The 68,026-nt window shown below is 36.0% G+C and overlaps 1 protein-coding gene and 1 pseudogene across 1 annotated transcript; both read right to left on the bottom strand.

Moving 5' to 3' along the window:
- Positions 1–5: 5 nt before the first annotated feature.
- LOC126721086 (subtilisin-like protease SBT4.15) lies at positions 6–8,881 on the bottom strand (annotated as a pseudogene).
- Positions 8,882–38,497: 29,616 nt separating this feature from the next.
- On the bottom strand, positions 38,498–67,768 carry LOC126720949 (subtilisin-like protease SBT4.15). Its single transcript, XM_050423923.1, has 12 exons — positions 67,693–67,768; positions 50,311–50,471; positions 44,292–44,380; positions 43,443–43,540; positions 43,161–43,304; positions 42,943–43,048; positions 41,717–42,224; positions 41,437–41,521; positions 40,646–40,874; positions 39,921–40,032; positions 39,608–39,821; positions 38,498–39,030 (listed from the first exon to the last, which is right to left on the bottom strand). The coding sequence occupies exons 1-12, from the start codon at positions 67,766–67,768 to the stop codon at positions 38,498–38,500; spliced, it is 2,355 nt and encodes a 784-aa protein (XP_050279880.1).
- Between the last annotated feature and the right edge of the window lie 258 nt (positions 67,769–68,026).

Below are 68,026 nucleotides of genomic sequence, written 5' to 3'. Positions count from 1 at the left end.
TTGACCTATATGCCCAAAAAAATGTGGATAGGGCTCTTAACTCTGTGTTTAGCGTCATTCCATTCCAGTGATGCTGATAAACTGGAAATATTGTTCAATGGTGGCCCCTTTATCACAACCATGAAAGATTTTTTCTCGTACAAGTGACTAAAAGCTAGTTCTTTCGGAACAACAATGACCTTGAGAGTTGCTGGCGCCTTGACAATTGCCTTGTATATAGCTTTTTCCAAGCCAACATTTGTAACTATCCTATGAAAGATGGCTGATATAGTAGAGTTAGCGCTATTAAGTTGCAAATACATGGATGGGTAATTTAGGGCATCATGTCCTCCAATGTCAGGGATACTTGAGCAATTTGTGTTCTCTTCAGTGAACACTTTTAGTGCTGTCCTGGAGTAACCCTCATTACATAGGAAGTGGATGTAGTCGGACTTTGACACGTTATAGATCAAACCGGGATGCAGTGCTCTAACTGGGTAAATTTGGCCGGCCCCGTAGGCTAACTTAGCTTGGATATCCTTGATTTTCGATTCAGATGCTGATCATCAATTAAGAAGCAAAATTATAAAACACTCAGAAAGCCTAGCTAATTTTCATATAAAACTTATTTTAGGGAAGTATGGGATGATATCTTGATCTATGTGTTTAAACAGAAGGAATACATATGTTAAGATTATTACAAATTTTACTACTTGGGCTTAACACACTAAGGTGACTATAAATTTGATTGGTGCAACTTCAATAACTAATAAATAAATATTTAAATTATTTTTTTGTGAATAGTGTCGCACTAGTTTGTAAGGGTAGTGCAATAAAATTTGTAGCATCTCTAAAGTCACTCGTAAAATGAATATCATTAATTTCTTGTTAGAAAATAATCATCTTCATTAATCACGGAGAAAGTCCATATCACAATTATGATTTGAATTAAGTTGTCACAACAGATATATATTAACATGTGTAATATTTACTCTAAACCAATTGGGATGTTAAGTATTAACAACATTGCTGGTAAACAATGAGCAATGTGATTGCATTGGAGAATTTCAATTAAACACTAATAACCTCTAATTGACACCATTCAAGTAGGGGTTCTTGTAAAGTGGCATAATCTTTGACACATCATGAGTTTAAATGGGAGAATTTAAGGAGACTAACCAGTTGTTATTAAGGCTGATTTGATTGCAGCGGGAGACTAATTAGGGTGGAATGATTTGACATAGGTAGCGGTAGTTGCCACATGAGGGCAAGCCATTGATGTTCCAGAAATTATATTATACACATCAAATCGGTTGTCTTTAAGATCCCTAGTCACTAATGAAAGTTTAGAGTAAGCAGCTAGAATATCTATTCCAAGTGCCACAATATCTGGCTGCAAATCATTTATAATTTAAAACCCTCATTCTAGTATATATGCTAAAAAAAACACACACAAATTTATGCCTATAATGGTAATCATTGCAAGGGTTACCTTAATTATGGTGGAAGAGATTGTGTTTGGACCTCGGGATGAAAAGGAAGCCACAAAGGGTGTAGTGGCATTGTGGACTGCTGTAAACTTGTATATAACAGCTTGAGGGGCTCTGAAAGTTTTACCAATGAAAAAAAAAATCCATAAAGAAAATAAAAATATCAATTAAAAAATAAAAATAGGTAGAATGAAAAAAAAAAAAAAAGAATTTGGTTCCCTATACTTACCTGGTTGAGTTAACATATATTTCAATTTTGTCACTGACATTAGTATCAATGAAGGCAGCAGGGATGGTAAATGTAAAGCCTGTATCTGACTGCTGTTGGAGAGATACAATAGCCCCCAACCCATCGATTTGCTTAATGTAATCTTGAATTAGTCCTTCTTTGCATAGCACAATCTTTCCCTTGACCTTATTCGCGTCCAGACTCCCTTTATCACACAACTTGCCCAATTCTTTAATTGATTAGTGCTACTAATATTAGCAGTTTGACTCTGAATATATATATATATATATATATATATATTAGTTTAGGTGATCTTCAATTAAATTTGAAATAATAATCATACTCTAACATAATCTAAGTGTATATGTGTGAAACTTATTCCTAGAGATTTGAACTCTAATCCTTGCCCTTCTTCCCTTTATCCCACAAGAACTTATATTTGTAAAGGGACTATTGCGTCAAGGGTAAGCATCAATTAAAATTCCTTATAATTACTAGGGAGAGTGATCTTGTTCTAAACTTCTATTGGCTGCTTTTACTGCGGTGGTTAGAGGGTACATCCGTTTATTTGGTGAAAACGTGTTGATGGAAAATCCCTGTTATACAATGCACCAGTAAATGTATATGTTAAAATCATATATATATTTAGAAAACCCACACACAAATCAATGAAGAAATATTAGACTCATTATTAAATATTATAGAACTCAAAGACTCATCAAATATTAGAAAGAAGTAACTTACAACAATCTTCTCAACCAAAAAAAAAAAAAAAAAAAAAAGGAGCTTACAGCAATTTTTATGCCATTTCCAACTTTAACCAGAGTCCTAAACTGCCAATCCATGCCAGAAGCACCAACAGTCAATATCCAAGGAGTTGTGTTCTGCACAGAATACAAAATTGGACCGCTATTCCCAGCTGAACATGTTGTCAAAATCCCCTTCTTCATTGCATGAAAGGCACTGATCGCAATGGGATTGTCAAAATAGCTAGTCGAATCCGATGGATATTGATATCAAGTCAACTCCATCATTAATGGCATCATCCAGTCCAGCCATAAGGTCTATATCACTGCAACCATCGGCCCAACACACCTTGTACATTGCAATGCGTGCTGATGGAACCCAACCTCGAGTTATGCCTTTGGCTAAACTGTATAAGCTTGCCCTTGCTATCAACGCACTTGCTATGGTGGACGAAGTGTGACTGCCGTGGCCCTCCTTATTTATTGGGGATTTATGGGTGGGGAGTGGTGGAAGTGTGGTTGTAGAACCTTGCACCTATTATCCTGCTGCATAAAATGTAAATGGCTTGGAAATTAAATGAGACATCCATGCATGTACAGAAGTAATATTTAAAAAGACAAATGGTTGATATGTTATTTTGTGACTGGAATAAAATTACTTTAATTTAGATTCATTCAACATAATTAATCAAATATTGTGTTATTAGACACATTGTTTTGTGGTAGGTCACAATCTAGGGGAGAGATTGAGATTGTTTACTTGTTACAGCCAGTGAAGTTGCCTTTGACTTGGCATGTACCCTTCCATTTTGATGGAGGAGGTCCAAATACTTTGTCGTCAAAACTTGGAGCATCAATATAAATTCCTAAAAAATAAGGGGAGGAGACTAGAAAGATTAGAAAAGTGATTAAAATCCTCCACGATGACAGGTTACATGGAAAAGTCAAAACTCTATGAGAAGTAATCTTAATTTAGTACCTGTATCTAATACACCAACAATAATATTACTTTCAATTTGATGATTTCTCTTCACTGATTGAGGCATTCCTAAGAAATCCCATTATACATTTTTAGACCCCTTAAAACACAACCAGATTAACCTAGGTAATTAGCCAAGTGATTACTTAGTTAAATCATCAAGTCTAGGTTAACACACATATATCATATTATTGTAAAGTGCGGAAAATAAAGAACACAACAATATTATAACCCAAGAAAACCAAACCCGTAGAAAACTTGGGGAGGATTTGACCTAGCTATCCTCAAGGTAAAAACCAAATCCACTATGAAAGAATTGAAGTTTGTACAATAGAACTTAGACCACTAACATTCTATTGCTATCCACCAGTAGAAAACTTACTACCACAACCCCATGATAGTTCCGAGACCATGGACTACTTCTTTCTTTGGCCTTTGCAAAACACAAACACCCACGCTTGTGACTTTGAGATCCCACTCAAAGGTTTAGCAACACAAACTCTCCTGTTTGTGACTCCAAGACCACCCTTGAAGGTTTAGATCATCAGCACCTTTGATGACTAGAGAAGGCAGCAACTTCTACAACACCGGATCTTGAGATTCTTCAAGTAATAATACCAGTAGAAGATATGAGAGAGCTTTTTAGGAACAAAATCCTAAATACAAAAGAGGCACACTCTTCTCTCTCTAAAAAGTCTTATAAAAACGTGCTTAGGGTTTCCTTTATATACTGGGAGAAGTATATCAGAAACCTTAATCCTTAATGGGCTTGAACTGCTGTTTGGGCTTAATTAAAATTCTGCAGATAGGACTTTCGATCGGTCGAGCCTGTCTTTCAATCAGTCGAGCCTGTCTTTCGATCGATTGAACCAGGTAGATTATGAAATCTTTTACCTGCAGCTTGTATGTTCTTGAATCTTGACTTGAATCACCTTGAGCATTGTCTAATAATACCTATTGACTCTAAGATCTATATCTAGACATATTTGTGTACACGATTTGCCAATTGTTCTAAACATTTAGAACCTAACACCCATGATCTTGTGGTGTGAATTTTTTGCATTTTGCTAGGAAACACCGACACCACATTTTCATTCTCTGTAATGGATGCATATATGTATATAAATTACATAAGACAATCAACCCAAGAAAAAGAAAAAGAAATGATGTGTAACATGAAGTTTTTAATGTGCACCTTGTAGTCTTTGAAGTTCTTGTGGCAATAGGTTTGCTGCAAATGCATTAAAACTCTTTGTGTAGCTATAGATTCTGGACTGTTGGGCAATATGATCAATGAAAAATGACAATACTCAATCGTTTAATTGTCTACCCAAATGTTACAAATTTATTTATTTTTTAATGAGAAACAAAGTACAAATACACACACACACACAAGGGAGAGGGAAAGATGTTCTAACACAAAGGCACACCACAACTCTACTCAAAAGCCATGATAACTTTTAAGAGAGGGTGGGGCAAGTTATACAACACACAACACTCTCTCTTAAGGAATGTGGGACAATTATTTATTTATTTTTTTGAGAAACAAATACACACATAAGAGAGGAAAAAGTGTTACAGTTTGTTGCATGCTAGATGTGATGTCATATCATATATGAATACACCCTAAAAACTAATTTTATATCATAGAAAAGCACGATGCTATACATATTGATAAGCTCCTAAGTCCTAAGTCCTATAGGCATTATGGAACCCTCCCCACCACCAAATCTTTGACCCTTGTATAAATTATACCTACCAAATTTGTTATATATGAAGTTGAACCGTTGGAATGTATAATTTACTTTCCATGAAAGTGAAGAACAAATCAACATTAATTGCTAGAGAAAATTTTGGGATTAGTGAACAAATTAAGAGATTGATTGCTAGAGAAAATCATGGGATTAAGACAATTAATATTTAATATGTAATTCAAATTAAGATTATTTTTTACTTTTGTATGTAATTCTATTATAAATATGGATTCTATTGTAATTTACTATCATGAAAGGTGTATGAGAAAATATAGTCTTTTGAGCTCGTCTCGTAGATGTTGGCCATTTGGCTGAATCATGTAAACTCTAATGTTATCTCTCTTCTTCCTTCTCTTTTCTTTATATCTCATTTACCAATTTCTACATGAACTATTACAGGTATAAATTACCACCCAAAAAAAAAAAAAAAAAAAACCATTCCATGTAAGAAACAAATGGAAAACTATTATTGTTTGAATTAAACATGAGTAGATGTAAGCATGAAATTTTTAGATATTTTGTCATCCAACTTACTCTTTAACAACTGAAGAAAGCAAGTTGTGATGAAGATCAGTAGCAGAGGCTTTTGATTGCGGTGCCTCTCCCATGTACACGATGTATGCCTATGTGGTAATGAAAAACAAATTTCTGATTATAAGAAGGAAATTATAATATTAAATAATATACATTATTATTGTTCATACAAATTATAAAAATATATTTACCTTTCTAAATGTGTCACTAGAACCATGAGTGAATGACCAATGAAGCTGCATAGCCAGAAGGAAGAGGGTGATCATACAAATTCGAACCATTTTTGATTCCTCCTTTGTATACAGTACCGCTCTGCCTTTCTCTCTTGCTTTCAGTCTTGCTCCTATATTTATAGTAAGAGATTTTGTCTTTTGTGTTTTTGATAGGCCAAAAACGAATTGACCCCTTGTGATAAATTAATTGATTAATTAGCCAAGTTTATTAATTAATCAAATTAACATGCAAAGCACGTGGTAGTACAAACAAATCACCAATAAATTAATTATGCAGCAGAAAATAAATAACACTGTGATTTGTTTATGAATGGGGAAAACCTAACGACAAAAACTCCACCAGGTGATTTTCAGGTCACCAATCCCGAAATTCCACTATTATCAAAATAAGCGGTTACAAGTAAAGGAATCCCAGTACCTTATACCAACCTACAGTTGAACCCTTACCGCAATACTCAATTGGACTTGTTCTGTAGTGACAATTTCCCTTTTTGATGCACGGCTCCCAACTACGTGACTAACCAATGCGCGGATCCCAGATCGGACTTCAATCACCAACTAAAGAAGGTTGTTGGCTGCAAAGTTCTTCAGTTCATCCCAACGACAAAGATCAAGAAGATGCTTGGTCACAAAACCCTACGGTACACATACACAACAACTTTTTCACAAGAATGATGAACTAGGGAAAAACTTTGTCTCCGGTTACAAATTGCTTGAACAAACTTTGCTCAACACTTGTGCAACTTGTGTACACTTTGACGGCCCTTAAAATAATCATTTTATATGTCTAGGGTTAGAAGAAAAGAAGGCCCAAACACATAATCACGGATTAGAGTCAAAATAGAATTGAAATTCTGTTTTTCATAAAGCTCGACAGATAGCTGTCTGTCGAGGTGCTGTCGAGCAGCTGTCGAGCCTTGGGGCTGGAACAGCTTCTTAAGCTCGATGGATAGCTAGCTGTCGAGCTAGCTGTTGAGCTTTAATGAACAACACTTCTTCAACTTGAATCTTGGATAGACTTGCATGTCTTTAACACTTGATCTTGAAACACAGTTTCTTGAAGTATTAAACACATCCTAGATAGACCCAAATACAAGTAAAGTGTGTTTTGTCATAGGATAAGCCAATTACACAAAATAGTGACATATGTTCCTAACAAGTGAATCACATATGTCCTAATAATCTCCCCCTTTGGCAATCCGTGATAAAATCACAACAAACAAATGAATATATGAGAAAAGTCATAAATCACTCAACTCATATTCACTTGTTGAATACAATAAAATCTATCCTAACACAAACTCTTGAAAAACTTTGCAAGAAGAGAATTTATGGCAAGTAGACTTTGATAACTTGTATTTCTGAAACACTTTTAAACAAAACTCATCAAGGCATCTTTGTGTGAAACAAAAATAATAGATTGCATACACGTAATAAGAAGCATGTGCATAAAGAGAGAAAAGAAACAACACATGTAAGAGTAGGTGAAAGAAACATACATCAACATATAAAAAGAAGATAAGTACAATGTATGTCAAAATGGTCACAAGACCCATGTGCAAGAATAAATGTATCTGAAATAGAGAAAAGAAAAGATACATGTAATCCTCACTACATCCCTTAGATATCAACACTCCCCCAAACAAAATGTCCTATACTCACTCTCCCCTTAAGAATGACTACTCTCATATCCAAAACTACTCCCCCTTTTTGTCACGAGTGACAAAGGATAAGAGTGTCAAGTAGACATCTCATCGATAGAGCTAGCATCTCCATCATCATCATCTGAAGCATCATTGTCATCACTATCATCATCATCATCATCATCCTCAGACTTAGAAGCCATTAGAGGAGGTGGTGGAGGAGAAGCCTCAGGAGCAAAACCACCCATGGTCACCTGTTGCTGTGCAATACGACCGACACGAACATTCACCTGATACAACTCTGTAGAAAGTGTATCAAGGCGAGCATCCATACACTGTAGCTACGCCATGATGTCTCCTAGAGTCACATCGCCCGAAGAAGAAGAGGGAGAGGATGTGGATGGAGTAGAATGAGACGGAGCAGAATGGGAGAGAGGAGTTGCTGAATCTGATTGCCAAGACTGAAATTACGCCTTGCTACATTTAACGATAGCATAGTCTATGGCACACATGACAAGAAAATGGTCGGAAAAGGGAAAAGGAATAGAAAAATGGCATAGAATCCACATGATAGCCGAAGGGAAAATGAGCTTATCACGGGTAGCCGTATCCCTATACACATCTAAGATAGAAAGAATGAAATGTGAAGGAAAATCTATAGTGAGATGCTTTAATATAGACAGCAAAAATCGAGCACGAGGCTCTGTGATAGAGTTATAGTGAGATAGTGGGTGCAAAACAAAAGTCATCACCATGTTCATGAATCTAGGACCTTTAGCAAAAGGCCGACATGGTGTGAACTGACAATCACCCCAATCTGTGGGATGCTCACAGAAAGCGGAAATCATCTCGTCTTTGGACACAGTCTAGAGATGCTCACAACCAGGTAGTCAGGATGCTCTACCCTCGGAACATGAAGCACATTCGCAACAAGCTACAGTGTGACTACAATGTGTGTACCTTGAACGCGAGTAGAAAAGAGAGGTACTGAAAAATTGAAACCGTGCATGTTGGAGTAAAAATCTTGGATCAGCATGGTCGGACAAGTGACCCGAACGTCACATAGTGACTCCCATCCCTGACTGTGAATGACAGTGGGAAGGTCAGTGTCAGTAAAGTCTGCCAAAATGACTCGGCATTCTGAATTAACACCACATCGAGAAAAGTTCTTCAAGAAGTCCTTTCGGGCATTCTCATCACGGAACCGAATATGAGAAGGAGTAGGATCAGAAGAAGACAATGCCCTATAACGCAAGCGGTTCTGGGATGAAGTTGACTTATGCTTAGGTGCCATAGATACGACTAACCTAAACAGAAAGAGAGGGAGAGAAAGAGAGACAATCAGAAAAGTCCCAAAGCAATTCAAATATAACAAGTATATTGAAAAGAGAGTACGTATGCATGGGGAATGCATGAACATGTGAAATGCAAAAGAAATTGCATCATGGGCTCAGCCCAATCCAATCCTACCAGCACACAATCAATTGCACACATCTAAAATGCATGATAATACTATTATTATGCTAATGTGATGCAATGCATGAGATTTTAAACTCATTTAATCATAAACCCATCCCAAAATTTTAACAACTCATCAATTTTGAAAAACCCCAAAAAATTTCAAAAACCCCAAAACCTAGGTCTAAATGCATGAAATGCATGAAGAATGAGAGAAAAAGAACACATACCAAGTGATTTGAAGCAAGGAAAGGCCAAAAATCACGTGGGCTGAAGGTTTAGAGGGAGAAGAAATTTTTGGGAGGAGAATAGGAGCGGATAGATCGAGAGAGATCGAGAAAATGAGAATCGGATCGCGACAACCCAATATATAGCACTTCAGTAATTCTTGACAGATTGAGGTGTCGAGCAAGGTGTTGAGCTAGGTGTCGAGGATTTTGCGTCGGCAGATACAAGTGTCGAGAAAGTGTCGAGGTACAAAAACATTAGACACAGGAGATGAGGCTCGATTAATCCATCAGGTGTCAAGAAGCTATCAAGGATCTAGGAACTTTCTAGTTTGATCCACCAGCTATCGAGGATCTGTCGAGATTGCGATAAGAAAGGACCTTAAGAGCTCGACAGATAGCCAGGTATCGAGGAGGTAATGAGGAGGTGTTAAGATTGCTTTAAAATTGTTTTTCAAGAAGGGAAAAACACAGATATGAATGCAATCAAGCATGAAACTCAACCAAAGATCGAAGCAACATTTTAAGCTCTCAAAATCATCTCTCAACAAAAATTTTAAGCACAATGATCCCAAACACACACACACACACACACACACACACACACACACACACACACACACACACATACACACACACACACACACACACACACACACACACAAAACAAGTTTAACCAATTTTATATTTCAAAAATAAGTTAAGACAGTTTAGTAAGCATACATTAACACATGTAAAACCTTGTGATGGCCAAAACACATTGTACCTGCACATGTATCAAAAGTAGCAAAGAATGTTGCGTGTTGTGTGTGAAAAACATTGAAAGATTGCATAAGTGTATACATGTTATGACGATTTGAGATATGAGAAAATCACTTTAACTCACACACAATTATAACTGTTTGATGGGGACTATTACCTTCGAGGTATATCCTATAAGTCCCACATCTCCTAGAATACACACTTGCAACCATATTTAAAGTATTTTGATCTTTTTACTTTTCATTTTCTTTGCATATTTTATTTATGCAAATTATGCATGTGCATATAAGAGAGAGAAAAGAAATACCTAATGATGGTAAGCATTTGACATTCCAATTTTGCTATGCTGAAGAACACAAATGTCATTGACACTACACTTTTGCTATGTCGAAACATACATGTGTCATATTATGATTGGCGGGCAATAGTGGTGAGTGGTTATTTATGCATTTTTCTTAGGATTTTCTAGTCCTTCCTGTCAAAAAGAGTGATATGAGTGTTAAGTACAAGAGATAACTTAATCTTACTCCTCACAAACAAGAGCCACAAAGCTCACTTGCTTAGTTGTGCACAGAGATACTCATCTAAGTTACAAGAGATACAAAGTTAAGAGAACTTTGTTTCAATGGCCATCCAAGGTACACAATTACCAATGTACACAAAACACACACTGTTTTTGTATTTTTTTGATTTTTCAATTTTTTATTTATTTTTATATTAAAACAAAATAATCAAAACTGAAAACAAACAAAAACATGTTAAACAATGCAAAGTATAAAAACTAGACTGACTCAAAACTTGAAAGCAAAACACACAAGTAATGTACACACAAAAACAAGAAGAGAGAGAGAGAGAGAGAGAGAAAGAGAGAGAGAGAGAGAGAGAGAAGTGATAGAATCACTTGGAGCCCTTTTCCTTCCACATTCTGAAAGAACCTTTTCTTTGATTAAACCCTTGAACCGGCGGTGAGGGGGAAGAATTAAAATCGTTCAAGTTCGAAAGGAATATAAAGGCTTTGAGAAGATCTCCAGAGGGAGCAAGAGAGGATTGAAGCTGATTCTGGCTTCTTGATGCTATCATGCCATTGCTCTATTGAGTGGTAAGCCACTTATAGTAATTTGGTCGAGTATGACCGGCAACTCCACAATAATGACAGAGATGCTGCTTCTTTAGTTTAGGCTTTTGAGAGTTAGCCTTCTTAGCCCTAGGGTTCTTAACTTCCTTCTTATCTTGCTTAGGGGGTGCTCCTAAGATAGATTTTCTCTTGTCTAAGTTCTCACTAGCTAAAACAGTTTTAACATTATTGTTCTCAATTTCAACATTATTGCTAGGAGGAACAAAAACAGTAGTACTAGTAGAAGCAGTATTAGAGGAAGAGAAACCATACCCTAAACCTGTTCGATCAGAAGCAGATTTCTGAAGACTGAGCATCTCATCAAGCTTTGCACTTGAAGTCCTTTGACTTGAAACAGCTCCGCTTCAATCTTCTTGGTCTTCTTAGCCAAGAAATTGTTCTCGTATCTTAGTGCTCCAATAGTCTGATTAGCCTCATCAAACTTTGTGGACAGCTCTTCACGATTAAACCACATCACTGAGCTTCTTGGTGGTCAGCCTGTAAAGTTTCTCATGTTTCTCAGAAAGCTTGTATAATTTCTCATAGGCTGTATGGATATCATCTTGATCATCCATCTTCTCAAACTTGGATTCCACTAATTCCTCTTCTTCAACCACATCTTCAACAATCCCATCAGTAGGATTAACAGTGGCAGTGACGGCATTCAAGATTTCGTCATCCTCATTGTCGGAATCATCCTCAGGCTTGGTGTCGCTCAAGGTAGTAACAAGTGCCTTGCTCTTCCCAATGCTTATGAGATATGTAGGACACTCTTGTTTCATGTGACTAAAGCCTTGATACCCAAAGAACTTAGGTTCTACAGGAACAGTGTACTGACCGCCATCCCTTGCATCTTTTTTCCCTTTGTCTTGGATCTTGAACTGAGAAGAAATGGATTGCCTACGGTCCTTGTCGAAGCCCTTTCCATTGGCATTCTTCATAAACTTCTTGAACTGCCTGGTGATGTAGGACTTCATCTTAGAATCTTCATCATTTGAAGACTCATCTGTCTCATTGCTCTTGGCCTTTAGTGCCATGCTCTTGCCTTTACCCGTCTTACCAATCCTAGTCAACCCTAGCTCGTAGGTCTGCAGATTTTCAACCAACTCTGTCAAAGGAATCTTGTCAACGCCCTTTGATTCCTCAATTGCCATAATCTTAGCATGGAATCTCTCAGGTAAAGATCTGAGCATCTTTCTCACAATCTTGGGTTCAGGAATGGTTTCCCCAAGATTAAAAGCTGAGTTCACTATGTCCTTGAGCTCGGCAAAGACTCATCGAACGACTCATCCTCCTCCATCTTAATCTCTTCAAAGCTTGTAGTGAGCCTCTGAAGCTTTGAATCCTTAACAACCTTTGTTCCTTCATAGGTTGTTTGGAGGATGGTCCATGCTTCCTTAGCAGTTTCAGTGGAGGATATCTTCTTGAACTCCTCATTGGTGAGTGCACTGAATAAGGCATTCAATGCTCTGCTGTTGAAGTTTGCTGCCTTGATCTTGGCATCATTCTAGTCGGCCGGCGCTTCCTTCGGCTTGGTCAAGCCTATCTCAATAGCTTGCCACACTTTCTCATCTAAAGATTGCAAGAAAGCTCTCATGGGTACTTTCTAGTATGCATAGTTAGTGCCATCAAATAAAAGAGGTATGATTAACGACTGTCCTCTATCCATGACAAACAGGGGTCAATGGATCAACACAGCAAAGATTAAACCCTAATTAGAGTGTGCCCACTCTGATACCACTTGATAGGCCAAAAAAGAATTGACCCCTTATGATAAATTAATTGATTAATTAGCCAAGTTTATTAATTAATCAAATTAACATGAAAAGGTAGCACAAACAAACCACCAATAAACTAATTATGCAGCAAAAAATAAATAACACTGTGATTTGTTTATAAATGAGGAAAACCTAATGACAAAAACTTCACCGGGTGATTTTCAGGTCACCAATCCCGAAATTTCACTATTATCAAAATAAGCGGTTACAAGTAAAGGATCCCAGTACCTTATAGCAACCTACAGTTGAACCCTTACCCCAATACCCAATTGGACTTGTTCTATAGTGACAATTTCCCCTTTTGATGCATGGCTCCCAAGTACGTGACTAATCAATGCGCGGATCCCAGTACGCGACTTCAATCACCAACTAAAGAAGGTTGTTGGCTGCAAAGTTCTTCAGTTCATCCCAACGATGAAGATCAAGAAGATGCTTGGTCATAAAACCCTACGGTGCACATACACAGCAACTTCTTCACAAGAATGATGAACTAGGGCAAAACTTTGTCTCCGATGACAAATTGCTTGAACAAACTTTGCTCAACACTTGTGCAACTTGTGTACACTTTGACGGCCCTTAAAATAATCCTTTTATATGTCTAGGGTTAGAAGAAAAGAAGGCCCAAACATATAATCACGGATTAGAGTCAAAACAGAACTGAAATTCTATTTTTCATAAAGCTCGACAGATAGCTGTCTGTCGAGGTGCTAGCTGTCGAGCTTTTGAGCTTTAATGAACAACACTTCTTCAACTTGAATCTTGGACAGACTTGTATGTCTTCAACACTTGATCTTGAAACACAGTTTCTTGAAGTATTCAACACATCTTAGATCTACCCAAATACAAGTAAAGTGCGTTTTGTCAAAGGATAAGCCAATTACATAAAATAGGGACATATGTTCCTAACAAGTGAATCACATATGTCCTAACAGTTTTCCTATTTTGGTGGAGATTTTTGAGCTAAAATGGAATCTTTGACTTTTTCCAAAATTACGATTCTTGCATAGACTAATTAATTAAAGGTATTGCATAGACTAATTAATTAAAGGTAAGGATGGGGAGATTGCTAAACAAATGATTCTCCATCTCACAAGGTTTAATTGTGCAATATTAGAAAAAGAGAAGCAATGTTTTCTTTTTTCTATCTTTTGCTTGATAGGAAAATTAGAATTGGAAGCAGAGGTGTTCAGGTGTAACTTCAATATAATTAGTTTCCCACCGTTTCTTTTTTAGCTTGTCATCCTTTTTAGGAGGAGACGCTGAAAAAATTACTGCGTTGAAATTTTTTGTTTTTAGAGATTTTTTATTTTTAATTTTGAATTACTTAAACAATGTACAATTCCTCAAAATTAAACAATGTACAAATTAAGAGTTTGTTAATTATATAACTAAAGCAAGTGTTAAAACTAACTTCTAAAACTAACGTTGGAGGCTGAAGTAGAATTTTAACAACTTTTTTTACACCTTAACAATTTCATCATGCCACAACATTGTTGTAGCGTAAAAAAATTTCATAATTAAATTTTTTTTTTTGAGAAACTAACATACACGTACACACAAGAGAGAGGGAAATGAGTTCTAACACAAAAACACACCACAATTCCACTCAAAAGTGGTGGTAACTTTTAAGAGAGAGTGAGACAAGTCATACTACACACAACATTTTATTGGATAAATTAAACGCTTTAGGCAAGATTATGTGACACTTAATGGAAAATTTGGACGAATGTGCTACTAAAGCAAACAGAGAATAACTTTAGGGGGTAAAATTTAAATTATGAAACTTTAGGGTGAAAATTCCAAAGAACCCAAACTTTAGGGGTGTAGCTTGCACTTTTGCGTTTATTTATAGTTATGGAATCTTTGTTGGGTTATAGATTGACTCCAGTTAATTAATCTAATTTCCTAAGTTAATTAATTAGTTAAATTACATGCAAATCATATTAAAGCACGACCAAATCACCAAACTAAATTAAGTGTAGTGGAAATAAGTTTGACACATGTGATTTGATCATGATGGGGAAACAGGCAAAACTTTATTGGGTGAATTTCAAGTCACCTTTCTCAAAGAATCCACAAATAAGAAAAAAGCGGTTACAAGTACAATAAATCTTACCCTACAAGCCTATCCTAAAGTACCTACATATAGTAGAACCTACTTAGCTATACTTGTCTTAGCTTTAATCCCCAATTGGACTTGATCTTGTAGAAGATTTTTCCTTTGCATGAATCTCCCTATCCATGACTGACTCCATAGCAATCTTTTTGATTGTTGTAGCTTTGCAAAGTTCTTCAATCCACGCTTGGATGAATTGAAAGTAGCTTGTTACACAACCTTAGGCTCACAAACGTCGCAACAACTCCTATTATGCGTGTGTCTCTCTGTCTCTTTGATGACGACTGTAAAATATTTCTTTTATATGCTCAAGAACCCTAGTGCATGAATTCCTACAAAGCCAAGTCATCATGGCTGAAAATAGAACTAAACGTTCAGTTTTCCCAAAGCTCGATATATCGAGAGTTGTCAAGCTGGGTACTGAAATTCATTAAATCTTGAGAAACTGATAGGTATTGAGCCATGTATCGAAACCTACAAATTCAATTTTTCTTAAGTAGTCTTGTGTTTTCAATCATACCAATTGTTTATTAAACTTGTTTATCCCAATGAGGTCTTCTTGAATATATACTAGAAACTAAGAATCAAATACACATAAAGTGTGTTTTGTTGAAGGATATGCCAATACAAAAATTTATGACCCTTAAAACTTGTTCATTTTCCCTTAGATATAATACCAATAGTACCATGATTGATGTAGCATGATTGTACCTAGTACACAAAAGTTCTATTTTTATAGAATTTGAGTTAATTGATTAATTAGGTCTTACGTACCCCCTCCCCCTTTTTTTTTTCTTTTTTTTATTTGTAGATTTTGGTTGTAGTTTATTGAATATATATAGACACACTAGTCGCTAACCCATGCTATGCACGGGAATAGCTACTAGATGAGTTCCAGGAAAAAAAAAAGCCATTATTTTTGAGTTGGAGTAGTAAGCAAAAATGCATGAAATTAAAAAAAAATATTGAAAAAAATAGCATAAAGTTTTATTAGTAATGTTGTTTTATTTATTAGTTTTTTGTGGAAAGGAATAAGAGACAGAATGTTGCGTCTCTAATTTAGTTAGTGTTGTATATATCATTATTATTGATTCCGTTCCGTTCCGGTTGGAACGATCGGAATATTTCGTACCTGCATTAAAACCGATACCATAATACCCCTCATTCCACCTCGGGTCAAATTTCGGCCTATTTCGGGGTGTTTCGGCCATTCCGGCCAATCTCGGCCGGTACCAGATTTTGGATTTGAAAAAAAAAAAAAAAAAATCCTACCTCCTTCTTCTTCTTCTTGTGGGTTTCGAACCAATCTTCTTCGTTTTTTTCTTCTGGTGGGTTTCGGTCCTGCCAATCTCCCTTTTGTTTTTTATTTGTGTGCTATATAGGTAAATGGTAATGTATTTGACTATTTGTTAGCCTCCATGCTCTTCCTTAAATGCTATGTCCTTAAATTTTTTGTTTGTTTTGCCAGCCCACGTGATACTCTTCTCTCTTGTCACTTGTGTTTTAAATTTTGAATTTTTTCTTTGTTATGTTGTAGTGAGCCCCACAAGAAAAACAATAAAAATAGAATGTTCTAGCCTTAAACCTCTTCCACTATTCCACCTACTAATATTAACACCTAGGTTTTTTTTTTTTTTTTTTTTTTTTTTTTTTTTTTTCATATTATTACTCTTATTATATTTTATGAATGATTGAACTGATAATTATTATTATTATTTGGGCTTAAAGATCACATATTAGTTGAAATATGTATTTATAACTTCTTTAAAACCCTTAATAATTTATATGGGTTTTTTTTTTTTTTTTTTATTTTATTTTTTATTTATTAATAATATATATATTTTTATTATAAAATAGCGGTAACTCCAAAATACCCTGAAATGATATGCCGAAACATTCCATTCCAATGGGCAAACCAAAAAGGGGTCTGAAACAGTATTCATAACATTGGTATATATAGGTATATACAAGATAGATTGTAATATATATACCAAAATGTGCCTATTGAAATGTCATAACCCTTCAAATTGGATATATCAAAAGGTGCATAGTGACAGGTCATATCCTTTCATATTAGAGATATATAAAAAAAAAAAAAAAAAATATATATATATATATATATATATTAAGGGTTCCTATTGAATGAAAATATGCTTGTTGACTGAAAATGAGTCTATTAAATGAAAATGTATCTATTGAACTAAAAGGTACCTATTCAATGAAAATGTGTCTATTGACCGAAAAATGTGCATATTTAATGAAATAGTGCCTATTAAAAAGTCATAATCCTTTAGGTATAAATAGTGGTTTATATTCATTTGGTAACTTCTTCTCAACTTCTTTTTTTTTTTTTCATCTTTCTTAGAAGTAAAAGAAACTTGTGGGTTTTCTCCAAAATTGCTATTTGTAGAACCCAATAAACTTAGTTGTATCTTGGGGCCAAATTTGTAGTGACTCTTTTCCAACTCTTTTGTGTGGGCAAATATTGTCTAAGGATAACATTCAATTGTGCTTCCAAGTTAATCAAATTTTCTGTTTGTCTATTGGATCATTTTGTTATTTCATTATACTACTCCTCTATATTTCCAAAAAAAAAAATATATATATATATATTGGTGAAGTCTAATATTCATTTAGCATAACTGAAACAAAGAATTTTTTAGAGGAATTGAGAGTCGGGGTTTTTATTTTTTTATTTTTTATTTTATTTTATTTTTTTTATTGCAATGCAATCTGCGGATATATGGCAATCGAAGTTTTTGTTTTTGTTTTGCCAAGAACTTGTAAACGCAAGATTGGTGGTTTATTGGGAATGGACAAAAGGAAGTACGTGGTGGAGATGTTGAGATGCAGAGGAAGGAAAGAAATTGAGTAGGGAATGTGAAAAGTTATAATACATAGAGAGTGTTTTTGTGCATGTTTAGGATACAAAGGATTTTTTTTTTTTTTTTTTTTTTTGAGAAATAGGATATGAAGGATTTTGATATTATATATTCATTTTATCTGTAACAGTTTCTAAAAAAAAAAAAAAAGTTCTAAAATAAATAGTTATTTACTAGAAGTTTAGAATGTTGCTTATTTCCAATTTATATTGCATTGGTGACTTAGAGGTTGGGATTGAAAAGTGAAAATATCACTGAAACGTTATTTTATTCCACCAAATGAAAATGCACAATATTTTAGTGTTTTTAAATGTAGACCTGACACTAATTTATATAGTCACGTGGCACAATAAGGTGAGGTCAACAAAAAGTTAAACGTTTCGCTTTATATATATATATATATATATATATATATATATATTATGGAAAGACAATACATGCACACAAGTTTGTTTAGAAGAAGATAATAAATTTTGATCAAATTGCAACCGACTCGGCTCCGTGTGCCAAGAAGATCCACAATTTATTGGTGGAGATGAAATTACCTTTTACTTCCATGGAAGAAAAGGCCAAGACTTTTGTATAGTTTCTGATTCTAACCTCCATATCAATGTCCACTTCATTGAAAAAAGAATCCAAAACATGCAGAGGGACTTCATTTGGGTCCAGTCTCTAGGAATCCTATTTGACACCCACACTCTTCATTGGTGCCAAGAATTCATCAATTTGGGACGACTCCAATGACTGCCTTTCCCTAGATTTCCATGATGAACCCATACACTTGCTTGATGGTGAAGGCACTAAGTGGGAGTCGTGACATCACCAAGTGTTACAATCACAAGTCTACGTTACACTAACTTGGTAGAAGTGGAGCTTGAAGGAAATTTCAAGCTCAAAGCAACAGTTGTGCTTATAAACCGAGAATGCGTGTTCAAAATCATGGGATCACACAAGAGGATTGCTTTACTCATCTGGACTTGAGCCTTAAGTTTTATGCATTGATTGGCCAAGTTAATGGTGTTCTGGGCCAAACTAATGCGAGCAACTATGTGATACAGAAACTAAGCAAAACTTACATAACAAGGAAGGAAAATCAGAACAAAGTTTCTTAGAAAACATTGAATGATTACAAATATTCAAGAGTGTTACTCTTTAAAACGAGCATAAAGCTGTACCCTCAAAAGTTCAGGGCTTATTTATGCAGTATATCTCAGAAACTAACTGCTTGAGATCCTAACTAAATCATTAGTCAAGCTGCTATAACAGTCATCTAACAGCTAGCTAACTAATAACAGAACAAACTGCCACATTGCTGTAACTTATTCTTATTTCTTGCAAAAAATAATATTATTTTAATTACATCATTAAGCCTATTCAATTACACATTTGGAACTTCATATTGATGCTGCTGGACACTTAGCTGCTGCTAATGCAATTGTTACCGCATCACTATTATGTGTGTAAGGTGAAGATGGGGGTGGTCATGCCTGTTTTGGGCAGCAATAAAGAATTCTCATCTACAAGTCTCTTTGCCAAGGATTTACTGGTTAGTTCACGGAAGGCAATTCTTTGGTGAATTTGGAGTATGGCAATCTAAATTGCTCTAGTGGGATGAACAGACGTGGAGCAGTTTGTAGGATATAATTAATTAAATCTCTTGCTATTTAGTGCTTAGTCTAGCTACCTAATGAGATATATATCATAGGAGCACTCTTTTTTCATAAAATTTTAAATAAGGTTAGAGTTGTTATCAATGGCATATGTTTGGTCATTTCATTAATGTCTTTTTTCAATTAGTTCATATTTTACAACAAAATGGTAAGTTATAACTATGACGTTTATCCCCTGGCTCTGAAAATAAAAAACATCACCGATATTGTATCCCAGGAAGTTGATAGTAAGAGGGAGACGAGAAAGAAGAGAAATGTTGGAAATGAAGGAGAGATATTACCTGACTTCTCCTTGGAAATTATACAATATGATTTTATCAAAATAGGTGGTGGAGATGAGGCGTGGACCAAGTCACTGTCTTGAGACAAATCGTCTCGTTTACGGTATATCCAATATAGTTAGACAAATAGTTTCTACACGTTGTCCCTAGGATACAACAGTCCAGCCACCTTTGCTGATTATCCTTGCGAGCCTACTCTACTCGTAGGATATAAGCTCTCTATAGTACTTTCTTTTCCTAAAAAATTTAGTTAAAGATATATATATATTTTTTTTTTTGTGAATAGTAAGAAACAGTAGACGGTAAGTATTTAGAATAATAATAAAAATTGTTTTTGAAAGTCTGTAGCTTTGTAATTCAAAAATTAATGTGACACTAAAACTTTATTTCTTTTTAGATATATATATATATATAGAGAGAGAGAGAGAGAGATGTAACTTGTCCTTAGCCAAAGAATCAAAATGTTTGTTAACATTTAAATGGTCATAAAGTTGTTGAAATCAATATATGATCAATAGGTTTCTTTTATATATATATATATATATATATATATATATATTATACAAACCAGACATCAAAAGTCTTTGCCAAATGTATATACGTTGAAACAAATTGATAGCCAAATCAAATTGTCTTTTGGTGTCATAATGCTATTGAAAGCAAATCAATAGCCCATAATGTGGCTAACCTTTAGATGTCAATTAATGTTTTTCTTTGAAACTTTTTTTTTTGAGAAACACTTTTCCTTTGAAACTTTGACTATACACAATAATTACATCCAAGAATAGAAAGCAAGTTGTAATGCTATGAACCATCAACGGTAAATTATATAAATATATAGTTGTATAATTTCCTGATACTTTCCATCTATAATGTTACTATTAAATATATTAAAAGAAATTAACGCTTTAAAGCAAAAGTTTATAAAGGAAAGTATACTAAAAGTTGTTGGGATAAATCCCCGTCTATGTGTGAATTAAGTTTAATATAACAAAAACAATAAAGAAAATAGAAATCTACGGAAGCGATAAAAAAATCAACCAACAAGAACACAAAAAATCAACCAACAAGAACAGCAGGAAATTACGTGGAAAACCCTCCAATGTAGAGGGAAAAACCATGGGGCAAATCCAATTGATCCGCTATAATAAAATAGAGATTACAACACTTAAGTTATACCCAAAACTTGAGTTGACAATAAATTGGTAAAATACAATAATATCTCTAGGAACAAATACAACTTCACAACAAAATCCGGTAGCAGGATCTTCCACTCTGAATACTTCAATTCTTTGTGATTGTAGCACCCAAATAATCGTCCTAGAGAAAACTCCCAATTTATCTTCCTTGTGTGTCTTGAGCAAAAGAAAAATCACATTTTCTTTTTTCCCTCAGTGCCGCACAAAGCACTATTCTTTTTCCTTCAATCGGCTTCAAAACTGTGTTTCACTCTTCAGTCTCTTTGAATCTCACTCACTCTATACGTGAAAGCACATGCACAAGCTTTATATAAAAGCTCTGCCGCTTGACACTCCTATTCTTAATTGAATAGAAGTCTTGTAGACCAAGTTCACCTATTTCATGCCAGCCTAGGTGTAGCCGTGCACCCTAACAATCTCCCCCTCTAGCCCATTGAGGAAAGAGATCTTCATCCTAAATTTTCAGTTAGAATTCATGCCGGCCATTCCGGCACAAAGCTTAAGCTTCTCTTTGGTCACAACCTTAATCAACATGTCATCTAGATTCTTCTCAGTATGAATTTTTCTCAGTTGCATCAATCATTTTTCAACAACTAGTCTTATCCAATGGTGTCTCACTTCAATGTGCTACGAGTGAGAATGGAACGTAGCATTCTTGCTCAAGTCTATTGCACTTTGACTATCACAATGAACTACATACTTGTCTTGCATCAAACCCAATTCTTGGAGAAATCGTTTCATCCAAAACATTTCTTTACCTACTTCATTCGCTGCAATATACTAAGCCTCAGTTGTAGATAAGGCAACACACTTCTGCAATTTTGATTGCCATGATACAGCCCCCTGCAAAAGTAAATAAATTGCCAGAAGTAGATTTTCTACCATCAAGGTCACTAGCCATATCTACATCTATATAACCCTCCAAAACTGGTTTAAAGCTATCAAAACTCAAGCAAGACTTAGAGCTATCTCTCAAATATCTAAAAATCCACTTCACTGCTTCCCAGTGATCTTTACCAGGATTAACCATAAACCTGCTGATAACACCAATTGCATGAGCAATATCTAGTCGTGTGCAAACCATAGTGTAAGGTTGAATTTAATCAACCATCTTGTTGGCCTTATTCTGTGCCAAATTTGCTTGTAATGTAGCAATTAGTAACCCTGTGTTTAGGTGGGAATCATGTAAGGGTAGTGTGTGAGAGAGTGTGAAGAAATGCTCAAGACTGTGCAGTGAAATAGGGACTTGCGACTGGATCTTACGGGTGGCTCGCGGCTTGCAAGCCGCTAGAAGATGCACACGAGTGAAGCCTGTAGAGAAGTTGAACCATTATGCCAGTTGTAGCACTATAGGACAAAAAGTCCAGACTGTCCATTCAATTAGCTCGTGGCTTGGACTCATGACTTAGTCAAGTCGTGAGGCCAAGTCGCCAATCCACTTTGTTATGGAAAAACTGACTCTTCGCATTCCTTTCTCACTCCAGTATAAATACCCCTTATACCCATGAAATATTGAGAGCTTCCAGAGAGAATTTTAAGAGAGAAACCCTAGAGAAAAACAAGATTGACTCATCCATAATCTTTACATAGTGACTTTTCAAATTCCTCAACTCTCACCCTCTCCATTGTTACATCCTTGATAGGTACATTAGCCAAAACCTTTTCTCACTATACCTATATCTGTGAGAAGGTTGTTTGGTGCTTGGGAAGCAGTTAGGAAGGGACTAATTCATATTGGTTGATGCTATGGGTTATAGCAGAATCCGGTAAGCTAAAGAAGAAATAGGTTCGGCATAACCTCATTGGAGTAGGAGCTTGGAGGGCTTAGGTACACTGGGTAGATTAGACTTGGAGGGTCTTCTGCTGTTCATGTATCCCAACTTCATTCTTTAGTGGATTATTGACTGTTTGGAGGGCAGCAGAGAGGTTTTACGTCGAGGGCTTCGGTTTCCTCTTTGATAACACATCGTTGTGTTGTCCTTGTGTTTGCATCTCTCTTCGCTTAATCTTTGCCATTTAATTTCTACTGTGAATGTGATTTTATTTGGTTTAGATTGTTTTTCAATTCTGTTATAAGCTTATGTTCATTTTCCGCACATATATTGTTTGATAATAAGCTTGAATTGGTAATTTGTAAATTGGGGGTCTAAACGTTCAAGGTGTTTTATACAAATTTTGAACTTTCAATTGGTATCAGAGCGGGTGCACTTGCTATGGTTTAATTACCCTGGTGTGATCCTTAACCCTTTTTTGAGATGGGCCGATCTCAATCTTTAAATGCTTTACCATATTTTGATGTTAGCAATTATGCCTTTTGGAAGGTACGGATGAGAGCATTTTTATGTTCAATAGATGAATCTGTTTGGGATGCCGTTGATATCGGCTGGACTAGGCCGGAGGAAGCCAAATCCACATGGGATAAGGCAGCCCTCGCGGCGTCAAGTGCTAATAGCAAAGCACTTAGCGCTATTTTTTGTGATGTGTCTCCAAATGAGTTCAATCGGATTTCTCATATTACATTGCCAAGGAGGCTTGGCAGATATTAGAGACCACTTATGAGGGAACGAAGAAAGTAAAAGACACGAACCTATAGATGCTGACCACTTGATTTGAGGAGCTCAGAATGAGTGAGGACGAGTCCTTTGACTCTTTCTATAGTAAGCTGAATGAAGTGGTCATCGGCAAGTTTAATTTGGGAGAGAAAATGGAGGATTCCAAGGTAGTAAGGAAGATCCTTCGGTCATTGCCGAAAAGCTTCCGTGCCAAGGTGACAGCGATTGAAGAGAGCAAGGATCTTGATGAGATCAAAGTCCAAGAACTGGTTGGTTTGCTTCAAACTTATGAATTGTCATTGCCTACTCAAAGGAAGAGCAAATATCTTGCTCTTAAGACCATAAATGAAAGGGTAGAAGCACACGACTCATCGGATGAGGATGCCGTTGAGAAAGATGTTGCTTACCTTGCAAAGAATTTCTGCAAATTCCTGAAGTTCAAGAATAGTGGGAAATTTGATGATAAAGGGAAATTCACAAGTTCCAGAAAGGAGAAGAAGGACTTCAAAAAGAGAGACGGGAAGGAGTCCCAATCTAATCAAGGAGTCACTTGTTTTGAATGTAATGGACATGGCTATTTCAAAAAGGAATGTCCTAATTACTTAAGATCGAAGGGCAAGGCGTATGCCACCACTCTCAGTGACTCAGATTCCTCCTCCTCTAATTCGGAGGATAGCTGTGATGAAGAAGGGAGTTTCTCGGCATTTATCACTATTGCTCATGTTGAGTCTTCAGAAGACTTGAATTTTCTTGTGCAAGAACTTGGGGAGCATAGTGATGAGGAATCCATGGGAATTGTAGAAGAAACAGATGCTGAAGAAGTTGAATGTACAGCAAGCCTTCAAGAGAACTACAATTCTTTTCTTGAAAAATCAGGAGAATACACAAGGGTGGCCAAGGCGGCTGTGAAGAAAATGAAGAAGCAGAGGAGGACTATAGAAGTCTCCTAGTAAGATATAAGGAGGCCAAGTGTGAGATTGAGACACTAAATGGTGAGCTAACTGAAGCTTACACCATGGTGAAATTCCTTGAGCTTGAGGTGGTTCAAGCAAATGCCAAGATAGAACGAGTATCCACAAAGAAGCTTGATGATGTCCTCTCTCATCAAAAACCCTTCTCCAACAAAACCGGATTAGGATACACAGGAGAAAGTAGTTCAGTTGTGAATATCTCCAAAGAAGTGAAGTTTGTGAAGGCCAAAGAGCCGATTGTAGTTGCCCCTACTATTGAGAAGGCAAAGGTGGAGAAGAAGAAGATTGTGGCTGACCAAAGGGTGTTGAATAAGCCACATAACGAATCAGTGGTCAGGTTTGAAACCAGAGGGAAATCACTCCCAAGATCACAAAGAGGTCCTAGAACGAACCATGTTTGCCATCACTATGGACTTTAAGGGCACACTCGACCCAATTGTCATAAGCTTAGGGCATTGAAGAATGCAAGTGATCAAAGGCCAAGAGGACTAAGAAATGACAAGAGGACTTGGGCTGTTCAGTCATCAAGAGGTCGAAAATGGTGATCCCGGTGTGGTGGACGTGATGAAGATGATCGGTGCATTCACCACTTGCTTAGAAAGCTTCACTAGAAGGTTTGAAAGTCCTAACTCTTGTACCCAATTTTATAGGGATATCACCCCAAACGCACGTGACGTGTGTGTGAAGAGGGGTACTCATGCATAAGCATTACAACATGTCCATGCATTAATACTTCCTATGTTTTTGTGACAATGCTTGGTTGTGTGCTTGGTGCTAGTTTGAGTAGAAAATTATTTGTTTGTTTGCTTTTGCTTTAAATGTTTTTATACTGATGTTTTTTTTTTATCAATCTTTTATTGCTTATTGTGTAAAAAATCCAAAAACACATAAAATGTAGAAAATCCAAAAAGTTTGATTGACATTATTGTGTTTTGTCACAAACATATTTTGCCTTGTACCTTTGTACTAATGACCTTGTGCATTTACGAGCGTAGCTTGTTCCCTATGCACTCATATCATTGTGGGAGAAATCTTGACATCTATGTGATTATTGTAAATAGATCTTCAAACTTGCCATGAATGATTAGTCAATGGTTTTGTTGATCTTGAGACATGCATAGACTTGTGCCTATATATCTTTCTACTCTTTTATTTTATTGTTTTTGCTTAAGAGCTGAACAAATGTAAATCTCCAAATGAAAAGAGATAGTGAGCTACAAAAGCTTGTTGCACATACTAGTATTTGACTAGGAAAAAGGGAAAGTGACATAAAATGAAATGTATGATGCCCAAAAAGCCAAAGGCTTGCTCATCAATTGAAATATCAAAAATTTCAGGCATCGATCTCACAATGAGATGTATTGATTCAACAAGATCAAATGATATGATGTATATAGAGCCAAATGAAAAGTTTCACAAGTTATGTAATCAAGTTTTGTGGGAGGTCATATATGCATATTTCTATAATTGAGATGGGTCACTTTATCTAGTGCTAATTGTGTATGGCTTGGTTGAATTGATCATTGATGCTTCACGTTAGACTAAGGACTATCTCATTGGTGATATCCACACATATCACACATGTCTGTGTTCAATGAATGCCATATTCATTTGTGTGATTGTACTTGATTAAATGTGTTTTCACATGCTCAATTTTTGTTGATCAAACATAAATTTTTTTTTGAGTGTTTTAGTGATTTTTGGAAAGTATTTTTTTGCAAAAATTGTCAAAATCTTCAAAAACAGTGTTGCCTAGTTTTGGCAACTTAGTCACGGGTTGATCTAGTCGCATGCCCCAATCGCGATCCCACTCAATGTCCCAATCGCGAAAAATACTTAGAATATTTTTCAAAATTTGGGTTGCTATGTTTCTTGCGGCTCAGATTCGCGACTTGTTCTAGTCGTGAGGGGTACTCAGAGATTTTTGCGGCTTACTTCGCAACTCCCTCGCAGGTAGAACTTCCAATCGTGAAAAACACTTAGAAAATATTTCAAAATTTTTGTCTTAAGTGTTCTGGTAACTTGCTCGTGATTTAATCCAGTCGCAAAAATAGAGTGTTTTGCGTAAATAGGTCAGTTTTTAAAACCTTTTGAGTTTCCCTCGAACATTTTGTGACTATTCATTATCTTCCTCACTTAAACCTCTCTCAAACTCACGTGTTACTCTAAAAAAACCTCCATTTTTTGCATCATTTCAACTTCAAATCTTCAAGAAAAAGGTATGGGCTTTCTCTTTCTCACTACATATTTCATGTTTTGAGCTTTATTTTCTTGAATTTGTGAGTCGTGGTTATGATTTGTGATATCTGTAGTTTCAAATATGGGTTGGGTTCATGTTTGTTGTGTTTGGATGTTTGGGTTTGGTTGATCTTGTTTCTAGGATGCTAAATATGGTTGTTATCATATTTTAGTTTCACTGTTTGAGTTTGTAAACTGATCTGTGTTGGTTGGTAAATCTCATACCCATGATAATATGTCTCATTGTCATATGCTATTTGTTTGGGTTTGCTGTGATATACTCTGTTTGTGAGTATGGTTGGTTCAAAATGGTTGAGTTTAAATGGTTGGTTTATATATTTTTTACTTTAAAGTTGCTATTGATTATTGATATCATGTGTGTTGCTTCTGCCTTGAGGATATTTTCTGCTCTGTGTTGGTTTGAACATCTCATACTCATTAAGATATGTTTCACTGACATATGCTTTCTTCTGGATGAATGTGGTATACACTGCTTCAATACAGCTAATTATTGCATGTTGAAGTCTGTGCTTGGGAATGCGCCTTAGAGTGTTCATGATTGAGTTGTTTTGCTCACTGTCACAATGTGTTATGCATAAATATTGTTGATAGGTTGTTCCGTCCTTTTCTGATTTAAGTTATCTCTTTCAATGTCTGAATCTCAACTGAATATGGACTAAATGGTGGTATAGTTCTATGTTCTTTTCAGTTATACTAACTTGTTACTAATGTTTGAATTTCCATCTATTGTGCTTTGTTTTTGTGGCCTTTTCTACTATGTTTGCAAATGACTCCTATCAGGAAGAAAACCACTGCCAAGAAGGGTGATAAAAGGCTGAAAATGGACAACTCCAAGTTTAGATCTACTCAACACTTTGAGAGATACAAAGAGTACTACATAAAGGCAACAATCATTCAAGAAAGATTTGTGGACTTAGTGGATTTGAAGGACACTTTCATTCCTAACTGTTTTGAGGGTAGAGGTTGGGATAAGTTGTTAAGTGACTTACTTGGAGTGTGTGAGCCTTTAATCTGGGAGTTTTATGCAAATGTTGTGCTAAAAGAGGATGAGATTAATTGTTGGATAAGAGGAAAGGAGTTCACTATAGATGCGAGTGATATAGATGAGGTGCTAGGGCTTGAAGGTTTAGATGACCATGACTTCACCAATTACAAGGACAGGATGCTATGCATAGAAATTGTCCAATCTCATATTGGTGGTGTTAAAGAGGGGAGATGCCTCAACACTAATGTCTTCCCAGCTGACATGAGGTGTCTAACCAGCACCATGATGTTCAACTTGTACCCAGTAAGGAAGCTGACTACAATCAACAATGCTAGAGCTATCTTTCTCATGGAGCTCAAGGAGAACACCTTCATAGACATCAGCTCTCAATCTTTGACACAATTGTGGATGAGACTAGAACAACTTCAAGGGCCAAGCTAATTTTTCCCAGCCTTCTTATGAGGCTTTTTAGATTGAAAGGTGTTGAAATCCCTCAAGATATTAGTCTCATGCCTACACTCTCAGCCATCAACAAACAAACCATCACAAGGATACAAGTTTGTCTCCCAGGTGATGAAGATGAAGGTGAACCATTGGAGACTGAAACAGAAGCTGCAGGACAAACCTCAAGCTCAAGAGGCTGAGGCAAGAGGAGCAGAGTTTCATCCTCATCAGCTGTACCTCCAGATGCATTCCAAATCATCTTGGAGAGGATAGATGGGCTCAAAGAGGTCTAGAATGAACACAATGACAGGCTGGCTGCACTTCAAGATCAGATGACCACACTTTCAGCAAAGTTTGATAGCTTCACCACCCAGCAGTGACCCTTTGGCCATTTCGGTCAAAAAGGGGGAGAATTTTAGGGGTAGCTCTTGAGGGGGAGTGCCAGTTTAAGGGGGAGTTTACTTATTTTTTTTGCTTTATGATGATGGAGTTGGTACTATGTTTTGAACAATATTTTAATTATGGGTTTGCTACATAAGTTGTTAAACACTTTGGTTAATTTTTTTTAACTCATGGTTGGTTTATGTGATTAAGTTTTAAAACTTGTGTAATTATGGTTTAATATATATAAGTTTATATTCAGTTTTTGTACTTTGGGTTTTGTACCTTTGTTTGTAGCGTAGTACTTGTTGTTTAATGTTTTGCATTTTCTTTAAGTACATCACTCTTGTGCCCTAGTAGGATCTTGTTCCTAGATGCATATATGTTTGTGCATTGGTTGAGTGTTGGACATGCAAATGATACTTTGCATTTAAACTTATTAGCTTGCATGTCCGGATGTTCATTCCATATGTGAATGAGCATTGTGGTCACTATTCTATAGTGATTACTTGTATGGTCAAGCCATGGTTTATTGCTTTATTCCATTTTGCTTGATCGCATTGTGCTTGCTTCATATGCATTACAAGTTTTTTTTATATACAATGATCAAATTGTGTTGTTGTGTTTCAGGAGATATTTGTTCTTATGATTCAAGAGCTTTACAGATTCTAGAGTTAGGTGTGAGTGAGTTTTGTTCAACTGTTCCCAACTCACATGTTAAGTCTAGAGTTTGTTTTAGGGTTTTGTTATGGAATAGCCAAAGGGGGAGATTGTAAGGTTGAATTTAATCAACTATCTTGTTGGCCTTATTCCGTGCCAAATTTGCTTGTAATTTAGCAATTAGTAACCTGTTTTTAGGTGGGAATCATGTAAGGGTAGTGTGTGAGAAAGTGTAAAGAAATGCTCAAGACTGTGTAGTGAAGCAGGGACTCGCGGCTGGATCTTGCGGGTGGCTCGCAACTTGCAAGCCGCTAGAAGATGCACATGAGTGAAGCATGCAGAGAAGCTGAACTGTCATGCCAGGTGTAGCACTACAGGACAAAAAGTCTAGACTGGCCATTTAGTTAGCTCACGGCTTGGACTCGTGACTCAGTCAAGTCGCGAGGCCAAGTCGCCAGTCCACTCTGTTATGGAAAAACTGACTCTTCACATTCCTTTCTCACTCTAGTATAAATACCCCTTATACCCATGAAATATTGAGATCTTCCAGAGAGAATTTTAAGAGAGAAATCCTAGAAAAAAATAAGATTGACTCATCCACAATCTTTACATAGTGACTCTTCAAATTCCTCAACTCTTACCCTCTCCATTGTTACATCCTTGAGAGGTACATTGGCCAAAACCTTTTCTCACTATACCCATATCTATGAGAAGGTTGTTTGGTGATTGGGAAGCAGTTAGGAAGGGACCAATTCATATTTGTGAGAAGGCTGTGAGAAGGCAGTTTGATGTTATGGGTTATAGCAGAATCCAGTAAGCTAAAGAAGAAATAGGTTCGGTGTAACCTTGTTGGAGTAGGAGCTTGGAGGGCTTAGGTACACTGGGTAGATTAGACTTGGAGGTTCTTTTGCTGTTCATGTATCCTAACTTCATTCTTTAGTGGATTATTGACCGCTTGAAGGGCGGCGGAGAGGTTTTACACCGAGGGCTTCGGTTTCCTCTTCGATAACACATTGTTGTGTTGTCCTTGTATTTGCATCTCTCTTCCCTTAATCTTTGCCATTTAATTTCTGCTGTGAATGTGATTTTAGTTGGTTTAGATTGTTTATCAATTCTGATATAAGCTTATGTTCATTTTCTACACAAATATTGTTTGATAATAAGCTTGAATTGGTAATTTGTAAATTGGGGGTCTAAACGTTCAAGGTGTTTTATACACATTTTGAACTTTCACATAGCATACATCAAACTCCTGACTGTAGAGGAATAAGGAACTGATGCCATGTTCTCTTTCTCTTTCATGGATGATGGACAAGATTTCTTACTTAGCTTGAAATGATCACCAAGAGGTGTACCGAGTGGTTTGGCATGCTTCATGTTGAACCTTTCAAGTATCCGCTCAACATATTTTTCTTGTGACAATCATAACTTCTTGGCTTTCCTATCATGTGTAATTTCCATGCCTAGAATTCGTTGTGCTAGACCTAAGTCTTTCATATCGAAGGCCTTGAACAAATCCTTCTTTAGATCACCAATCATACTAGCATCTTGCCCTACTATCAACGTATCATCTACATATAACAAAAGAATAAGAAATTTACCATTAGGAAAATTTTTGACATACACACTATGATCTATATTTGTCTTTGTGTACTCGTGACCACCATGAATGAGTCAAACTTCTTGTACCACAGTCTTGGAGCTTGCTTCAAGCCCCATACAAACTCTTCTTCAATCTGTACACCATGTGTTCTTTTCCTTTCACTTCAAATCCCTCTGGCTGTACCATGTAGATCTCTTTCTCCAAATCACCATGGAGAAAAGCAGTCTTCACATCTAATTGCTCAAGCTCAAGATCCAAGCTAGTTACTAATCCCAAAACTACTCAAATGGAACTCATCTTTACCACTGGAGAGAATATTTCATCAAAATCAACCCCATGTTTCTGTTTGAAACCCTTGACCACCAATCGAGCTTTGTACTTCACTAAATTTTCACTATCTTTCTTTGGCTTGAACACCCATTTGTTTCTCAATGCGTTCTTGCCTTTAGGAAGTTCAACCAACTCATAAGTTTTATTCTTGTGCAAATAATTCATCTCTTCTTGCATAGCCTTCATTCAGCTCTGCTTGTCCTTATGAGACTTTACTTCTTGAAAGCATTCTGGCTCCCTCTCATCAGTAAGCAAAATATACTCAGAAGAGGGATATTTACTTGAGGTTCTTCAATCTCGGGTGGAACAGGCTGCTCCTCCTGTTCAACATCTTCAATATCTTAAGCATCATCACCATCAACTCCTATTGGTACATCACCATCAACTGCTATTGATTCATCACCAAGATTCTCATCTTGCACCTCTTCCCTATTTGTGGCATGATTGGAGGAAGAAGAGGCACGTGTAAGGTCGGGAACACCTATAATAGCATCCTTTGTCTTTTCAGTTTTCTCAAGGTCTACCAAATTTTCATTCTCATGAAAAACCACATCTCGACTTCTAATCATCTTTTTTTTTTTTCTCAGGATCCCATAACTTGTAGCCAAATTCTGCATCTCCATATCCAACAAATATACAAGGAGTGACTTTGCTATCAAGCTTCAATATTTGTTCCTTAGGCACATGTGTAAATACCTTGCACCCAAATACCTTCCAGTGAGAGTAAGAAACATCTTTCCTAGTCCAAAATCTCTTTGAAATATCAAACTCCAATGGAACTGATGGAGATCAATTAATTAGGTAGCATGCAGTTTGAATAGCTTCACACCAGAATGACTTAGGCAGATTAGCCATTCTCAACATACATCTGACCTTCTTAACAATAGTGTGGTTCATCCTCTCTGCCACACCATTTTGCTGTGGGGTACTAGGAACTGTCTTCTCATGTCTAATACCTTTCTTGGAGCAGTAACTCTTGAACTCATTAGACGTATATTCACCTCCATTATCAATACAAAGACACTTCAAAGGCGTCCTTTCTCTCTTTCCGCCATGGCATGGAATTTCTTGAAGTGCTCAAATACTTGGACTTTAGTTTTCAAAAAATACACCCACACCTTTCGTGAAACATCATCAATAAAAGTAACAAAATACTTATTAGTGTACATTTTTAGATCCCTTAAACACAAACAGATTAACTTAGTTATTTAGCCAAGTGAATTATGCAAATCTAGGTTAACACAAATAAATCATATCATTGAAACAATGTGAAAAATAAATAACACAATGATATGATAACCCAGGAAAACCAAACCGGTAAAAAACCTAGGGAGGATTTAACCTAGCTATGCTCAAGGTAAAATAGATCCACTATGAAAGAATTGAAGTTTACACAATAGTGACTTAGACCACTAACATCCTATTGCTACCTCGAGTAGGAAACTTACTACCACGACCATGTGACAACTCCGAGTCCATGGCCTACTTCTTTCTTGGATTCACAGCAACCACAAGTACTTCCACTTGTGTTTTCTTTAAGCTCTTTATGTAGCAACTGAAACGATCACCAAGCTCTCGACATCAATCTTGAGATTGGAAACCCTAAGTATGTATAAAGGCAAACACCTCTAGATCTCACAAGAGATTCATACACATAGCATAAATAACAACATCAAAATTTGGCTAGGGTTTTTCCTTTTATACTTAAGGCAAAACATAAAACCCTACACGTCAAACGAGCTTGGGCTGAGTTGGAAAATTCTGCAGAAAAACAATTTGCACGAGCTTCGATCGATCGAGTCTAATTCTCGATCGATTGAGCCAGGAAAATTTACAAAATAAATCCTGCAGTACACTCGATTCCAACTTTTCACATAAACATATTTTGAGCAAGTCTAAAACAAGACTAAATGTTTTGATCATGGTTTGCCAACGTTACAAAATGAAGCTCTAATACATTTAAACCTAAAGTCTTAGAACCCAACAATTTGCACCTAAGGACTTCAAATCAATGAGACCACATACATCAGAATAAACAAGATCTAACACATTGGGCTTTCTAGTAGAAGGAATGCGAAAAGACACTCTATGTTGTTTTCCAAATAAACAACAATCACAAGGTTTAAGTGACATACCTTTGGCAAAAGGAATGAGAGACTTATTTGCCAAAATCTGCAATCCCTTTTCACTTATGTGAGCCAGTTGCCTATGCCACAAGTTATGCGTAGAATCTTCTTAAGTTGCACTAACAACATTTTTGCACACCTTTACTTGTGTCTTGTAAAGTGTACAACAAATCTTTCCTCGAGCAAGCACCAATGATCCTTTGGAGAGTCTTTATTTACCATCTCCAAAATAGTTGCCATAGCCTTCTTTATCTAGAATATGAGTAGAAATCAGATTCAAGCGCATATCAGGCACATGTCGCACATTCTTCAATGCCAAGGTGTATCCAGTGTTAATCTTAACACAAATATCTCTAATTCCCACAATGTCAGCATAACTGTTATTGCCCATCTTCACTCTCCCAAAGTCTCCTACTTTGTATGAAGTAAAGAACTACTTTCTTAAAGTGACAGGAAGACAAGGGGTTGAGTAAATCACCCATTCAACATAAGGATGCGAAACATTGTAACATTCATCCTCTCCTACATAGATCACCACATCTTCAATTGTCAAGACAACAGTGGTATTCTGTTCTTATGCCTTATTTTAATTTTTCTCATCTTTCTGTTTATTCTTCCAAGCCTTGTAGTTTCTTTTTATGTGACCTTCTTTGTCATAGCAGAAACACTTGAATTTTCCTTTTAATTCTGGTTGACTTTTGGATTTACCACGCTCTTTAGAATTTCTAGTCTTACTCCTCCCTCTATTCTCTGTGACAAGAGCCTGTGCATTATCCTTGCCATGTCTTTTGTAGTGACCTAAAAGGGGGGGGGGGGGTCTTGCATTCCATGGAATCCCACATCGCCTAGGGAAGCACATGGGAATGTGTTTATAAGGAATGACATTCCTTTAATGTATAGAGGCCTTTTCCTCCACTGCTATGTGCTTTGAGGGAGAACAAAATCGTGAGGAGCATGGGCCCCAAAGCAGACAATATCTACACAGTTGGGGTGGGATCATTACAGATGGTATTAGAGCCATGCCTTAGCCAGAAGTGTGGGCCCCACACACGAGGACGCGTGTGCCCATAAGGGGGTGAATTGTAGTTACCCAAAAGGGGGGGTCTTGCATTCCATGGAATCCCATATTGCCTAGGGAAGCACATGAAAATGTGTTTATAAGGAATGACATTCCTTTAATGTGTAGAGACCTTTTCCCCCACTGCTGTGTGCTTTGAGGGAGAACAAAACCGTGAGGGGCATGGGCCTCAAAGTGGACAATATCTACACAGTTGGGGCGGGGTCGTTACAGATGGTATCAGAGCCATACCTTAGTCGGAAGTGTAGGCCCCACACGCTAGAATGCGTGTACCTGTAAGGGGGGGTGGATTGTAGTGACCCAAAAGGGGGTGTCTTGTATTTCATGGAATCTCACATCGCATAGGGAAGCACATGGGAATGTATTTATAAGGAATGACCTTCCTTTAATGTGTAGAGGCCTTTTCCCCCACTGCTGTGTGCTTTGAGGGAGAACAAAACCGTGAGGGGTATGGGCCCCAAAGCGGACAATATCTATACAGTTGGGGTGGGGTCGTTACATCTTTTCTTCTTGTTTCTTCATTGAACAAGCTATCCTTGACCATCGCAAGTTGTAGCACACCATTTGGAGCAGAGTTTCTAAGTAACACCACCAAAGTCTCCCAACTGTCAAGTAAGGAACTCAGAAGTAATAAAGCTTGAAGTTCATCCTCAATTATCAACTTCATTGTAACCATCTGATTCACCAAGTCTAGGAACTCACTCAAATGCTCGGCAATGGATCTCCCTTCCTTAAGCTTCAAATTCACAAGCTTTCTAGCCACAAAAGCTTCATTTTGAGCTATCTTTCTTTCATAGAGACCCTTCAATTTTTCCTAAAGATCTCCTGCATTAGTCTCTTAAGATACATGATGAAACACACTCATATTGATGCATTGTCTAATAATCCAATGTTTTTTCTATCTAACTTCTCCTTGTTTTTATCAGACATCTTGCTTGGCTTAGCACTATCACCTTTAATAGGGTCATGCAAATCCTTACAGTAAAGGACATCCTCCATCATCGGCTTCCAGATTGAATAATTTGATTTCGAGATTTTAATCATAGTGCTCATATTCATATTCATATTTTCCATTTAATTCAACACAAGACAATCACATCCAATAACCTAGCTCTGATACCACTTGTTGGGATAAATCCCCATCTATGTGTGAATTAAATTAATTATAACCCAAGCAATAAAGAAAATATAAATCTACAGAAGCGATAAAAAAAATCAACCAACAAAAACACCAAGAAATTATGTGGAAAACCCTCCAATGTAGAGGGAAAAACCTCGGGGCAAATTCGATCAATCCACTATAATAAAATAGAGATTACAACACTCAAGTTATATCCAAAACCTGAGTTCACAATAAATTGGTAAAATACAACAATATCTCTAGGAACAAATACAACCTCACCACAAAATCCGGTAGCAAGATCTTCCAATTTATTTTCCTTGTGTGTCTTGAGCAAAAGAAAAATCACATTTTCTTTTTTCCCTCAGTGCTGCACAAAGCACTATTCTTTTTCCTTCAGTTGGCTTCAAAACTATGTTTCACTCTTCAGTCTCTCTAAATCTCACTCACTCTATACGTGAAAGCACATGCACAGGCATTATATAAAAGCTTTGCCACCTGACACTCCTATTCTTAATTGAATAAAAGTCTTGTACACCAAGTTCACCTATTTCATGTTGAAATAGGATTCATTAAATAAGAAATTAGAATCCCACATGGGTTGGACTCCTAGGTGCAGCCGTGCACCCCAACAAAAGCTGGCAATATATGGTATTAAAAATCACATTAATTTTTAGAAATTTTCCTAACTAAAACCATTGACAATAGCTATTCAAATTTTGAATTATATTTGAATTTCAAAATTTAGCAATCAATGTATCTAACATTAAAGGGTAATTGATTTTCTCAATTCACATAAATGAGTATTAAAATAAATCTGATATTTTTTAATAAAAATATCCAACAAGGAAGAAAAGTTGTTTATGCATTATTATTGTTAGGTTCTAAGACTTTAGGTTTAAATGTATTAGAACTTCAATTTGTATTGTTGGCAAACTATGATCAAAACGTTTTAGTCTTGTTTAGACTTGCTCAAAGCATGTGGTTGTATGTAAAGTTGGAATCGAGTAGCTGTAGGATTTATTATGTAAATCTACCTGGCTCGATTGATTGAAAATTAGGCTCGATCGATCGAAGCTCGTGCATATTGTTTTTCTGTAGATTTTTCCAACTCGGCCCAGGCCCGTTTGACGTGTAGGATTTTATGTTTTGTCTTAAGTATAAAAGGGAAAACCCTAGTCACGTTTTAGGGTGCTCCTTATGCTGTGTGTGTGAATCTTTTATGAGATCAAGAGGTGTTTGCCTTCACACATACTTAGGGTTTCCAAGATTCAAGATTATGTCAAGAACTTGGTGATCGATTTAGTTGCTACAATAAGAGCTTAAAGATATACAAATGGGGGTGCTTGAACTTGCTATGAATTCAAGAAAGAAGTAGTCCATGGACTAGGAACTGTCACGTGGTCATGGTAGTAAGTTTCTTACTCGAGGTAGCAATAGGATATTAATGGTTTAAGTTGCTATTGTGTAAACTTCAATTTTTTCATAGTGGATTCAATTTACCTTGAGGATAGATAGGTTAAATCATTCTCAGGTTTTTTACCAGTTTGGTTTTCCTAGGTTATCATATTGTTGTGTTCTTCATTTTTCACACTTTACAATGATATGATATATTTGTGTTAACCTAGATTTGAATAATTTGACTAAGTAATCACTTGACTAATTAACTAGGTTAATCTGGTTGTGCTTTAGGGGGTCTAAAAACAAACAATTATAAGTTGCAAAAAAGGCTAAACTCAAATATTTCCATTGCAATGTGGTGGGTGGAGTGTGGAGGTCCTCCTTGCATGTCCTAGTGTGTGTGTGTGACAATTTTTGCTAAAACGAAGTAGATTCCAAGTTAGTTCAACTTATAAAGTCTCTGATGGTTGTATAAAAGATTTAGGGTTTAATCCCCGCCTACACCAAAAACTGATTGCTGTCTTGATTTGGTGATAAAGAGCTATCATCAGGAGCGGATGCCATAGGTTGAAACTCTCTAAAAAAAAAAAAAGAAAGTAGTGTCAAATTCTCAATTTTGTTCACAGCTCACTCCACGATTGATTGCTGGCCTTCGTCTTTGTATAGTCTTCATCAGTGCATGACCCAAGCCAACACCTTTTTTTTTTTGCTGCTTTGGATGAATGTGTGATAGTCCTCTTTTGCTTTCTTTCATCCCCCATATAGTGTGCTAGGGTATTGGTGATGTTTTTTATTTTCAGAGGCAGGGGAACGACGTGGTTCCCCTTAGATTTTTTTTTTTTTTTTTAGGTGGTAATCAATGTATTTTAGTAAAATTAAGAAAAAAAAAAAAAAAAAACCAAAACAGTGTTGTTTTAGTTTAGTTAATGGCAGCACTTAACTAAAGAGTAACGGAGGACTGAATTGACAAAATTTAAAATTTAGAAGATTGAAATGACAAAATTGAAACTTAGAGAATTGAAATGACAAAAGTTGAAATTTAGAGGTTCAGTTTTGGATTTTAACCAAAAACTATTAAATAGTAGCAAAATGTGCATTTAGATTTTAGAGTATTTATACTTTTACCATGACTTTTGAGTGGAGTTATGGTGTGCCTTTGTATTAGAACCTCTTTCCATCTCCTTTGTATGTGTGTTTATTTCTAAAAGGAAAAAAAAAAGAAAAAAGATTTTAGAGTATCAATATATAACTCTAAATTGCGGTGCGTAAATTTGATATCAACCAAACTTCACACACACACACACACAAAGAAAAAAATTAAAGAAAAAAAAAAGAATAAAATAATGAGAGATCCCCACTTGTTCGATGCTTGCACCCATTATTGATTTATACAAAAAGCTTGCTAAGCTCTACGTATAAGAAGCAATACTTCACTTGTTTCAATCTTTTGGCTAGAAGGTAAAATATGAAAAACCGAAACATTATTAGACATAAGGCCTTAAAAAAATCAGACCTAGTTCGCCAGAAAAATGAGGATGGGGCTCCTAACTCTGTGCTTAGCGTCACTCCATTCTAGTGATGCTGATACACTGGTAATATTTTTCAATGGTGGCCCCTTTATCACAACCGTGAAAGATTTTTTCTCGTTCAAGTGACTAAAAGCTAGTTCTTTTGGAACAACAGTGACCTTGAGATTTGCTGGCGCCTTGATAGTTGCCTTGTATATAGCTTTTTTCGAGCCAACATTTTTAACTGTCCTATGAAAGATGGCTGATATACTAGATTTAGGGTTATTAAGCTGCAAGTACATGGATGGGTAATTTAGGGCATCATGTCCTCCAATGTTAGGGATACTTGAGCAATTTGTGTTCCCTTCAGTGAACAATCGTAGAGCTGTTCCGGAGTAACCCTCATTACATAGGAAGCGGATGTAGTCGACCTTTGACAAGTCATAGATCAAACCGGGATCCACTGCTCTAACCGGGTCAATTTGGCCGGCCCCATAGGCTAATTCAGCTTGGACTTCCTTGATTTTCAATTCAGATGCTGATCATCAATCAAGAAGCAAAATTATAAAACATTCAAAAAGCCTAATTTTTCATATAAAACTAATTTTAGGGAAACATGAGATGATATCTTGATCAATGTGTTTATATAGAAGGAATGCAAATGTTAAGATTGTTTCAAATTTTATTATCAGAGGTTTACAAACTAAGGTGACTATAAATTTGATTGGTGCAACTTCAATAACTAACAAATAAATATTTAAATTACTTTTAGGGAATAGTGACACACTAGTTTGTAAGGGCAATGCAATAAAATTTGTAATATCTCTAACATCAATCATAAAATGAATACCATCATTTCTTAAGAATGGTATTCATTTTTTTGAATCAAATTGTCATGTGACCCCGAATACATGTTAACAAGTGTAATATTTATTCCAAACTATCTGGCATATTAACCACATTGCTAGTAAACAATGAGGAATGTGATGGCATTGGAGAATTTGAATTAAACACTAATAACCTCTAGTTGACACCATTCAAGTGGTGGTTCTTGTAGAGTGGCACTAATCTTTAACACATCATGAGTTAAAATGGGAGAATCTAAGGGCACTAACCAGTTGTCATTAAGGCCGATTTGATTGCAGCAGGAGACCATCTAGGGTGGAATGTTTTGATATAGGCAGCGGAAGCAGTCACATGAGGGCAAGCCATTGATGTTCCAGAAATTATATTATACACATCAAACCGGTTGTCTTCAAGATCCCCAGTCACTGATGCAAGTTTAGAGTAAGCAGCTAGAATATCTATTCCAGGTGCCATAATATCCGGCTGCAAATTAAACATTATTTAAAACCCTCATTCTACTATATATGCTATAAAAAAAATACTCAAATTTATGCCTAGAAAGGTAATCATTGCAAGGGTTACCTTAATTATGGTGGAAGAGAGTGTGTTCGGACCTCGGGATGAAAAGGAAGCCACAAAAGGTGAAGCAGCATTGCGTACTGCTCTAGACTTGTATATGATAGCTTGAGGGTTTCTGAAATTTTTACCAATGAAAATATCAATAAGATAATAAAAAGATGTAGAATGAAAAAAATAATAATAATTAAAGTGGTTGGCAAAAAAAAAAAAAAAAAAAAAAAAAAAAAAAAAAAAAAACCCTTAACTCTGCCTCTATTACATATAAGCTATTAAGAATTATGTGGTTTTTTCAAAAGGAAAAATTACGTGCTATAGTGAACCCTCAATAAGGCGGGAAATTGTTGTGTACTTCCAGAATACCATAAATGCGTACTCCCTCCTCTCACATGAATGGTGGGTCCCACTAATTAAATTCATGGTGGGATCCATCATTCATGTGAGAAGGAGAAGTACGCATTTATGGTACTCCGGGAGTACCTAATAATTTTCCCAATAAGGCATGTATAGAAATCAAGACTAGGCGAGATCTATGTTAGTATAAGGCTATAGTATAATTTGGTCACAACATATTTAACATGTCTCGCATTAACCTTTTTTTTTTTTTTTTTTTTTGAGAAGATGCCTCACATTAACTTAAACAAGAAGAAAAAGAAAAGAAATCTAATAACAACTCTGTTAGCCCATATTGAGGGGCATTTTTTATAACAAATTTTGTCCCTCATACTTACTTGGTTGAGTTGACATATGTATCAATTTTGTCACCAAAATTAGTATCAACAAAGGCAGCAGGGATGATAAATGTAAAGCCCGAATCTTGTTGCTGATCGAGAGATACAATCACCCCGGACACACCTAATGGCTTAACGTAATCTTGAATTAGTCCTTCTTTGCATAGCACAATCTTTCCCTTGACCTTTTTCGCATCTAAACTCTCTTCATCACATAACCTGCCCAATTCTTTAATTGATTAGTGCTACTAATATGAACAATTTGAATATATATTAGGTTAGAGGTTAGAGGTAACATCCTTGCCTTCCCCATATTACACTTTGCACTCTAAAAATTCCGAATGCGTACATTTTGAATTTTAAACTATAACCATTGTTACATTTTGTATCCCGACATTAAGTTTGTTGTTAACTTGGATGAAAATTCAAAATTTATAGTGCAATGTGTAATCAAGAATATTCCTGATTAAAATAGTTTAGGTTGGTGAAGTGTAATTAATTTATTTTTTGTTTTTAAAGAATTGAAAAGAAGGACAATTTGGTATTTTCACATGGTGAAATATTTTTAATCCAAGTTAACAGAAAACTTTACTTCAGGGTGCAAAGTATAAGAAAGATTGTAGTTTATGGTTCTTTCTCAAAAAAAGAAAAAGAAAAAAAGATTGTAGTTTATGGTATAAAACGTACATTCAAAAAGTTTATGATGTAAAAGTGTAATCGGGGTATAATTTAGGATGGCAAAATGTAATTTCTCCGTAAAATTCCTTCTAATTACCAGGGAGAGTGACCACGCGTTAAACTTGCATTGGCTGATTTAGCCGCACTGGTTAGAGGGTATAACCGTCTTTTTGGTGAAAACGTGTTGATAGAAAATCCCTGATATATAATGCACCAGTAAATGTATATATGTTAAAACCATATATATTGTGATATATTTAGAAAACACACTCACAAATCAATGAAGAATCACATAAAAAAATAAAAAATCAAAATCAATGAAGAAATATTAGAATTGTTATTAAATATTATAAAATTCAAAGACTCATCAAATATTGGAAAGAAGTGACTTACATCAGTTTGTATGCCATTTCCAACTTTAACTAGACTCCTAAACTGCCTATCCATGCCAGAAGCACCAACAGTCAATATCCAAGGAGCTGTGTTCGCCACAGTATACAGACTTGGGCCGTCATTCCCTGCTGAACATGTTGTCAAAATCCCCTTTTTCAATGCATGAAAGGCACCGATCGAAATGGGATCCTCAAAATAGCTATCAGAAATCCCTCCAATAGATATTGATATCAAGTCTACTCCGTCACTAATGGCATCATCCAACCCAGCCAAAAGGTTTATATCATTGCAACCACCTGCCCAACACACCTTGTACATTGCAATGCGTGCTGATGGAACCCCACCTCGAGCTGTGCCTTTGGCTAAACCATATAAGCTCGCCCCTGCTATCGAGGCACCTGCTATGGTGGACGAAGTGTGACTCCCGTGGCCGTCGTCATCTAGTGGGGATGGATTTGAGTTGGGAGTGGGGGCATCATGGCTGTAGAATCTTGCACCTATTACCTTGCTGCATAAAAGGGTGAATCGCTTGGAAATTAAATGAGACATCCATGCATGTACAGAAGTATTATTTCAAAATTCATTTTCTTCTTGAGTAATATTATATTAAAGAAGACAACATTTTTTTTTTTAAGAATGGTTGATATGATATGTTATGATTAGAATAAGGACAAAACTTAGCTACAAAATTGGTTGTAACATAAGGCTACAACCTTACTCAATAAGATAAACATTATTGCGTACTTTGAAAATCTAACCATTGAGTTGCATGTTCTTTACACTCTTAATATACATGTTAACTTTTGTGTCAATTGGATGTTATTTACTATATGATCTATAACCTTATATTTTATGCATAATTTTAAACTATAAAAACTTGCAATTTAAATAATTTATTGATGACATAACTATTGATCTTTAATTTTCTAGAAATTTTGCAAGCATGGGAGACATATGAAGAAGAAGTAATCCAACGGTAGATTTGTCAAAATTCATATATAATAAAAAGATATTAAGTAAGGTTGTAACCTTAGGTTATAATCAATTTTGTAGCTAAATTTTGTTCTTAGAATAATATCACTTTTATTTGGATTCACTCAATATAATTTTTATTGTGGATCACCATATTAACTATTGTGAAAAAATTTAATAGATCTAATATTGTGTTACTAAACATAATGTTTTGTGGTTGGTCACAATCTAGGAGAGAGATTGAGATTGTTTACTTGTTACAGCTAGTGAAGTGGCCTCCTACTTGGCAAGTACCTTTCCATTTTGAAGGAGGAGGTCCAAATCCTTTGTCGTCAAAACTTGGAGCATTGATATAAATTCCTAAAAAATAAGGGGAGGAAAAAAGAAAGATTAGAAAAGTGATTAAAATTCCTCCATGATGACAAGTGACATGGAAAATGTCAAAGATCTATGAGATGTCTTAATTTAGTACCTGTATCTAATACACCAACAATAATATTACTTTCAATTTGATGATTTCTCTTCACTGATTGAGGCATTCCTAAGAAATCCCATGATCTTGTGGTATGAAGCTTTCGCATTTTGCTAGGAAACACTGATACCACATTTTCGTTCTCTGTAAATAATGCATATATGTATAAAAATTACATAAGACAACCACCTCAAGAGGGAAAGAAAAGAAAGAAAGAAAAAGGAAAAGTAAAAGCTAAAGAAATAAAGAAATGTTGTGTAACATGAAGCTTTTAGTGCACACCTTGTAGTCTTTGAACTTCTTGTGGCAATAGGTTTGCTGCAAATGCATGAAAACTCTTTGTGTAGCTATATATATAGGATTGTTTGGCAATATGGTCACTGAGAAACAGCAATTCGATGGTTAAATTGTCTATCCAAATGTTACAAATTGTTGCATGCTAGTTGTGATGCCATATCATAAATGGTTTATACCCTAAAAACTAATTTTATATGCATAGAAAAGCCCAATGCTATATATATTGATAAGTTCCTAATCATTATGGAACCCTCCCCAACCACCAAATCTTTGACCCATGTATGAATTATACTCTACCCAATTTGTTACATATGAAGTTGAACCGTTGGAATGTATAATTTAACTTTCCATGAAAGTGAAGATCAAATCAACATTGATTGCTAGAGAAAATTTGGAATAGGTCAACAAATTAAAGAATTGATTGATAGAGAAAATCATGAGATTGAGACAATTAATATTTAATACGCAATTCAAATGAAGATGATTTTTTACTTTTCTATGTAATTCTATTATAAATATAGATTCCATTGTAATTTACTATCATGAAAGGTGTATGAGACAATATAGTCTTTTGAGCTATTGTCCTATGGATGTTTGCCATTATGCCGAATCACATAAACTCTAATGTTTTTTCTCTTCTCCCTTCTCTTTTCTCAATATCTCATTTACAAATTTCTACATGAACTATTCCAGGTATAAATTACCTCCAAAAAAAAAAAAAAAAAAAAAAAAAAACTATTCCATGTAAGAAATAAAAGAAAAACTGGTACCGTTTCAATAAAATATGAGTAGATGTAAACATGCAATGTTTAGATATTTTGTCATCCCACTTACTCACTAACAATTGAAGAAAGCAAGTTGTGATGAAGATTAATAGCAGAGGATTTTGACTGTGGTGCCTCTCCCATATACACAATGTACGCCTGTGTTAATGAAAAATAAATTTCTGATTAGCGAATGAACTCCATTATCTGAAGTGAATGGAAATTATAAAATTGATATAATATACTTGATGACAGCTCATACAAATTATTAAATGCATTCACCTTTCTAACTGTGTCACTAGAACCATGAGTATATGACCAATGAAACTGCGTAGCCAGAAGGAAGAGGGTGAGCATACAAATTCGAACCATTTTTGATTTCCTCCACTGTATGCAATACTGCTCTTGCTTTCTCTCTTGTTCCCATATTTATAGTCAGATTTTTCTTTAAACATCCCTAGTTTTTCTGGTTTTGTTTTTTCTTAATATGGTGGAGATTTTCATGCTAAACTTTTATCTTTGACGTTTTCCAATTTATAGTTGAGATTCTTGCATAGACTAATTAGTCAAAGATACTTTAGAAACCTGCATTAAATCTCTCTATCCGTATGCAAGACTTAAAAAACGAGATGCAATGTATGTATCGCTTTTTGATAAACCGTTTTTTTTTTTTAATTAGCTTGTCCACCTGTTAAAACAGATACTAAAGACTCAAAATAATTCCGAAAAATTACAGTGTTCAAAGTAAGATATGTTATTTATATAACTAAACAGAGTGTTAAAACTAACTGACTAACTCCTAAGCTAGCTGTCGGAGAAATAGAGTTTTAACAACTTTATTTACTCTGAATCTAATTGGCGTGTACACAGACAGTTGTATCACACTCTAGCAGATCATGTGTCTATAATGTGATTTCTTATAACAAATTTGATGTATTATTATTATTATTATTATTATTTGGACTTCTGAATGTGAACATATATTAATATATGAGCAAGACTTAGGTACAGTATTTATGTGCTGTTCTTTCAGTTCCCCCTTTTAAGATTCTGCCATGTGAATATTTTCTCATGGGATGTAAGTGTGATAGTTTTTTAGATCCCTTAAACAATTGATTAAACCTAGGTAATTAGCCAAGTTGTTACTTAGTCCAATTAAACAAGTCTAGGTTATCACAATAATAAAGATCAAATCATGCAAAGCAGCGGAAAATAAATAACACAAGATATGATTACCCAGGAAACCAAACCGGTAAAAACCTGGGGAGGATTTGACCTAGCTATCCTCAAGGTAAACTTGAATCCACTATTTTGAAAGAATCGAAGTTCATACAATAAGACTTACAAGCCCCCATGCTCGACTTCTTATTGCTACCAACCAGTAGAACTTACTGACACGACTACGTGCAAGCTCCGAATCCACGGACTCCTTCTTTCTTAGATTCACCACTAGATACAAGCACACCCGCTTGTGTTTTCTTTAAGCTTCAATGGCAGCAACTGAATTGATCATCAAGGCGTAGATAAATCTTCTCCTTGAAAACCCTAAGTTTGTGTAAAGGAAAGCTCTTCTAGATCTCACAAGAGATTTACACAAACTGCAATTGTGAGCAACACTAAAACGTGGCTAGGGTTTGCCTTTTATACTTAGGATAAATAAGAAACCCTAAAAACATTTTAAAACACTTAGGGTTGAGTTGGACGAATCTGCAGAAAATCATTCTGCCCGAGCTTCGATCGATCGAGCCTGTCTTTCGATCGATCGAGCCAGGCCGAAAGGCACAATCCTTTCCTGCTTTAACTCGATTCCAACTTTACATAGATGCACAACTTTGAGCTAGACTTAAACACTTCTAAACACATTGTTTTGATCATGGTTTGCCAACAATACAAATTAGAGTTCTGAATACATAAAATCCTAAGACTTTAGAACCTAACAAACTCCCCCTTTGGCAATCCATGACAAAACACAACTAGAAGCTCAAAGTTTACAAAATAAAAAGCCCTTTACAAAATAATGCTCATAAAACAAATTCAATCCTAACTACTATCCATCAGTTGCAAGTGTAAATAGCAGCTCAATTGAATCAACCTGTATATTTCCTGAAACACTAAACAAAATGCATAACCACATGTGTGGAAACAATACAAGTAAACAAATTAACTTCTTGATTTCAAACAACACACAAATAAAGACAAATATCAATTAATAACTCATAAATATAAATCAATAAGCAGTTTGAAACAAGAAACATATAAAGTACCAACAAAACATAAAACTCCCCCTAACATGAATATCCCATAAAAAACATGGCAAGAGCTAAAAATGTAAAGTACAAAGTAAAGCACCTAGATACAATCTAAAGTCCACAAGCTCCAACCAAAAACAATAAACTCCCCTTGAAAACAAAAACACTCTACAAAGTACTCCCCCTTTTTGTGACGGAATGCCAAAGGGCAAACAAGATATCCATCATCAAAAGGGAGGTGGTCTAAACTGCGCCAACTCCACACGCAAGGCACGGATCTCATCGAGCACGTCCACCAAAATCTATACTTGAGCCGCCTGAATGGTCAAGACATGATCCAACGTGCGACGAATGTCTGAATCATCCGAAGCAGTCGGTGGAGGAACATCAGCATCAGCAGTAGCACTTGATGTCTTAGCAGTAGTAGTACCTGTAGAAGAGGGAGGAGGGGGAACACCACTAGATGACACACCTCTAGGACGAGAAGGAGCAACTCTCAACTGAGCAGCCCTCTGACGAAGAAAGGTGGCACCTATGGGAGCAATCACATGAACAGGCTCACCAGACGGAAACCATCTAGACCTAAGAAGAACAAAATCCTATGAATGAAAATAGGATGAATCAATGCATGCCCTACGGCAGAACTCCTATGAACCTCGTTCAAAGAACGAAGGAACAAGTGAGGAAAACTGATAGACGCTCCAGAAACAAAGGCATACAAAAACACACATCGCTCTAAAGGGATGGTGTGGAAGTGAGAAATAGGCCACAAGGAATGACACGCTATCCTAAAGAAGAGATAAGCCGTCTCGGTAAGCTCAGCGGACGTGATCCGAGGATCAGAACCCCACTGGATAGATGACCCAGTGATGTAAGACATGACAACATCTAAAGAGGGTGACTCATCGTAGGGATAGTCAGGCTCCCGAACAACCGGCACCCCAAAAGCCTCAGCCACTACCCTAGGGGTAATGGTGAACTCAACACCTCGTATCCAACTCCTAACAAGGGTGTTGGAATCATAGATGTGGCAAGAGAGGTTCGAGAAGAACTCTCTAATCAGGGCGGTCAGGGGTGGATGATCTATCTCTAAGAGAGGCAACCAACCTCTAGACTCAAAATTGGCCCTAATGGCCGGATCAAGCTCGTCCAACACAACAGCTCGCTTAGCCCATATCTTACGTTTACAGTTCAAGGTCTCAAAGGCCTCTCAACTCTTATCATTCCTAAACAACTCAACCCTAGTGGGAGACTCAGAGAAAGTGGAAGTGGTCCTATGGGCTCTAGTTTTCCTAGGCATGGTGCTAAGATAAGGACCAACACACAGAGAGAGAAAAAAAAAAAAACAAAACCAAGGGCAAACTGCAAGTTAGCACAAAAACAGAATATAGAATAAAAATCTATATGATGCATGAACATGTTAAATGACATGATGCATGGTCTAATGCAATGAATTAAGTCCAAAAAGTTCAAATTCACAAAATTGGCTTGAACATTGAGGTATTAACACAAAAACCCCAAAAATTTGGAAAATCACTTGATCAATTTGAAAAAATATTGACGAATTGATCATCACACATGATAGAATAACAAAAATAATGACCAAATTCATCAATTTGATAAGCCAATTTCATCAATTTAACCCAATTAGACAAAAATCCCCAATTCGGATCAAATTCAAACCCTAGAATTTCCAATTTTTCAAAAACCACAAAATTGATCAAATTAAACTACAAGGATCATTATTATAGCATCATAGAACAAAAACCCATTGATCAATTTCACCAAAATAGGTTCGAATCATCAAAAACCCCAATATTTTGAAAGTGCCGAAAATCGCCACAAGAATGCATGAAAAATGCATGAAAACATGAAATAAAATGCAAAAGGAAGGGCAAAAGAGACTTACTGGCCTTCAAGGACAAAAACCTTGCAAAAATATTGAAGGAAAATGACAAAAAATTGATGGTGGAGCCTATAGCCAACGCGTAGAGAGAGAAAAGTTGAAAAGCTATTTGAAAAAGTGACTTTGAAAAGTCCAATCTGTCTTTTTAAAAAAACCTGTTTCACGAGTTTCGATCGATTGAAAATCAGCCTTGATCGATCGAAACAGACAGAGACTCTATTATTAAAAATGAAACAAGTTCGATCGATCGAAAAACAGTTTCGATTGATCGAAACAGACAAAGACTCTCTCTATCAAATTTTAAAAATTTTCGATCAATCGAAAAACAGAATGGATCGATTGAAATAGGTAGAGGCTCACCAAATTTTGAGGGAAAAACACAATTTTTGAAAAACATTTTGAAATAACTCAAAGCATTGAAATTTAAGAACAAAAATGCATGAGTATGTAATGATATGATTTTCAAAACAATAATTTTAAGCCCAAATTCCCAAAAACAAAATTTCTTGCATTCTCCACAAATTTTCCAGCAACAAATTAATTTTGCACAAAATTCAAAGTATTTGTAAAACTTGGTTGGTCAGACCATAAACACACACAATAATATGTACAATGTTTAGCAAAGAGTAACTCGTGTAGTGTGTGCAACTAGCAAAAGCTTGAGATACATGTGAGGTGATATGTGAATAAAAATCAATCACAAAGTCTATAAAATTCATCACAAAGAATTTAAAAGAGACTATCACCTAAAGAGTTACATCATATAACTCCCACATCTCCTAGATCATAAGTTTGCAATCATGTAAGTTTCTTGTATTTATGCCTCATAATATACATACCGATTTTAAGTTATGTGTGTTTGGTATCAAGCCTAATAGTACACACCAATTTTGATTTTAGGAATTAATCAAATTAACCCGAGGCTTCACCTTATGTTCTTTTTGTGCATGTGCTACACTTTCTCGAGCAAAAAATCTTATGATATGCACTAAGGTGTTCATGATTGGCTAGTGAACAGTGGTGAGATGGTTATTTATGCCTTTCTCTAAAAGTTCAAGTCAAACATTTAAAAACATGTGACTTCAAGATTAAGACATAGTAATCAAAAAACCATAAATATCTTTCCCACACAACATGCACTACAAAGTTTCAACTAGTAAAGTGCAATAAGTAAGCTCATCAAAGCCAAACAATGTACAAAAGACATGTTATGTGAAAATAAATTGACCAACCTTGTTCTCAAAAACCAAGAAGAATAGTACAAAACAAAATTTGCTTCATTTTTCTCCTTTTTTAATTTTTTAATTTTTTATTATTATTATTTTTTTTTTAGAAACACCTAGAATGAAATGCATGAATGTTATGCAATGAAAATCCTAAAAAAAAAAAAAAAAACAAAAACAAAACCAAAGAACAATGGTCACAAAGGGTAGAGCAATGAAGCACAAGGACCATGTTAGAAAGACTCAGTTAGATCGAGTTTTTTGCATCCAAAACCTTTTAGATGCACCACAAGTATTGGAGTTCTTATTCACATGAGAATGATTACCAACTCCAGGAATGGAATAAAGGTTTAAAGCCTTTACCAAATCACCAATAAGTATCATAGGATCAAGTGCTTGAGGCACAAGTACTTTTGGTTTGTTTGCTCTCTTAGCAGCTTGCAGCTTATAGCAGTTTGGACGAATGTGTCCTGACTTACCACAAAAGTGACAAACCCATGCAGGCTTATCATGTGTCTTGTCCTTAGATAGGGTAGGCTTCCTAGATTTAGACTTTTTCAGATCAACCCTAATCTTCTTAGATGATGAACCTTCTAAGGGTTTAACAACCTCACTCACAGGGGGTTTGACAGTTTCACTCACTATCTCACTCACTGAAGGTTTAGAAGAAGAAGAAGAAGGAACAAACTTTGTGGAATGAGGAGCGGACACAGAGATGCTTTCAACATAACCTAATCCAGTTTTGTCAGAAGAAGACTTTTGAACACTCAGCATTTGATCAAGTTTAGAACTAGCAGATCTAGCAATAGATAAATCAAGTTCCAAAGATTTAACTTTATCAAGCAAAAGCATATTTTCAGTTTTCACATTGTTCAAAAGATCATTAGCATCAAACAGTTTAACAAGAAAAATTTTCTTTTCAAGCTCAAGAGATTCAATTTTCTTCAGGCCAAGTTCAACATTTATAGCATCCTTTGCAGCAACTTTGCAAAGTTTATTATAGGCATCTTGAAGATCTACATCTTCAGAGAGTTCCCCATCAGAAGGGTTCTCTTCAACAGAAATGCTTTCATCAACTACAGCAGTAGCGGTGAAAGCAATGAAGTTTCCATCCTCATCACAATCAGACTCGTTATCAGAAACTTCACCATCACTAAGGGTTACAGCCATAGCCTTACCCTTAGACTTCAAATAGGTTGGACATTCAGATTTCATGTGTCCATACCCTTGACATCCAAAACACTGAGAGCCCACGGAATTATTGGAAGATTGACCTACTCTTTCTCTAGGTTTATCATTGTTGTTAACCTTAGTGGGATCATGCTTCCTAAAATTTCTAGGTTCAGTAGTGTTTGTGCCTCTTGCCTTTCTATTACTATTCTTGAGAAAGTTTCTAAAGTTCTTGGCAAGGTGGGCAATCTCTGTAGCAGAGAGCTTATCATCAAATCCACCACCTTCAACATCATCAACTGACTTAAGAGCCATTGATTTGGATTTGGTAGTTTTGGGTAGATCCAACTCATAGGATTGAAGAGATCCTACAAGTTCATCAACAGGGATGGAGTCCACATCCTTACTTTCAGTAATGGCAGTCACCTTGGGTCTAAAGTCTTCAGTCAAAGATCTAAGAATCTTCCTAACAATTTTAGGTTGATCATAGATTTCACCCAAGTTAAAAGCATAATTAACAATATCATTCAATTTAGCATAGAATTCATTAAAAGATTCATCATCAAACATCCTAATGCTTTCAAATTTAGAAGTCAATTGCTGCAATTTATTTATTTTGACAGCCTTTGTGCCTTCATGCACAGTCTGGAGGATATTCCAAGCAGTATGAGCAACCTCAACATTAGAGATTCTCTTAAATTCCTCCATAGAAACAGCGTTAAAGATCGCATTCATAGCCTTGCTATTAAATGCAGCTGCTTCTTTTTGAGAAGTTTCCCACTCACTAACAAAAGTAGTGGGCTTCTCCCATCCGTATTCAACGGAGTTCCACACCCTCTCATCAATGGATTTCAGGAAGACTTTTATCCTTACTTTCTAGTAAGCATAATTATTCCCATCAAAGTGAGGAGGAATAACTAGAGAGTGTTCGTGTTCCATGACAATAGGGGTCAAGGATCAGCACAAAGATCAAAGGATCAGAAACAAAAGAGCTACTCACTCTGATACCACTTGATAGTTTTTTAGACCCTTTAAACAATTGATTAAACCTAGGTAATTAGCCAAGTTGTTACTTAGTCCAATTAAACAAGTCTAGGTTATCACAATAATAAAAATCAAATCATGCAAAGCAGCGGAAAATAAATAACACAAGATATGATCACCCAAGAAACCAAACCGGTAAAAACCTGGGGAAGATTTGACTTAGCTATCCTCAAGGTAAACTTGAATCCACTATCTTGAAAGAATCAAAGTTCATACAATAAGACTTACAAGCCCCCACGCTCGACTTCTTATTGCTACCAACCAGTAGAGCTTACTGACACGACCACGTGCAAGCTCCGAATCCATGGACTCCTTCTTTCTTGGATTCACCACCAGATACAAGCACACCAGCTTGTGTTTTCTTTAAGCTTCAATGGCAACAACTGAATTGATCATCAAGGCGTAGATAAATCTTCTCCTTGAAAACCCTAAGTTTGTGTAAAGGAAAGCTCATCTAGATCTCATAAGAGATTTACACAAACCGCAATTATGAGCAACACTAAAACGTGGCTAGGGTTTGCCTTTTATACTTAGGATAAATAAGAAACCCTAAAAATGTTTTAAAACACTTAGGGCTGAGTTGGACGAATCTGCAGAAAATCATTATGCCTGAGCTTCGATCGATCGAGCTAGGCCGAAAGGCACAATCCTTTCCTGTTTTAACTCGATTCCAACTTTACATAGATGCACAACTTTGAGCTAGACTTAAACACTTCTAAACACATTGTTTTGATCATGGTTTGCCAACAATACAAATTAGAGTTCTAAATACATAAAATCCTAAGACTTTAGAACCTAACAAAGTGTATTTTTTAGTTAAATAGCCACACGACTGAATTTTAAAATAGAAACCTAAGGAACAGTACCTAAGGTAGTGGATCTAAGTTTTGTCCTTAATATATTACAGAGAAACAATACATGAACGTAAGGTTGTTTAGAAGAAGATAGTAAACTAAATAGGGTAGTATTTGTTATGCATAATCCATTACAAACATTTTTATACACACATTTAAGATGTTTTACTCTTAGGACATTTATTAATTCATTATTTTATGAAAGTTTTAATACCACTTTTATAAGAAATACAAAAGATTGTAATTAAAATCAATTGCTTTTTTTTTTCCCTAAAAAAATTTCTAAAATGTTTTCTAAAATAATGCCATTAGGACATCTGTTAGGTTTAAAATATTTAGAATTAAATGTTTAGGTTATAATTTTATGTATGTTGGCAAACCGAGTACAATAACATGTCTAGTATAAGATATTTATGTCTTAGAACAGTTTTAGATGTTGCTCAAGTTGATATAAGTCAAGATTCAAGAACATACAAGCTATAGAAAGAAGAATTCAGAAACTACTAAGCTTAATCGATCGAGAGACAGGTTTGACCGATTGAACTGCAATTTTTGCAAATTTTAAATCAAGCCTAAAAGCCTATGAAACATTTAGGGTTTGAGTCTATTGGGGGTGTTTTTTTTCGTTGCCTGCATTATATTTGGGAAGTCAATGCCAAGACTTGACTTTAGACTTGGAACATGGCCTAAAGGCTATCGGTGAAGTGTAAAAGACCCATTTTACTCAAGGTCTAGGTTGTATCCAACAAAGATTATAATAAGGCCCCAAAAATACCTGCAAAGATAAGCTAACACAAAGGGTGGCTCACCACATTAAGTGCTTAAATAATAGTCCATCAGTGAACAAGAGAACATCCAACAGTAGATGTCTGGAAAATTAATAAATGTATTTGCATAGTAAAAATTATGCATTTCTTCCATAGTCGGTTAATATAAAAGTGGGCCCGTTATAACAAGTACATAAGAGGAAAAATGGTCCAGCAGTGAATATGATAAACTTCCAGCGGTAATGTCTGATTAGTCATTAAATGCGTTTACATGATAAAAAATCATATAGTTTCTTTATTATTATCAAGTCAACATAAGGGAACACTTTCATAGTATCCAAGACATTATGACTTTCATCATAATAACAATAAATAAGGATTAAAGGCTTCATAATTACAAGAAAAAGAGGAAAAAATAGGATAGAATGAAGGGAGAGAGAAAGTGTCCATCTAGTGCAGCAAATGTTTAAACAAGATCTCCATGTGCCATATCATGCCCATAATGATGAATATATGTGTATAGTAAATGATGGGAGTGACTTTATGGAAAGTATGAGTGAATATATGGAAATATAGAAGAGAGATGAAGTGGTGTTTAGCCATTTTTGGGTATGGTGTAAAGAGGGGCTGTTTATGACTATTTTAAGGTGCTGGGATTTTTTGAGAAGATGGAATGTGATGTTTATGGGTAAGTGTATATGAGCATTTATGGACTAAAGGCTAGTCTATGAACTAAGGGACTGACTTATGGGCTGAAAATAGAATGATGGGTGAGGAATTTTTATGATAAGATTGTTGTCTTCCATGAGTTGATGGTAGTTCCCTTTTATAGTGAAGCTTAAGGGATTGATTAGCAAAATATAGAAAGGACCAGGTTTGATAGCAACAAAATCCTAGAATATCTTTTCTGAGATTTGGCCCAAAATGGTGAGACTTGCTTTTTGGGTGTTTTGCTTATTTGGGTAATGCGGCTGGAGGCTGAGATGCTCTTAATCTAGGCATTAAATGCTAAGATTTGGAGATTAATTTCATCCAATAGAATTAGAGCAAGTATGAGGACTAGAGATCTTGCTTGCTGCCACTAAGATCAAAGCTTAAGAGGGTTGGTTGACACTCCAAGCTAGGTGTCAACCATTGATGCCTTCGTTGGAAGCTTTTGCTGGACACCCTATTATGCCCTCCAAACCACTTTTCCCTAGTTTTCCCCTTGAGGAATTCATGGGCTTGGTTCATGAATTAGTTTTAGACATTTTTAGTACTAAAGAAACTAGTTTGCTGAAGTTTGGATGATTTGGTTATGGCTTCCTCTAGCAGTAATTGAAACTTAGGGAGGAAGAATAACATTTACTGCATTTCATCTTTTTAAGGTCCAACCCCTTAGTACTGTTCATGTCAGAAATGGCAGTGGCAGAGAGGCTAATGGGATAGGTGGCCAGCTCCTAATCTAGTTTGGGAGCTTAGTTACTTCTTGAGGGGACCTCCAACAGAGGCAAAACTGAATGGAGATCTCCAGTTGGGTCAGTTTGCACACATGAGCTGTTTTGGCTAAGATTTCATGTTGGGCTTGACCATGAGGGCTGAGTACTTTGGTGGGCCTCTGACTTGGTGGTTCTCTCCACTTGGGCCTATCCTTTTGCTTTCTCTTTGTGAGCCCTACAAAATGGATTAAGCTACCATATATTGCCATGGATTTTTATTCCACATGGGCTTTAGTTGTTAGTAAAAATGAAATGTGTTCATGAGCTGTAATAAATATTTATGATAGGTTTTGGGTATTAAATTTCATGGGTTTTAAATAACAATTTGAATGGTTTCTCATAATTTTTGCCATGGATTATTTTGTAAATGATATTTTCTTTGGGGCTTTTAAATAATGACCTCCAATATTTCTTGAGAATAATATTTACCATGCATTTTAAATATAGGCAATATCCATGGGTTTCAAATAAAATATGGTAATAACCACTATAGTGGAATAATGTGATATTCTCATGGGTTTTTCTATAGATAATTAGAATAAGGTGAATAATTATAATGAGTTTTGGAAATAGATATTAAGAATGTATAAGATAAATAGTGACCATGTGTTCTTATATAAATTCCATGGGTTTATAATATGGTATAAATAAACAAATGCCATGGGTTTAAGATAATCATAACTTTCCATGCGATTTTATAAGTTGAATGCCATGGGTTGAGAATAGATAATTGCCATAAATTCCATGAGCTTGTAATACTATAGTAATAGGTTTAAGAACTTAAAGTATTGTTCATTATTGGACTTTTAAGTGAAATAATTATGATATAGTATTTTGCCAAGTATTAATAATCTTGGGTTTTTGATAAAATAATGCCAAGTAGTTAACTTGAGTTTTTAATAATGCCAACGCAAATTGGTCTTTTGATATTGCCAATGAAAATTGGGCTTTTGATAAATAAATTGCCATGGGTTTAAATCATGGGCTTCACTAGATTTGAATTCCATTGATAAAATTGCCATGGGTTTAAACCATGGGCTTTGATTATGGATTTGATCTCCATTGATAAAACTGTTTTGCCATGGACTTGAATCATAGGCTTTTCAAATATTGCCAAGCATAAGTATTCTTGGGCTTTAAATAGAATGGGATGTGTGTATTGAGCTTATAGGGCCGATTTTGGGCTTAACTAAATAATAATAATGAAATTTGATAAAATTTGAGTTTTTTGGCTTTTTGTGATAGTTTATATCATGACCCAATTTAGATAATAAGATATGAAATATTTGTGGTTAACATAATAATAGGACAAAAAATATTTGTGAAAGCCTAATAACTTATTAGCGGTGTTTGAAAATAAATAGGTGGTACTTAAATAAAATTTGGTGTAAAAAAATACCCTAACATTTAGCCCCCAAGTCATGTGTGATCAAATTATTAGTAATACTATATTTTTTTTTGAAAATAAAAATATTAGGATCACACATGCGTCTTTTGTTTTGGAAAAATAGTTGTAGGCCAATGGGATGAGAAATATTCATGGAGGTCCAAAATAATTTAAGGGTGATATTTTGGTATTTTTTGGTGAATAAATAAAAGTGATTAAATAGGATTGGGGCATGTGGCATGAGTGAAAAAGTTGTACCTCAACATTTAGCCCCTTGAGTAAGTGTGGTTAGCTTGTCTTTGGTAACACATGTGAGTTTGAATGAGTCCATAAACTTGTGTTGTATGAGTTGAAAGAGAGATAGTGAGCTTGAAAGAGAGAGATTCTTCCTCTTTTCTAAGACTAAGAGAACCCTTTTATCTCATTCTAAACTCCTTTTCTGATTCAACTCTTCTTGATTGAGTTTTTATTTTGCATTTGTAGTTGATAAATAGAATTTAGTTGTTGGTGGAATTGAAGCCACTGGCAAGGTGTTATGAGCCTTTTTTTGCCATTGCATGATCTATGATGCTGTTATTTCCATTACTTCAATAGTAACCGAGGAGGATAATCCCGTTAGTGCTCTAAAGGAGATGTTCACAAAGCTGAATGGGCTCCAGCCGTTGTTGATGTTTTGTATCCAATGGTAAGAGCTTCCGTCAGCCCCTATTCAATTTATGGGTCTTTGTGGTCCCATTAATTATTGGCCTAATTTAATAAGCTGAGAGATTGATAATAAAGTGTTTTCTAACCCCATCATAAAGCCAATATCTTTGGTGATCTAATATTGTTCCGCTGTTAGATTGCATACCATGATCTGATGTGTCGTTGGAATCTAGAGAAGCTGATGAGTGGATTAAGAGGATAACACTGTGGTGGAAGCCCCCAAGTTTGATCTAGTGAGGATTCCAAATGTGATAAACCTAGACCCTTAATCCCGTTTATACTTTTATAAACCCAATTATTAGTTCCATAAGTCTAACTATCACTGCCCATCCAATTGTCATAATGAAGCAATGCAAAAGGAAGATTGTTGCTGGTAGGATGCAGATTTATGCACCAATGGAAGTGGTATCTCCAAAAACTCATTATCTTCTTACATCCTTTCTTTCTTTTTTCTTCTATTCTTTGTCTTCATTCGTGGCCTTGTTTTTTTTTTTTTTTTTTTGTCTTTAAGATTCTAGGAGGTTGGAGATAGTGACAAGACATAGCCGGAGAAATGTGATGAGGGATTTGAGGATACAGCTACAGAATTTGGAAATTTTCTACTCCTTACCTATTTATCATCATGTATATTTATTGTTGATGTATTTTCACTTTAGGTTTTGTTGTTGAAGATATAATGGCAATTGACAAAAGGCCTTGCTAATTCTGTTGTGGTTGGAGAGATTGTTTTTAAAGAGCTCCAGTTGAGATTCTACCATGATGTTCCTTAGAATAAAAATTTCCAGGCATGAGTGGTGATCTCAATATGTTCATTTATGGCTTGATAGTGTTCAACTGCTCTTTTATTATTACCATTGGATATTTGACTAGGGTCTCTTACTTCACAGCGGTGCATGGAAAATTTTCTGATGTCGCTCTTAAGAAGATTGATCTTCAAGAGTACTTGAAAGCACTGTAAAAAAATCATCCTGGCCTCATGGTTGGATGCAAGATTGGTGTTGGTATGAGAGGACTATTGTTCTAGCCGTAAGTTGCTATATCATATTTGTTGTGCTGCTAAATCATGTACTATTTGTGATGATGAAGATAGCTGATTTGAGGAGAATATTGCATCAATGATGGCTGAACTTCATCCTTTGATCAAAGGGATGATATCATGTGGTCTTTGTCTTCCAGCGGTGCGGAAACCTTTGACAATGGCTTTGTTGGAGTAGATATTTATATTTGCTTATGTGTATTTTAAAAAAAATTGCTTTGGTGATGCATTGTGATGTAATGTAATGTGAAGTACATTGTAAGCTTATACAGCCATAAATGTTGTATTATACGTGATGTTTTAAAAATTAGTCTAGCGGTATGGACTGTGTTTTATATAATGACTTAAAACTGGAGCCGTATAGGCTGTGTTTCGTTTAGCCATAAATTTCTTTTGTCAAAATACTTTGATTGTTAGAAAATTACTATTCTTAGACTCAAAAAATCAAAGTATGGTCATGGAGGCAATATTTATTTTTTAAATCACTTGCTAGACGCATGACCATTTTATTTTGAAGAGATTCAACCATAAACATTGTTATCAAATTTGAATATGTGTAAGTTTGAAGTATGAAACATGTTTTGATCATTGAGAGATTGATATGCTTGAGCCAAAATATAGTCATGGAAGTTAAACAATATATTTTGCAAAATAACTTATTGGACTCAAGATAGTTTATTTTGAACATATCTAGTAATAAATGGTTGTCATTGTGAGTAAGTTTGAAATATAAATATCTATGTAAGAAAAGTATCTTGAAATAATTATAGTTTTGAAATAAGCATAAGACATTCATGTTTTAGAGCAAAGATAATGCTTACTCTCTATTTCCGAAGTAGTTTGTAGGAAATATGATGATTGAGTTAAGTATGATATAGCTCTAGCCATTTGCCATTGATAGGTTCTGTGAGATTTTCGCCTTCCATCATGGCTAGACAATAATAATCACTATCATAAACCTCCCTTACAAGATAAATGTCTCTGGGTGTCGAGATGCCAGATTGATTGGGCCTTTTAGATTAATGCCCCTAAGTGTGAGGTAGTTAACATGCTTGATGATGCTCAAGATTCCAAAGGTTCCAATGATATGGTACATGTGAATTTGATGATTCTAGTAATATGATGCATGAGGTCACCATGGCTATAGGGTGCATGTGGTTACCATCATGGCTTTGAATATGTGTGGGGCTGCCCCAACTTTGATGGTGATAATAAAGCATCTTTGAGGGATGATTGTCAATCTATTTGGTTTAGCAGATGATTCTGAGAAACTTTCTTTTAGCGATTGGAATAAGATTGATGATTCCAGCTGTGAGAAGTTATTAAATTTCTTGGATGATTCGAGCTTCTATATTGGGATAAAAAATTTTCATGGGTTTTATGCCTACAAAATAGACAAAGCCCAATGTTTAAGAATAATAATGATGATTTAATTAAATAATATGTTTTATGTAATAATTTTGATAAACGGTTGCAATAATGTTTGAGATAAAGTAATATATATTTAGTGTGATAACTTTGATTGTATGTGATATAATATCAAAGTAATTTGTATTAAGTGGTATAGTGATAGTAGAGTAACATATATTCAACATAAATTTAAAGATAGTGATGTGATGACTTATCTTGGATAGTTCATGGCTCTGGCCATATGTTAGTGAATTTATGGCAATCCAGCAGCACAATGACATGAGTACAGTAGTGGAAAGTCCGTATGCCATGATAAATCTCTCCATGGCTTGACATTGAGAGCATGTATCACCAAGTTAGGATCTAAATTGAGCATCATGTTGTACTCCTGAGCAAAGATGTCAATGTACTTTTTATTAGATGAAGAAGGTATATCAGGTACTACTGGAGGTTACTTAAATGGTTTAGCTATACCACTGGACAAGAATTCTTCTTCCATTAGATGTGTTCTCTTCTGGATACAGCCGTAAGTTTTCATTCGGTCTAAGACCCCACTGTTTGAGGCACCTAAGCCTTATGTATCATCATGAATAACAATATATGCTACCATTTGGTAGCTAGATCTATTCACATTGTGGCTATGATCTGCTGTTGGATGCTTCTTTGTACTTTATTTTCCTTTCTTTTAGATCAAAAATTGCTTTTAAACTTATTTTGGGGTCATGATTGATGTCCCTTCAATTTGGAAATGGAGTTCTAATGAGGCTTGTGATAGAACTTTCATTATATGAGATAAGTTCATGATAGAGACTAGTTTCATTATATAAGCTTCAGATGGATCAAATGGAGTGAGATTAGCTGGGATGTTTGTCCAGCATAAGCTCCAGCGGTGAGGGAGTGTGTACCAAATTCAACAATAATTGATATTGAGGCTTTTGGTGCTGCTCTCCTTGACTCCTCTTCGAGCCTTGGTTGTTTGAACAAAATAAGGCCTCGTTGAAGAGTGGAGACAATTGTTGGTAGCATCTTCGAGGTGTTGGACATCATTCCCAACATGAATGCCTACCGCTTACATGACATTCCCTTCATTGTGTTGTGATAATGGGTTTCGCTAGACCTCTTACCCTTGTGTGAGGTCAATGGTTCCGCTTGCAACCTCTCTATAAAATATATTTCGGAGTGCTTTTAGATCCGGTGATGCATATGTTGATGGAGTCAACAATATATGTAATGGATCTTGCTTGTCTTCAAGAATAAGCTCTTGGTCAGGCTTGTATGGCTTAAGCACCCCGTAGGCATCCATCTAAAATTGCATTCATCTCCTCATCAGTGCATAGAGTAGGAAGATAGCTTACTTTTTCACTTTCATTGTCTCTTTTTCGCTTGATTCCAATAATTAGTTCTCTATTGGAGATAATGAGAGCTCTAGGAATGCTCTTTTTAGGGCTCTCCAACGGTGAATGATTTTACTGATGTAGCCATCTTGTGGGCCTTCTGGAGCAGTGGAGCAAATCGAAGGTGAAAGTTCAAATAGTGTAAAAACACTCTTGAACGTTTAGACCCCCAATTTACAAATTACCAATTCAAGCTTTATATCAAACAATTAATGTGCGGAACATGAAATAAAAGCTTAATACAGAATTGGTAAACACTTTAAGCCAATTAAAATCACATCCACAGCAGAAAATAAAAGGCAAAGAAAAAGGAAAGAGAGATGCAAACACAAGGACAACACACGATGTGTTATCAAAGAGGAAACCGAAGCCCTCGGCGTAAAACCTCTCTGCCGCCCTCCAAGCGGTAAACAATCCACTAGAAAATGTAGTTGGGATACATGAACAGCAATAGATCCTCCAAGCTTAATCTACCCAGTGTACCTAAGCCCTCCAAGCTTCTTGCTCCAACGAGGTTGCGCCGAACCTATTTCTTTTCTAGCTTCCCAGATTCCGCTACTTGACCATAGCATCAACCAATGTAAATTGGTTCCTTCCTAACTGCTTCCCAAAACACCAAACAGCCCTCTCACAGTAATGGATATGGTGAGAAAAGGTTTTGGTAAAATGCCTCTCAACGATTTAACAATGGAGAGGAAGAGAGTTGAGGAATTTGAAGAGTCTCTTATGTAAAGATTGTGGGTGAATCAATCTTGTTTTACTCTAGGGTTTCTCTCTCAAAATTCTCTCTAGAAGCTCTTATTCTTTCGTGGGTATAAGGGGTATTTATACTAGGGTGAGAACGGAATGTGAAACGTCAGGTTTTTCAAAACAGGGCTGGCTCGCGGCTTGGCCTTGCAACTTGACTGAGTCGCGAGATCCAGCCGCAAGATAACAGAACGGGCAGTTGTCCTATTTTGTCCTGTAGTGCTCCAGCTAGCATGACGCTTCAACTTTTGGCAAGTTTGGCACATGTGCTGCTTCTGGCAGTTTATAGCCACAAGTCACCCGCGAGATCCAGCCGCGAGACTCTGTTTTTTTGCACACTCTTGAGCATTCAATACTTTATCTCACTCACTACCCTTACAACAAACCCACCTAAATACAGGATTACTAATTGCTGAAATACAAGCAAATTTGGCACGAAATAAAGCCAACAAGATGGTTGATTAAATTCAACCTTACAGAAGGGATATCAAGATTTTCCAAGTATGCATGATAATGATTTAGCATGTCATTAATGAAGGTTTGTGCCTCTCATATTGCTATAAAAACAAAGAGCGGTATCTTTAAGTCGATGGATGCAATCAAGAAGTCTTTTGGAAGGCTTTGCTTGGTGTTGTGAGTGATAATGTTGATTCCTCTCTTTCATAGAAAAAAAAATTTTGAGCATAAACTTTCAAGCATATTGTCCCATGTGGCGATGGAATTGGGCTCAAATGTTGCATATCAAGTATATGCATGGTTGGTGAGGGGCTTTGAGAATCTCCTTAGACAAAGTTCTTTGTTCTTTGCATGAGGACCCATAGAATTCAAGAACTTGTTGTCATGTTCTAGAACATCTCCTTTCCGCCTACCATATAGAGAGTGGAGGTAAGAGCTTCATACTTCTCTAGGCATGGATTGTTGAGCAACTTAGTTTGATATGGTGACTTATGGAAAAAATGATAGGGCATCTTTTGGAAGTTGTCTCTTTCTCTTTCCAGCAGCATAATAAGATCAAAGAGAGTGGCGAACTGCTAAGGAGAGGTGTTTTGTACACTAGATGGAGGATCTCTAGTTGTTGACCTCTTCTCTTTTTTATCAAATTATTATGGTTGCTTGTGCGGATTACTTGCTTCCTTTAAGGGGCTTAGGTGACTAAGGTTGTTATTGCTAGAATTTAGTGTCAGGTGTGGCTGTGGTACAGACTGTTATTGCTAAAATTCAGCATTAGGTATGGCTACATAGTGCAGATTGTTATTGTTGGAGTTCGACATTAGGTGCAGCTGTGGTGCAAACTGTTACTTTTGGAATTCAGCATCAGGTATGATTGAATAGTGCAGGCTATTATTGCTGGAGTTCAGCATCACGTGTGGCTGTGTGGTGCATACTGTTACTGCTGGAATTCAACATCAGGTATGGCTGGATAGTGTAGACTGTTACTGTTGGAGTTCAGTATCAGGTGTAGCAAGGTACAAATTGTTACTGTTAGAATTCAACAACAGGTATGATTGGATAGTGTAGACTGTTATTGCTAGAGTTGAGCATCAGGTGCAGCAAGGTGTAGATTGTTACTGTTGGAGTTCAGCATTAGGTACAGCTAGATAGTGTAGACGGTTACTACTGGAATTCAACATCAGGTACAACTGGATAATGCATATTGTTACTGCTAGAGATCAGCATTTGGTGCAGTTGGGCAGTGAAGGCTGCTACTTCTGAAATTTGGCATCAAGTGCAGCTGTGGAGTGCTAACTTTGTACTGTTGGAAGGCTGATATTTTGAGTTCCTTACTGCTGGATGTTTCGCAACTTAGGAGGCATGAAAATTCTTCATTTATAGTGGACTCCCTAATGGAGTCACTAGAATGTTAGGGGTGTTTTTTTCGTTGCCCACATTATATTTGGGAAGTCAAGACTGAGACTCAAAATTAGGCTTGGAACATGGCCCAAAGGCTATCGGTGAAGTGTGAAAGGCCCATTTTACTTAAGATCCAATAGTAGTCCAACAGTAGATGTCTGGAAAATTAATAAATGTATTTGCATAGTAAAAATTACGCATTTCTTCCATAGTTGGTTAATATAAAAGTGTGTCTGTTATAAAAAGTACACAAGAGGAAAAATGGTCCAGTAGTGAATATGACATACCTCTAGCGGTAAGTCTGATTAGTCAATAAATGTGTTTATATGATAAAAAATCATATAGTTTCTTTATTATTATTGTTAGGACATATGTGATTCACTTGTTAGGAACATATGTCACTATTTTGTGTAATTGGCTAATCTTTTGACAAAACGCACTTTACTTGTATTTGGGTAGATCTAGGATGTGTTTAATACTTCAAGAAACCTTGTTTCAAGTTCAAGTGTTGAAGGCATGCAAGTCTGTCTAAGATTCGAGTGTGAAAATTGCTATTCATTAAAGTTCGACAGCTAGCTATCTATCGAGACCTGTAGAGCTGTTGAAGCCCGTGGCTTGACAGCAGCTCGACAGATAGGGTATTTGTCGAGGTTTATGAAATTCAGTTTTTCAGGACTATTTTTCATTCAATTCATGATTGTATGCTTGGGCTTTCTTTTCTCACAACCCTAGATATATAAAATGATTATTTTAAGGGCCGTCAAAGGTGACACAAGTTGCACAAGTGTTGAGCAAAGTTTATTTAAGCAAATTGTGACCGGAGATAGAATTTTCCCTAGTTCATCTTTCTTGTGAAGAAGCTGTTGTGTTTGTACACCGTAGGGTTTTGTGACCAAGCATCTTCTCGATCTTCATTGTGTGATGAACTGAAGAACATTGTAGCCAACAACCTTCTTTAGTTGGTGATTGAAGTCACGTACTGGGATCCGCGCAATTGGTTAGTCACGTACTGGGAGCCGTGCATTACAAGGAGAGATTGTTATTACAGAACAAGTCCAATTGGGTATTGGGGTAAAGGTTCAACTGTAGGTTGGTATAAGGTACTGAGATTCCTTTACTTGTAACCGCTTGTTTTGATAATAGTGGATTCTCGGGAGTGGTGACCTTAAAATCACCCAGTGGGGTTTTTGCCGTGTATGTTTTCCCCATTCGTAAACAAATCACCGTGTCAAATTTATTTTCTGCTACATATTTAGTTATTTGGTGATTTGTTTGTGCTATCACGCACTTTGCATGTAATTAACTTAATTAATTCACTTGGTTAAATTAATTGCTTAATTTATCATAAGGGGTCAATACGTTGTTGGCCTATCAATTATCAAGTCAACAAATGTTTAGTCTTTTATATTTATTTGGTGATTAAATGTACTCATTATTCTTATATTTTGATTTAGGATAATGGAGGCATTAAGTGCAAAACGTAGATAATTGGACGATTCTGGATAGTTTTGACATTGCTTTGTAATCTGGGCATAACTCTCTTATTCGAGCTTCGATTGAGATGATTCAAGATTTTATGGAACGCCAAGAAAAAGCTATACAACTTTCATGTTTTGAGTTTTGAGAGATACGGGATCCATCAAGGTTGAAATCGAGCATGAAGTTGCTGCACCTGCACTGCTGATGTTCTAGAATGTTCCTTTGCCTACAATTCTAATACGCGGATCTGATGCAATTATTTTTGGAAGATTCCAGATCTGATGCACGAAAATTCTAGTTGAAAAACACCACTTTCCTAGTTATATTAGGACTTTGTTTTATTTTTAATTTTTTTCCTTAATTAGTCAGATTTGGATATTATTATTCAGAATATTTTTAGGAGATTTTGTAGGCTTGGGAAAGGGGTAATTAACATGTAAAAGGGGGAGGAGAAATTAGAATTGAACACACACACACACACACCTCTCTTTCCCCTCTTCTTTGATTTTCTCCTTTGACTTTTCATCATGGCCCTGTGGGGCTAAACTTTTATACTTGGTTGAAGGAAACTGAAGCCTCGAAATCAATAAAACTGTGAAATCTATTTTTTTTTTATTTTTATATTGTTCAATTTATGCTTTGAATATCAAATGTTCTTCTGTGCCTATTTTCATGATTGTCTCGTTTAATTAGTAGGAGGCCTACTAGTTTATTATTCATTGCAATTTACTGCTAGGTTAGATATCAGATCCGTAATTGTTTGATCTCTCTAACTTGTGAAGCAACCAAGATTTAATGATTTGCTACGTTAGAAATTATTAGATCTTAGGAAGAACGCTTGAGTAAATTAAATACAACCGCTTGTGCTTGTGTTGTTTAGTTTTATCGATCTCGCTAATTCTTAAGGCTGCTACTAGATTAAACCTTTAGCACTTGTCTTGGGTTGTTTAGTAATTAGGGTTTATTAGATTGCTTGTTTTCTAATTAACTGCGACTAACGAGAGATAGGAAAATAATTCCAACGGTGAATATTCAATGTGTGAATTGATATATACTTGCATCGATGATCGGTTGTAAATTTTAGATGGTGGATGTTGACTTAGACCAAGGTTTGTTATTTTGATTTGTTAGGTTCTAAAGACTTAGGATTTTATGTATTTAGAACTCTAATTTGTATTGTTGGCAAACCATGATCAAAACAATGTGCTTAGAAGTGTTTTTAGTCTAGCTCAAAGTTGTGCATTTATGTAAAGTTGGAATCGAGTTAATGCAGGAAAGCATTATGCCTTTCGGCCTGGCTCGATCGATTGAAGCTCGGGCAGAATGTTTTTCTGCAAAATTTTTCCAACTCAGCCCTAGGTGTTTTAAAATGTTTTTAGGGTTTCTTATTTTTCCTAAGTATAAAAGGCAAACCCTAGCCACGTTTTAGTGTTGCTCATATTGTGGTTTGTGTAAATCTCTTGTGAGATCTAGAGGAGCTTTCCTTTACACAAACTTAGGGTTTTCAAGGAGAAGATTTATCTATACCTTGATGATCAACTCAGTTGCTGCCATTGAAACTTAAAGAAAACACAAGCGGGTGTGCTTGTATCTGGTGGTGAATCCAAGAAAGAAGGAGTCCGTGGATTCGGAGCTTGCACGTGGTCATGTCAGTAAGTTCTACTGGTTGATAGCAATAATAAGTCGAGCGTGGGGGCTTGTAAGTCTTATTGTATGACCTTCGAATCTTTAAAGATAGTGGATTCAAGTTTAACTTGAGGATAGCTAGGTCAAATCCTCCCCAGGTTTTTACCGGTTTGGTTTCCTGGGCGATCATATCTTGTGTTATTTATTTTCCGCTACTTTGCATGATTTGATCTTTGTTATTGTGATAACCTAGACTTGTTTAATTGGACTAAGTAACAACTTGGCTAATTACCTAGGTTAAATTAATTATTTTAAGGGGTCTAAAAACTATCAAGTGGTATCAGAGCGGGTTGCTCTTTTGTTGTTGATCTTTTAATCACTGAGCTGATCCTTGACCCCTTTGTTATGGATTCTTGGAAATTCTTTTTGCTTATTCATCAACTTGCTTACTTTGTGTATTTGTCTCTTGTTGAGTTTGTTAAATCTTTCCTTGGATGTCTTGGTCTTATCATGTGTGGTAATAATTATTTGTGTTATACTGCCTTAACTGCCTTAAAGGCACGTGATTCTTGTATTTGGTATTTGGATAGTGGTTGTTCCAGGTATATGACAGGAAACAAAGGATTATTCAAGACCCTCTTCACTAAGTATGAATGTGAGATACTTGATGGAGGAGGTAACTGTATGTGTGTTGGTGTAAGGACAGCGGACAACTGTTATGGATTGACACCAAGCATAAGCAACAAGTGTTTTAGTGCAAAGATTGATCAAGTTGATTTCTGGCATCAACGGTTGGGGCATGCAAGTCATAAGCAGTTAGAAAAGATTTTCAAATATGATGCTATTGTTGGTTTACCTAAGTTTGAGAAGGTAGATAAGTGCATATGTGGACCATGTCAGATAGGTAAACAGATAAAATCTAAACATCCGTCTGTGGCTAGTGTTCAAACTTCAAGACCTCTGGAGCTACTGCACATTGATCTTATGGTTCTTGCTCGAGTTCAGAGTTTAGGAGGAAAGAAGTATATTCTAGTGGTTGTGGATGACTTTACCAGATATACTTGGGTTGTGCTTTTGAAAGATAAAGCTGAGGCTCCTGAGAAGATGATACATCTGTGTAAGAAATTGCAGGTTGAAAAAGATACTGTGATAGCCAGAATTAGAAGTGACCATGGAAGAGAATTTGAGAATACCAAGCTGGCTACCTTTTGCGATGAACATGGCACTGTTATCAGAAATAAATCAAGACTTATTGCTCAAGGCTACACACAAGTGGAAGGGATTGACTTTGATGAGACCTTTGCTCCGGTAGCAAGATTGGAATCCATTAGGATATTGTTGGCTATAGCTAGTCATCTGAACTTCAAGCTATATCAAATGGATGTCAAAAGTGCTTTCTCGAATGGAATGCTGCAAGAAGAAGTATATGTAGAACAACCTAAAGGCTTTGTTGACCCTCACAGACCGGATAATGTGTAT

This window comes from Quercus robur, chromosome 1 (assembly GCF_932294415.1).
Source record: "Quercus robur chromosome 1, dhQueRobu3.1, whole genome shotgun sequence".
In the NCBI taxonomy this organism is placed as follows: Eukaryota; Viridiplantae; Streptophyta; class Magnoliopsida; order Fagales; family Fagaceae; genus Quercus; species Quercus robur.
The sequence above is the reverse complement of the archived record's forward strand: the minus strand, read 5'-3'. Positions and strand labels throughout refer to the sequence as shown.

Bases quoted from the DNA above. Each gene is read 5' to 3' on its own strand.
- LOC126720949 (XM_050423923.1), bottom strand. From the start codon at position 67,768: ATGTTCATCGCAAAAGGTAGCCAGCTTGGTATTCTCAAATTCTCTTCC. The intron at 50,472-67,692 runs GTATCTTTTTCA...ATGATCTTTTGA, and splicing joins TTCTAATTCTGGCTATCACA to ACAATGTGAAAACTGAAAAT. The intron at 43,541-44,291 runs GTAAGTGGGATG...GCTGTTTCTCAG, and splicing joins CTTTCTTCAATTGTTAGTGA to TGACCATATTGCCAAACAAT.